Source organism: Ruditapes philippinarum, unplaced genomic scaffold (genome assembly GCF_026571515.1).
Source record: "Ruditapes philippinarum isolate M1 unplaced genomic scaffold, ASM2657151v2 ctg6286_1_1_1_1, whole genome shotgun sequence".
Taxonomy (NCBI): domain Eukaryota; kingdom Metazoa; phylum Mollusca; class Bivalvia; order Venerida; family Veneridae; genus Ruditapes; species Ruditapes philippinarum.
In genome coordinates this window covers 1-53,020 of record NW_026859708.1, presented here as the reverse complement: position 1 = coordinate 53,020, position 53,020 = coordinate 1, and the positions used below count along the sequence as shown (strand labels likewise).

General features: G+C 34.4%; 1 protein-coding gene across 1 annotated transcript; it reads right to left on the bottom strand.

Moving 5' to 3' along the window:
• Positions 1 to 5,753: 5,753 nt before the first annotated feature.
• On the bottom strand, positions 5,754 to 52,974 carry LOC132757578 (E3 ubiquitin-protein ligase UBR4-like; the record flags this gene model as incomplete). Its single annotated transcript, XM_060748894.1, is given in 46 exon segments — positions 5,754 to 5,838; positions 6,562 to 6,756; positions 7,271 to 7,396; positions 8,099 to 8,232; positions 8,804 to 8,926; positions 9,424 to 9,513; positions 9,902 to 10,030; positions 10,628 to 10,727; positions 13,177 to 13,286; positions 13,732 to 13,804; positions 14,555 to 14,745; positions 15,240 to 15,519; positions 16,140 to 16,309; positions 16,687 to 16,770; positions 17,047 to 17,090; positions 17,405 to 17,558; positions 18,037 to 18,158; positions 19,333 to 19,506; positions 20,104 to 20,185; positions 20,498 to 20,639; positions 20,994 to 21,297; positions 21,940 to 22,081; positions 22,603 to 22,724; positions 25,342 to 25,426; positions 29,339 to 29,521; positions 30,232 to 30,343; positions 31,054 to 31,193; positions 31,883 to 32,131; positions 33,155 to 33,293; positions 34,244 to 34,422; positions 35,223 to 35,283; positions 35,417 to 35,481; positions 35,697 to 35,825; positions 36,082 to 36,169; positions 36,301 to 36,386; positions 36,813 to 36,960; positions 37,451 to 37,622; positions 38,378 to 38,563; positions 39,272 to 39,350; positions 40,167 to 40,337; positions 49,072 to 49,197; positions 49,662 to 49,829; positions 50,671 to 50,790; positions 51,232 to 51,453; positions 52,166 to 52,262; positions 52,838 to 52,974. Coding segments are annotated over 46 exon segments (6,318 nt in total), but the record flags the coding sequence as incomplete, so codon positions are not given.
• Between the last annotated feature and the right edge of the window lie 46 nt (positions 52,975 to 53,020).

Genomic DNA, 53,020 nt, shown 5'->3' with positions numbered 1-53,020 from the left:
CCCATTTAATATATTGGCAAAATTTCAAAGATTTTAATATTAAGTTGTTTTTTTATGTGTATGTTTTTTTTTAAATCACAATTGCGCACCGATTTCTTCATTTGCGTACAAGTTCTATAACCGTGAATATACACTGGCTATGCATATAATATAAATTCCTGAATGTTTTAAATGGACAGAGGCTATTAAATGTACTAAATTCACCATGTATTTATCACAGGAACTTCAAAAACGTATTCTTTTCCAGTCTTTTCTCTCCTCTATATTTTCTTAATAATTGCTTTTATTGCGCTTTCTTAAAGTAAAAATCATTTAGCTCAAAAATTATCCAGATGCACCAGTATACATGAAATGTGGGGTAGACCTCATGAAATCAGAAACATGTACATAGACAGGGTATGTATAGGCTTTTATGATAATCCGTACAATACAGCAATGACAGAATGCAATATTTAGCGGACTACATCATACTAGTAGTTTATACGATATTGCCTATCTGTTACAATTTACAGTTCGAAACTTCAGTAAAATGACCCACCCTGTGTCAAGTATGTCCGAACTGATTAATTCCACTCCAGACAAGATCTCCAAATTCTTAGGCATCGATTTAACTAGACTTATATGTTTATTTCAATATAGCTCTGTGATTAAACAATGTGTATAAATAACCTTTTTTCGCTTAAAAGTAGTACTCAGGGATGCAAAGTGATAACATTTTGCTCAATTATATGCAAATTAAAGATAACATAAGGGAAGGAACCCATCCTTCCTTATTTAAAAAAGACCCCAAAGTTATTGCCCTTTATGAAAACTACAAGATTATGTAAGAAGGGAAGTAACTTACTTATCAAACACAATGTACATGTATGAAATAAATACAAAAGTTATTGCCCTTATGACCAACTGTTAAAGACAGCACAAGAAGAGAAGTAATCTAACCCTATCTTATTAAAAACAAGTTATTTCCCTTTAGGACTAGTTTGTTATAGCATCCAAACATTTTCTTATAAAATAAAACAACACATTGTAAGCGGGGAGATATTAAAATTTATTTTTTAAAGAGAAAAAATCAAACAAACATTTCCATTAGAAATTTCATTTCCTTAGCAAAAAATCACTTTTTGTCCTCATAAAATTCAAAGCTGTAATACGTTTTGTTTTTGCAGACATTGATTTACAAGAGTATATATTATGGGGTATGGTAACTTTAATTACAGAACTGCTACAACATTAATGAAATCTAAGTCACACATTAATGGCTACAAAAGTATCAAGACTTAAGACATTCTAAAGCAGCACACCTCCAGATGAAAAAACAATATTCCTTAAATCAGACAAAAGTAAATTTCAATGTGGCCAATAAACAAATATGGCTGTGCCTAATGCTTTGAAGAAAATGGTGATTTAGTGATTTACATTTTGTTATAAAGCATTTAAATATATCATTCTTTTTAACATGAAAAATTTGCAAACTTACAATTTATAGTACACGCCTTCATGTAGACATGTACTTCTATATTATTTTCTCATTTTTGCATTGTCTTTTCCTTTAACAAATATGCATAAACATTGAAAGTTCAAACACAATTAACAGGTTTTGTGCAAAGTGTGACATACCCTAGTATTTTATTTTTATCCCAAAGTTTGTTTGTTGTTATTAACAAAGTGCATGTAAAAAAGTACAAGTTTCAAAGTGCATGTAACAAAGTACAAGTTTCAAAGTTCATGTAATAAAAGTCCATGTAATGATATTCCAGCAAATTCGTAAAAACAAGTTATACAGAATTTATTTTAGGTTAATTGGCACAAAGCTATATGCTTCTAGATACAAGCACTAAAACTTGTTCTTTGAACCAACCAGTTCTAAGCAATGAGTGCAAAATTTTATGGAATAAAAAGCTTGTCTTTGATAGGTTTGAACCCACTTGGCCAGCAATCCTTAGATTACTAGTAGTAAGACTTGTTATTCACTTGGTAATGCCATTTTGACATATCATAGCCATTTTAGTGGATGGAAAGGGACATTCAACCTGCTTATATCATTGTTTGTGTTACACCATTAAATAATATGGTTTACTTTATTTGAAATCCTTTCCCCAAAATTTTCATAAAATTTAAAGCACATAGAATTTTTGGAGGTATGCTGCTTTAATTTAAACCATTTTCACAGAATGGCAAGCAAAATCCTGGGGTGACTAATTCCCAAATACCATGGAAATGTAAAGGGTGTCAGAGTTTCAACATATACAATCTGTTAAACCAAGAATTATTTAAAAAAGTAGCCAGAAAAAAATATGTAAAATATCCCATTAAAAATGGTAACCAACAAAAATATAAGAATTTTTAAGCCTAACCTTTTTTTTCCTTAAATATGATTTTAAAAATTTCTAAAATTTCATTTTGGCTATTACAGAGATTTTCAATATCACCAAAAAAATTGATTGAATAAAACTTACATATATTGAAAGCCATGAAAATCCAATAAGACTTAAAAAACGTAATGAAGTAAAGGGAAAGCTTGTAAAACAAATTAATGCCAGAACTGTTCAACCAAGTTAGTAAATTTCAAAAGATTATCATAATAACACTATAATGTTCAAAATTTGTTATTGAAACACTGAAATTCAAATATGGTTAAGTTAAAAGGAATAGGAAAAATATCCTAATTTAACTCTAAAAGTCCAGCAAAAACATAAAATGTCACTAGTTAACTGTTAAAAATACATTTTGTATTCCACTTGAAAAAATAAAGTTCAAAGCTCAAAAGAAACACTTGATTGTCCAAAAGTGTGGTTTGGCAAACTTTTGTTTTAAGGGCACTATCCCGGTGAAAAATTTTTATGGTAAGGACTGTAGAAAGCCCTGTCACAAATTTATCTTATCTTGATCAGGAAATATCTTCAAAAGAAGTTCCCTGAAATGAAAATTAAAAAATTTATTAAATTAAATTCTTAAAAAATCAAAAAAACCCTTTAAGAAATGGTTTCAAAAATATTGGGAAAACATAATAAGTCAAATAGCCCTAAGGGTGCTGCAATGCCTTCAGATAAGTCGAAGTAATTGATAAAAATTCAAACTTGAGAAAAAAAATTTAAACTAAAGAATTTCGTGAAAATAAGTTTTTTCCGAATCTGCACCCTTCACCCCAACAAGTCTCTTAAACGTTAATACATTTTATTCTGTTTAATGTTTTTTTTAAATATCTAATGGAAAGAATTGAACTTCACCCATGACGTCTGCAAACTCGGCCCAATAGACTCACAATGGTAACAGTCCTCATCCTGGTATGCCGCCAGGAGTTTATCAACATGACTTCAATCAATGAACCTTGTCATTGTTACGAATGTAATCCGCCAAACTTCCTTGTCCAGTCTCATCTTTTAATTGTCACCTTTTCTGAAAATGGAACGAGACAAGAATATTTTTCACTTTAAATTATATTTATTTGTCTATATGTCAGGTTTTTACACCAATTGAGCTGTGCCATGACAAAACCAACATAATGGGTTTGCGACTAGCATGGATCCAGACCAGCCTGCGCATCCGCGCAGTCTGATCAGGATCCATGCTTTTTGTTTGTTTCGTTTTACGCCTTTTCCTAACAGTATTTCAGTCATAAAGGCGGGTAGTTTCCTAACCATCATTCCTAGAGAGTTACACCAGTACTAGACTACCTTCCTCCGTGCTAAACTACCAAAGCATCTCCCAGGGATCAAACCCATGCAAGAGAGTTAACTGGATTAGAAGTCATCGACTCTAACCTCTTGACCACGGAGGCTATCAGTTTCTTTACTTGTAATAGGGTTGGTAAGCAAACAGCATGGATCCTGATCAGGCTGGTCGGGATCCATGCTGGTCGCAAACCCATTATGTTGGTTTTGTCATGGCACGGCTCAATTTCATTTTTTGTCATATTTTGACAGTCAGACTAACTAACTGTCTTTCCCGGGTAACTAACCAAAAATTACCAAAATTTCTGCAAGTGACCGACTTTTTATCCCACATGATTTCAGAATCAGCAGTAATGGAAAAATTATTTTTATGTTCACTTTAAAAACTAAGATGCATAAAGGTAGCAGTTTCATTTTGATCTGCATATTTAAAGTGTTCCATTAATTATTGTTCATTCAGATGTCAAGACTGTAATGAAGGCATTTGCTTCCTATAAATAGACCTACTACATTTGCCTCTTATAAGACTGGGTCCTATTTTCATACAAATGGACTTTTAATAACCCAATACCACTACTTATAGACCTTAATGACCACTTATAAGACAACGGGATGTACATGTATAGTATAACATTCTATGTTGAAGGGGAAAAAAAAAGTCTTATTAGTGAGTATATATGGTAAAAGTCCACTTCTTAGACCAACACAGGAAAGTATAAGGTGCCATAACAAGGAAAATGGTGTGGGAATTGGTGGGCCTACCTAAGGGCTTCAAACCCATAATCACCAGGTTAAAAATTAATGAATTTAAACCTTGAAGATATTACTGGTATAAACCATCAATCAAAGCCAAAGAAAGATCAGGTAGGGTTTGTAAACAGAATACTCTTTCATGGTTTTATCTGTCAACCTGTAAAAAAAAACAACAGATGTTTAATATGTTAGCAAATTACATTACAATATATATTTACTAGAAATGTCAACTATACGGGTTTATAAGATAATACTCTCATAACAATTTATAGATGGTCATTCCAAACTGCTATTTTAGTGTGAAAATTACATCAGTCTTACAAGTTAGTAAATAAAGTGCTGTATATTCATGTTAAAAGATGGTTGTTAGGATTTGAAACAACAACAACTGTAAATAATGACAGGTTGCCAGTCAAAGATAGAAAAGAATCATTGTTATATGACCTTTCAGATGGTAAGCACATTCAATTGAATTGCAGTTTGTTTTTAAGTTCACAATGGGAAAAAATTCCATTAAAGGTTCATGTTAGAGTTACGGTTCTTGTCCAGTGACTCTGAAGCATACTTGTGACCAGAGTTTAAAGCCAATAATTTTAGTGGTTAATGGTATATAAAGTTGCATACAAAACATTGATGCCTTGAGGAGTGGGAATGCCCTATGGTCCTTTGAAAAAGTCAAAAAAAAAATAATTTGGGTTAAGACAAAAGCACTTTTAAAAATGAAACTTTTTCAAAAATTTAAAAAGAAAGTGAAAAATCAAATACAACTCACGCTTTTCCCAATGGTGCAGTACTCCTAAAACATGGGCTCACCAAAAGACGTTCCAGGTTTTGACACGAATGGTTCCTTTTTTTCTGGTGAAAAAGGTGAGTGGCACTACACACCAGTTTCATTGGGCTCCCGTCTGGATGATAACAAAAGGTATATTAAATAAAAATTAAAAATTCTTATTTAACCTTTAAATTTTTTTAATTGAATTTTTCTTTAACCAAAAATGAAAATATTCTAAAAAAGAAATCAAAAAACATGAGAATTTTTTCTTTTTTTCTTTTTTGTTTTTTTAAACCACTGAACTGATTTTATATATTGACATTTTTCCCTTTTTCTGGCGAGAAATCTCAAAAAATTTGCCCTCCATCCATTATTTCAGGCACCTGAGTAGAACCATGACTTTTCAATAAGCTGGCTGGATAGCTGTGTCACATGAAAATACATTATCATGTCAAAAGTGTATCTAAACTCTATCTGAATTGTTACAATATTCATTTTTTTTTGGTTTTTCTGAAACGAAATATCAATACATCCTATTATATCAATAAAACACTTACCTCAAAACAATTCTCAAGCCACTTGTCTCTAGCTGACTCGAGGAAATTGTTCAAATTTTTATCCTCTCTACTACCAGATCTTGTCCTAAACATACAATAAATACAAAATGATGCCATAAATACTCAAAATATTAAATATATCCAACATAATTCCAGGTAATTCACTTGCCTTCCATAGTTATACTATACCAAAATGATTTATAAAGTTATTTGATTATTTTTTAACAAATTTTTTATCAAATCTCTAACCAGCTTTCTTCAATACCCAACAAGTAGTTACCAGTTTCTCCGCCCCTCAGTTTAATAATTAAGTCACATGAAGGCAGCCTATCAAATATTAAGGATATAAAGTTACACATGTATATGTATGCTGTAGTTAAGTAGATTATATAGAGAAAACCAACTTACACGTTAATGACACAGAGTGACATGTGCATTATGTAGTTATTTTAAAAAACAAACTTACCTGTTCATACACTAAAGTGACATATCCTTGATGTTGAAATGTTGAAAACAATCTTACAAGTTCATAACAAAGAGCAATACATGTATGAAAAGTTACTATATGAGCCGCGTCATGACAAAACCAACATAGTGCATTTGCAACCAGCATGCGCATTCGCGCAGTCTGATCAAGATCCATGCTGTTGCTATCAGTTTCTCTACTTGCTATAGGCTTTGTAAGCGAACAGCATGGATCCTGATCAGACTGTGCAGATGCGCAAGCTGGTCTAGATCCATTCTGGTCGCAAACCCATTATGTTGGTTTTGTCATGATGCGGCTCAATTATGTGAATAAATTACTTACGTGTTAATGACATAAAGTGACATATGCATGATGTAGGGTATCAGATGCATGTTACTCTGACGTCCACCACCACCACTATCATCACTAAATGTTTTCTCCTCGGCAAACTTCAGTAACAACGACTTCAGGTCATGTATGTTGAATGGGTAACTAGGATCCCTAACACCTGTACATTCTTGTAGATAAGTATTGTGCCTGAAATAATGAGAATGTTTGAAACTTTTATCACCTATAAGAGTAACTGAAGCCTTTCCAGCTGGAAATGAAAGCAATTAGCATTTGCAACCAGTATAGAGCCAAGCCAGCCTACACATCTCTGTGGTATAACCAAGATCTAGACTTCCAGGTGACCAATTTCAAATTCTTAACTTGATATCCCTAAAATTGATAACAAACAGCTCCAAAAATGGAAGGCAGACAAGTTCAATTAAGATATTCAACAGTTTGATGGGTTAAGCCATACCTATTTTGAAAAACAAAAGGACATATAGTTATATATGTATGCTGTAGTTAGTAATTCTGTCATAATGCATTGACTGTATAGAGTTTCTTACAGAAGGCATCCACAGGAAATTTTTTTTATGAAAAATGTGTATTTTTTCCCAAAATTCAAGCTGCCTCTTGACAAATCATAGATTTTCATCTGTTTAGATTTATCTAACTGAATTATTCAAATTGTTGTAAAAAAGTAAAAACATTTTTATTTTACCTTGCGAGACATGTAGCGAAAGCGGACTCCTGTACTTGGGGACCCCATAGTGGTAACAAACCATTACACTTGGTGTTGGCATTCTGTAAGGCTGCACTTTCCCACTCTTCTCTACCACGAGCATGTCTGAAAACAAGAAAGCATAATACTATAAATTACCTACCTAGTTAATAACCCATTATGAAAATGTCAAAATAATCACAATGATTCTCTAATCATAATTTTTTACCCAAAAGTCCTCACATTTCTTGTAGTGTTTTTGGTCTGCTTTGACCTAGAATGGTCCCTTGTACTGGTAATTCCAATGTCAAAATGTATACACTTTAAACATTGTTCTCATTTAACCACATCACATGGATTGCAAAAATTTCCACTCATACATACCATTACAAGTTGTATACAGAGTCTTTGCAGCAGAAAATAAATTCATACACCACATTTGACCTCATTTCAGTATTGCTACATTGTATATCGTTACTGGTACCCAGGAGTTTGTTTGTTAGTTAAATTGGGTTTTACATCACACCGACACATTATAGGACATATGGCGACATTCCAGCTTTACTGGTGGAGGAAGACCTCAGGTGCCCTTTCGTGCACTATTTCAGGCAAAGACGGGCACCTGAGTAGAAACAATGACGTTCTGTAAATTAATTAAAGTATGTTGAGTATTAACTAAATTAGCTGATGCTCTGGGGTATGGAGATCTTGCACTTATCATAATCTCTCATGAACAGACTCTACAAAATCAAGCCTGCAATTTTCAAATTAATTTTAATTTCATCGCTACCGAGGGATCGCCCTTTTTTTTCTCTCTAGATTTCTTACCTGACAGCTGCCGTGTGACAGTCTACATGTATAACATTGAAGTGAGACACAGTCGAGTAACCTAAAGTTTTACGTTGTTTATTCTCAAAGTCATCCAGATTGGCTCTTTTGGTAAATGTATAAATCGCTAAAACCTGGAGAAAACAAAAAATACATTTTTAATATTTTAAAATTTTTACCTCCACAGCATTACTAATCTAAAGCCTTACACTACCCACTTAAGTAACATTAGTGAAACCATATACTTATATATTTTCACGTTCGAATGATTTGCAGTGACTATAAAAATCAAGCTGAGGTAGTATTCTCAAAATAATAGCACATAAAGAATAAGTTTTTTTCTCTCCAAATTGTGCACAAAAATTTGTCCTTTAGAATTCCTTAAGAATGTTAACAATAATCAGCTCATGTTATACGAATTTAATTTGCCACATTATAACCTATAACAAATTTGAAAAGGATTACAGCATACGTGCTAGGGAGCGTGAAGAATGTTGCACCTTTCATTTTACTGTCATGAACAGACTTAATCAAATTAAGTCTGCTAATCTATTCAATATTCATTATTATTGTCACTTCTCATGAGTTATCTCCCCTTTCCAGATTTTTCTGACAAATTGACACAAACATTTTAACTGTTAAACTATCAAAAAATCACTACAATGTCTATAAACTGCAAATGTAATGTGATAATTTGACAGGTACCTTTTGTGGCTGGTATCTATACCCCTCTCTACATATACAACAAGTTAGTCCTGTCTCTTCTTTTATATCTTCAATCTGTTTCAACACAGATGCCTTGACTGTCACCTGACCTTTGGCATTTGTCTGAAAAATATATATAATAATGGAACAGCCTGTCAATAGCGAACAAAACTTTTGAAGCAATCTTTATTTATCAGGAGATTATGCAATCAGTTTAATGTAAAACCTCAAATAGTAATGAAACATTTTTTGTGTTATTTGTGTTTTTTTCTTTGGTAAGTGTTAAAGTGTAATTTTTACTCAAATTCTTTATAAAGTCAAGAGGTCAATACCTAAGCAACTAGGGCACCCCTCTCTTGAGTCTTTTTTCATTTCTAGTTTAATCATTTTTTACTGCTTTTTTCATTATAAACAAAAAAGATAATGTCACATGCACATATGACAAATCATTACCATATAATTTTACAGTATAGTAATAGCATTTGCATGGATGCTGTAGTTGTTCATAAAAAGCAAAAGGGTCTGACCTTAAATTTTAACAACATTACAGAGTTTGCCCTTCCCACTATATTTAAGAAGTTTTCTACATTAATTTTTTGAATATATACATGCATACTTACAGTCATACCAAGGGCACCAAGATGTTTCTTCCTAACAGCCATGGCAAGTCTCTTCTTCTCTGTCTTAGTTTGTTGACGTACCTCTTCAATCTAAGAAAAATAGAATACTAATGAGGTCACTTCTTTAGTATATATATGAACTAAGACAAAAATGCATGCTTTTTTACTTGTAGAAACAAATTTTAAAGTTAAACAATTCAAAAACCAATTTATTTATATCATTCAACAGATCAAAACTAAATTATACAGACCTAATTTCTGATACTGAGATGGTGGTAGATGTGAAAATATTGACACTTTAGAATTAGCCAACAAAAAAAATTAACATATCAGCGCAGAGGGACCACCTGTCAATTACATGCCTTCATACAACAGGTGCTCCATTAATCCTGTGATTTCATGTAGAACAGATCACTTAAGCAAGTTCCCAACTTATTTTTGAGTGAAATAAGTTTTCTGTGTAATAAACAAAACTTACTTTGGCAGCCACTGTGGGATTTTTTCTTAAAGCTTCCATGAAGTTTTCCGCCAGTGTCCCAATATGCTTATCAGAAGAGACCTGTTCTAACTTGTGTAGAATTGGTATCAGGTGATTGCCCAACTCCAACTGAAAATATAGTATAGTGTTAATAAAAATATGTATAATTATTCAAGTTTGTAGTAATGATGGAAACATACACATATTTTTCTCTACAGATTTTTTTCTATCTATAATTGAATTGAGTTAACCCTTTACATGCTAAATATCTTAAAAAGACTTGTCCCTCTTTAAATCCAAAAAAAAACATTCATCATTTTTAGTTTTACGGCATACCAACACAGTTGAGGTTATATGGCCAAGAAACAGGAAAAATGATTTTGGCTAAACTTAAGTGTTAAAAACTTCAAGCAACACTGTGGGGTTAAAAAAACATCTGCTGGAGCAATGTGATGCAAAGACTCACTTATATTTGAACCTATTTAGTCGCCTCTTATGATCATGTAAGGTTAAAAGGGTGGCTGCAATTCTATTGCCTCAACCTGTAGAGGCATCCCTTCAACCACTGAAGACATCCCCTAAACCACATGGGGCAGACATGATTTTAATATACCTGCCAGACTAAAAAGTGTATTAGTCATATATGTATAAAGACAGTAATATGACTCTTTAAAAACTAAAATAACAGTAAAAGATCTATAAATTGTTATAGAAGTTACTACATACCTGTGTAGGTTCATGACCGTCACATATTCCAGTCATCAGTCTCAAAATATAGCTCAATGATGGCTTCGTAAGAAAATCTTTCCATATATCAGAGTCAGTACTACAAAAATGATAATAAAAGAAATTTTGAGTTGTTTAAAGAAGAGCATCCATATACTTTAACTAAGCTATGATATAGAGAACCTGGATGTGCAAGCTGGCTTGGCTCTATGATTTGGTGATATTAGGTATTGCTTTGATTGCCATGTGCACTCTCTAAGGTTCCACCAACCATACGATAGTATCATACAACTGTTAAATATCACATTGTCATAACAAGGGTGCCATAGTCACAAAATACGCCCGTTTACGAAAGCTTTAGATGGAGATGGGGGCATTATGGATAAGTGTTATCTAGCAAGCAAGTTTTTATTCTTGGCACTGTGTTGTTAAATGAACCTTAAAACAAATCAGTAGGGAAGATATGCACAGGATGTGTGACCTTGACCTTGGTCGCAGGGACCTGAATTTTATGCACGGCACTCAGCCTCACAATGATGAACATTTGTGCCAAATTATATTGAAATCCCTCTATGCATGTAGAAGTTTTGCTCCAGACAAGCGTTTTTCTATGAGCTCTAACTGTGACCTTCACCTTTGACCTAGAGACTTGGTTCATGTGCAGGGCACTACGTCTCATGGTGGTGAACAATTCTATAAAGTAACATTAAAATTCCTCCATGCATGTAGAAAATATGCTCCGGACAACATCTGGATATTTAATCATCTCCAGTGACCTTGACCTTGCAAATATTAACATAAATTAAATGTGTCACACCTGTAGTCATGATAGTTACCATTTGTGCTACAATCCATCAATAAATGATGACTAAATGGTCCATATACACATCTTCAAATTTTTATCTGAACTTTGACCTCTATGTGTAACCTTGACTTTTGTTGCAGGGATCTGAATTTTGCGTGCGACACTCAGCCTCACAATGGTGAACATTTGTGCCAAGTTATATTGAAATCCCCCTATGAATGTAGAAGTTTTGCTCCGGACAAGCGTTTTTCAATGAGCTCTAAGTGTGACCTTGACCTTTGACCTGGAGACCTGGATCATGCATGGAGCAATACAGATCATGGTGGTGAACATTTCCATAAAGTATTATAAAAATTCTTCCATACATGTAGGAGATATGCTCCAGACAAAATCTGGATATTTCACCATCTTTAGTGACCTTGACCTTGCATATATTGACCTAAAGTACACAGCCGTAGTCATGATAATGACCATTTGTGTTACAATCCCTCAATAAATGATGATTAAATCGTCCCTATACACATCTTCATATTTTTATCTAAACTTTGACCTCTATGTGTGACCTTGACCTTGGCTGCAGGGACCTGAATTTTGACACTCCGCCTCACAATGGTGAACATTTGTGCCAAGTTATATTGAAATCCCTCTATGCATGTGGAAGTTTTGCTCCGGACAAGCGTTTTTCAATGAGCTCTAAGTGTGACCTTGACCTTTGACCTAGAGACCTAGTTCATGTGCGTGACATGGCTTCTCATAATGGTGAACATTTCTATGAAATTTCATTAAAATCCCTCCATGCGTGTAGGAGATATGCTCCGGACAAAATCTGGATATTTCATCATCTTTAGTGACCTTGACCTTGTATAAATTGACCTAAATTATATGTATCACAGCCATAGTCTTGATAATGACCATTTGTGTTACAATCCCTCAATAAATGATGACTAAATGGTCCATATACACATCTTCATATTTTTATCTGAACTTTGACCTCTAATAGTGACCTTGACCTTGGCCACAAGGACCTGAATCTTGCGCGTGACACTTCGCTTTACAATGGTGAACATTTGTGCCAAGTAATATTGAAATCCCTCTATACATGTGGAAGTTTTGCTCCGGACAAGCATTTTTCAATGAGCTCTAAGTGTGACCTTGACCTTTGACCTAGAGTCCTTGTTCATGTGCGCGACACTGCCTCTCATAGTGGTGAACATTTCTATGAAGTTTCATTAAAATCCCTCCATACATGTAGGAGATATGCTCCGGACAAAATTGGACGCCGTCCGCCCGCCCACCTGCCCGCCCGCCAGGGGCGTTCCCATAATACGTCCCGTTTTTCAAACGGGCGTATAAAAAGCCTAGCTAATCTCTTTTAATGTTATTTTGTTGGATACAAGTCACAACAACAATCGTATCCTCTTGTTCCTATTTGAGAAAAAACACCTATATGACTAGTTGTACTTTTGGATAGAAAAGCCATCCCTTTATATGCTCGGATGGCATATAAGGTAGAAGACCACATGGTCAAATACTTTACAAAAAAATCAAGTCCTACATTTCATTTTTAGGGCCCTAGTTTTTAAGTCACAAAGACTAGTTTCTTTCTTTATGCATTAAATCTTCCTTTAAAAATGAAACAAAGAACATTAACATACAAATATCAGCATTCTTCTTTCCATCTTGGAACTTGCTCCATTAATCAAATCAAAGAATTTATTCATTTCAAGATCTTATGGTTACTTACGCTAAAAGAGTTTTGACTTCCGGCGCATGTGCTAGTATGTAATCTAACGCCATTTTCACCAGTCCTTGTTCTACGATCATATCCTTTAGCTTCACACCATTGTCATTGTTCTGAAATATGGCAATTTATTGAAACATACTTTAATTTTTTAATCACTGCTTATATGAATAGTTAAAAACTTAAATCTCATTTTTACATACATATATATTATAAATCAAAAATATTTCGTCACTCAAGCAAAATCTGGTTCACACAACCTCAAATAAAACAGTTTTTTTTCAATCATTTAATTTCATAGTCAACTTACTTTAAATGCCATAACCTGAAAACTCCTGAATTTCTTGAATGGACTTGTCCAGTTTCCATTTTGGAAATCCCCATTATCAATTTTAGGGATATCAACATGAAAATACATAGTTTATATATAAGCCGACAGTTTAGGACCTGGTCAGACTGCTCTAACAACTGATGTGATTCTATACTAGCTGTCAAAAGCTGACCATTGGTTCCCAGCAGTAAACTATCTCAAATATGAAGTTAATTAGGAATATTTACCTGGATACCGGCAGCAATATTACAGAAGCAATCCAAATGTACTTTTTCATCATGAGTGTGCTCAGCATCAAACCTGTACAAATATCATCAACAATGTAAAATCAGGCAATGAAGCCTTGTACCGTCAAGGTGTATATATACAATGTTATAAGGTAATTGTCTGCGAACAAAAATGGCCACTGTCTGCAAATTACAGCTGCCTCCCTACTCTTTTTTTCCTGAAGGAACATTTTTCTTTCAATATAGAGACATTTATAGGCAGTTATACTTTAATTTGTAGATAAGCAGAATGTGAAGATAAGATCTGTTTGAGCAAAGGTATGCTTCACTTTTCTCAGTGCTGGATTGTGTAATTAAACTTAAGTAGAAAAGGGGGAACAAGTCTGCAAAATTGCTTTTTATTTCAAAAAATATCTGCTCCGTTAAAGTGATGTTTTGGTTTATACAGAATTTATTTTAGTTCGATTGTGTAGGAAGCTATCAGCTTATAGACACACTTTCGAATCAGTTCCTGGAACCAACCAGTACTGAGCAATGAGTGTACAGTTTCTTGCTCAAGGAAACAATGACTTGCCCCTGACGGGTTTGAACCCATGCAGCCAGCGATCATAAGATTACTAGTCTGACGCGTTTACCACTCGGCCATACCGCCACTTTGTTTTGATAAAGAACAAGTATGCCAAGTTTGAAGTGAATAGCTTTGAAAGTGGACAGCTCTGAGAAATGGACCTTAACATAAAGGTTAACTAATGCTATCATTGACCAGGTCATGACAATATATACAGCGCATTTGTCTTAGAAAATTGGCGCTAACAATACATACTTGTTAAAGTCTAGGTAAGGTTTAAAATGGTTGATTAGAGTTAACATTTTGTCTTCCTCTCCGAATGCCAGGAATGGTATCAGCCTCATCAGTGCTTGAAGGACACTCGTGTTAGATCGTACAAATGCCGAGTTTATTCGTTCCAGTAACATCATTAGCTGGGCCTTGTCCCCACATAATTTCGAAAACTCCTGAAAAGAAAAAAACATCATCAAATGTAATGTTAAATTTATTCTGCATATGAAACTAAATAGCTGCCTGCAAGGTTTGCACTGTACCTATAATTTGTTATTTTACTGTGGTTTCTGAAAGCAAGTTACTTATATATTTCAATCACACAAATATATTTAAATGAGAAGTCAATTCTAAAATCATAAAAATTCAAAATATACCAAGATTACCTGATTAAATAAGCCTTTGACCTTCATTTCTTGCAAATACATAAAAATATAACCTCAATTACTAGCTCGAAAAAGTAATTAAATGATAAATTGGGTAAGCCTCTAAAGTTTAATATCCCCAAATCTCACAACCACATTACATTAATAACTTAACAGTCTAAATTCCAAAAAATGCCTAAAATGACAAAACTGAAAATGATTCAAGCTCATTTTCACTGAACTTGTTTATGAACAGTTGTGGTTATTTGCAACATCATAATGCTTATAATATTTGGAAATCTTACAGTGTATTTATCTGTTGACTGTGAACTGGCTTCTAACAAAATGGTTTCCATAATCTGTAAAATCTGTTCGGTTATAGTCTGTCCTTTCGTTGCCGTGGAGCCACTCTCTTGCTCCGCCCACAATGCCAGGTTGAGCGCACCAAGCATCACAGTGATGGTGTTTAACTCTGGTTTGATCAGCTCCTGACGATTAGCTTTCACGTTAACAGCAAAGGAGAAAAGTTTTAGTAACACTAGCATTAGTGGCTTGCCAAGCACAAGGTCCTTGATGGATTCCAACCTGAAGATGAAAATCAGGAATTTTATATCTTAAAAATTACAATGAAATTTATACTTTCAACATACAAATGTACAATAAAAACTCCAATGTCAAGTATGACTGGAATGTTCAAAGAAATTTAACAGCATTGATGGAATGGTATGATGGAATGTTGAATATCTAATACCACCTTGTTCTTAACCCTGATTCTCCTAAATTTTCATAATGGATATGTTCTAATTTGATTTTGGTAACACCCACTGTAAGTTTAAGGGATCTTTAATATCAAATAACTAAAATTCTTGAGCAGCCAACAGTCAAGAGTTAGGGTGTAATTGTATGGAAGTCCACACTAAATTGGCCTTATATTGTCAGCACTTGTATAGACAGACCATGATCACTTGTTAGCATTTTAAATGGAAAAGAAATATAAATCACAGACTTACAGTAAGGGATAAGATAATGTACAAACATGCTTGTTCCTCTCCTTTAGTCTTGGTCAAATTGCTTTATTTTTGGAACAAAATTTAACTTCTTAAAACAAATAAAATGAAAGAAAATAGGATAATTATTACAACAATTATCTCCTGAAGTTTGACAAAAAACTTTACTCAATATTTTCCAGTAAATATTGAACTTACCTATCTAACATAACGTTGAGGCCACCACAAGATGCCAGCACGTTTGCCATCCTGTATACTTCCTCTTTATCTATATCCTCCTGTGTGTTGGATTCAAGGGAGTTAACCATGTCTTCTGTAGCGTCGCCTAACAATCCTCGCATACGGTAGATAATCTGCATCGGCTCACCCTAAAATAGCAAGCACAGATATTAATGTTTGTAGGGTCATTTAATTGAGCTTTACAGCACATTGACAAGAAAAGGATCTGTACGTAAGCCAGTGCACTTGACTGTTCTCAGTGCTCAACAGTAAGAAAAGGGGCATAACTCTGTAAAATAGTAACTCCAAAGTTGTAAGACCTTAGCCCATCATGTAAGATATCACAGAAAACAAGTGTGTGAAGTTGTTTCAATCAATTCCCTTCAATAGTTTTGGAGATATCAACTTGCAAGCAAAAACTTAACAGAAGTGTGACTGCAAAGATAAGCAAGATTCAGTCTTAAGAAATAATGTAAATATATAATACACTATCTAATATCAAAGACGAACAAGCTGTTTCAATTACCTCTCCATGTTCTGGTGCCCATATTTTCTTGTAAACATCTTTTACAGGTAGGTCTAGGCTGATTATCTTCTTATTCACCAATAACTGAAAAAATATGTTAATACTTATTTAGGCATAATATTACAATGTCTTTTCCAAGGATCAGACCAATGGTACCTTGAGTCATAGATTCAGCAGTAATTCAGCAGTAAAAGTTTAACAAAATTTTACTTAAAAAACTTAATCTTTAGTTTTATTCTCACTCGTGGTTTTATGTCAATGACTTTAACCACTCAGCCACAGACACCCCAAATTTTAACTAAAATTGTAAATATTTATCAATAAGAAAATGAATCTGCATTTTCTTTTATATCTCCTCACCTCCATCCCAGTGTCATCTTCTAATAGGGCCACCAACTCACAATCTGGAAATATAAAGCAATTACTTACAATTGTCATGAATTGTAACAACTTAAGGACTCTACACATAACACCTTGAATTTGCATGAAAACAACCTCTGAAAACCAACCACTTTTAACAATAATGGTTCATAAAGAGACAACTGTAAAAACTGAAATTACTCTGTAACTCACAAGTGTTTAGTAGCCACTGATTCACTAAGATTATCATCATAAAATTCTTGTTTTACTTAAATGTCATTATAAAACATGTCTCTAAATCCAAGAAGACTTATAAATGAAACGTAAAGCAGGGTATAACAATATACAGTGAACATACCTTGACATATCTTATTCTTCACATCCCTCATCAGCGGGCCGAGCCCCGCCTCACTAGAACTGTACGGATTACCCAGCATTCTCCCCTGCAGGAAGTCTTCTTGTTGCGGGTCTTTCTCCAAGATCATATAGAAATCACCAACATCGTTCTCTTCCTGTAATAGGAATAGAAAGTTCAACTCTATGCATGCTAGTAGCAACTGAATATACACATGCGACCAGTGCAGACCAAGATCAGGCGACACATCCATGCCATCTGATCATGATCAACACTGTTCCTTATTTCAGTCAGTGCTTATTTTGAAATTTTCCCTGAAAATGATGAATGGTTTTGTCAAGACTGAAAGATGGACAAGTCCATTTAAGATTTTCAGCAGGTTCAGGTATGATTCCATTTTTTTAAAGAATCAAATCTCTGCAAAGAGGTTTATGAAATAAGGCTTATTGTCTATACCCCTGGTACAATGCTTCTCTAGTATAATTTGTAATTGCAGTATTACATAATTTTGTAAATTTTACATATCATAAAATTGGAAAAAGAACACGTTTTTTTGTTTTTTTTTGTTGTTGTTTTTAATTACATTTTGACTGGTTCAAATATTTCAATTTAACACCAATAAAACAAGTACTTACTGGAAATATTATGCTACACAGTCTCTCAAATATGAAGACAGGGGACACTTTATCATCTAGTGGATATTTCTGTATTGTCTGTACACACACTTGCATGAACTCTTTTGTTTCAGACTCAGTACCTAAAATATATAAAATTATATATACATGTACATATATACTGAAATTAAAGCATGTTTATTGAAGAAACAACATTTGAATCAATTTTTGATCCTTGCTGAAACTTACACTCTAGAGTACATAATTATTGCTTGGTTTGTATATAAATCAAAAATATGCCATTTCCTTATTGTTATTGATAAGGAGGCTATAAATTTGGATTCATACTCGTTACTGTCATAAAAAACCATCTTTTAAACTAAGAGAGACTATATCCCACAAGGTGTCTTTATTTTATTCATCTTAGAGCTGCAGTATGGAGAGGGAAGCAGCCACCTCTGTGCACTTAATTAAACAGGCACCTTGTAAAAGTCAGCCCAGTCAGGGACAAGCCGTTTTTGTTTCCGTGAGCAAGAAACTTTACACTCATTGCTAAGTAGTAGTTGGTTCCAGGGACAGATTCAAGATTAAAGTCAGCAGCATATGTAAGCAAGCATTAAGTTGGAGATCTCCATCGAAAGAAACAAACCCAAACACAGTCATGGATATGTGATTCAAAGTCTGTGGATGGCACAATATTACAATAAATGTTTATCATTAAAAGAAAATAACCCAAGAATCTTAATATGCATAATGCATAAGGAGACAGTACCCTATCTGACTAATTCCCTCACCAAATGGAACACTTAATGCCATTTCAGCTACTTTCATGGCTTGAAAATTTCAACTTTTGTGTAATTTTCCACATCAATTACATTATATAAATCTCTTCACACAGGAATGTGAAAAAAATTGCAGAAATAGCGCAATGATAATGCCAAATCTGTGCCTTATATGATCAAAACTAGCAACACCATAAGAAAATGGACCAATATTTAAATGTAAATCAAATTGAAAGAAATGAATTTTTCCCGTTACCTGTATTTCACATTCCTGTCTAAGTTATTAGTTTAAACATATCTATTTTTGTTCAATTGTGTTAGAATCTATAATCTTATTGCAACACTCCTGAATCTATTCCTGGGACCAACCAGTACTAAGCAGCAATGAATGCAAAGGTTCTTGCTCACGGAAGAAGACAGCTTGACGAAGATGGGGTTTAAACCCACATGGTCAGCAATCCTTAGATTACTAGTCCGATGCGATAACCACTCCGCCAGGCCCCCACTGTGAAACCTATATACACAATTATTTTACCTGTAGTAAGATCCTCTAACAGCTCTAGAAGTTTATCTTGTGTCTCGTCTATCAGTTTGGTTCTCTGTACTAGAAGTTTCTTCAGTGAGAGGTAACCATTCAGTACATAACCAACCAGTCTGTTCTTGTAATGTTGCTTTATCTCCTTCTGTTGAACAAACAAGGACAGTAACTCTGCAAAGATAAAGAATAAGTAATGTTAGAGTAATGTAACTTTTCCCCCCTAAATTTTCTTTGTGTTTGCAGGAACCAATGTCAAAGGGACAAATTTATACAATTCAAAATAATGATCTTGCAGAAAGCCAGAATATTGGTAACACTGATTTCGTCAATGTACATGAAATGAAAAATAAACATTTATCTTCTTTTAATTGCTTGGATTTAACGTCACACCAACACAGTATAGGCCATATGGCAACTTTCCAGCTCTATTGATGATAGGCAAACTCCTTTTTGCATTATTTCAGGCATAAACTGGCACCTGTAAGCTAGCTGGATAGCTTTCTCACATGATAAAATGCAAAGAAGCTGGCGTAGCCCAAACGTACAGCGATGAGAGGCAAGTGGTTTGAAGTCAAAGACCTTAACCACTAGGCCATGGACGCCCTCACTCTTATCTTGTATCAAAAATTTCTCTAATTCTTAGTAATGTGCCAGATGAATACTTCGCAATTATTATAACTACTGGTCTGGCAGCTAACAGGGTGAATTGAGAACATTAAAATTAAATTGAGCTCTTTGAATTGTTAGTATAAATCATTGATGACATACCTGTGAGTGATTTTAGAGCAAAACCTTGGGCAAGATCAGAACTTAATGTTGTCTCCTCTAGGTACTGTAGTTTTTCTACCTCCTACAAAAAATGCAATGTCATCTCTGTTAATATCATAAAGTTAAGTGTAAAGGCATGATTGTGAAATAAATTCTAATAACTAGTATGTATATTAATCAATTTTCAAGTCTTTTGTCAAGTCACACCGTCACTGTAAGGTCATTAGGCAACTTCCCAGCTTCTCTGGTGGTGGAGAAAATCTTGTTTGTCTTTTTGAACATTATTTAAGGTACAAGCGAGCACATGTGTAGAACCACCTCTATCCTTGAAATAACCAGTATTTGGTGTCTTAAATAAATTCAATATGATTATGACTGTGAATACAATACTTACTTTGGTGATCAGATCTCCCAATTTCAGTAACACCCCTTTGATGGCAAGATAATGCTTCCAATGGGTAGGCTGTATAACTCTACCATAAAGAGCCAGGAATTCCTGGGCACACTCCCCTGCCTTGCCCACCTGATCTAAACATCTGCAAAAATATTTACACAATTATATAGCATGAAAAATAAAATCAAAATCAAATCCTTTCAAAGCTGATTCCACTACAATCGAACTTTGTTCGCTCAAACTCGGAGGGCCCGTGCAAATTTGTTTGAGAGATCGGTAGTTCGAGCCAATCAAGGTTGAACTAATATTACATAAAACATAGGCCTAAAGGTTTTCCAGCTTACATAGGTCAAATGATAAATACGTCAATATAATTGTTTGTTAGTACATCCGTTTAAAAATTTTCCAGCAAATCTGGTTCAGAACCAATTGTAAGAAACCTGGAATTTTTACAGTTATCTTGAAAACTGATAAATGAAAGGATAGGTAAATTTACCCAGTAAGCATGTCAACTATTTCCTTCTTTCTTGATGGAACTTGAGCTATGTACTCAATGACCCTTGTGGCCGTCTGCCTTGCCGACTGTGACGACGGCGAGAACATAGCCTGCTGGAGCCATGTTGTCTGTGTCAACTTCAGCGGCACGCCAGGGACCTTCCACATCTTGTGGCGCCACCTAGTGGCATATTTCTCTTCAAGGTAATGAGCACGAACCTCAGACTTCTCGACAGTGACTTTTTCATCTACTTTCTCTGTTAATTCCTCTTTCTTTTCTACAGTAGGTGTAGTCTGCTGTGTGACTGAATAAAGAAACACAAATTTTATAAAAAACTTATTCAAAGTTTATTCATCTCAGAAGAAACAAGAGGAAAGCTATAAGCCTATTAAAATCATTTTCCTGCCTGCCTTCTAGACCAACTCAGTAATGGTGTGACAGTTTCATTTAATAAATATACATGTATGGTTTTAGCCTTAATAGGACTAATATTATGCATTTCTTAATTGAGGCAGACACTTCAAATTATTTTCTATCATCACATTCCTTTCCCTTGAATGAAAGATAAACTTTTTTTAAAAATTTATTTACTTTAATTTTGATTTCATGAAATAATCTAAAAATTGATGAGATAAAAGCCTGTCATGAAATACTCCAAATCTATATACATGTATGGTAGGTCTACAAACATGCATATTTAAATAGGACTTAAATGTTTTTTTCCAAATTGTTACAAAGAAAAGAAAATCTTGGTTCCAAGATCTTCATTTCTGAAAAATAACTGAATAATGAAAGGCTAATCTCATTAAATTCAGCTTTCCATTTTTGCTTGAATACTCTGAAACCATGGAGCTTCAGTTAGGTTTGATTTTAACCACATGAACAAACTAATAACTGATGCAAAATGCAATATCATAAACATATATAACACAATAAATAATCTTACCTTGTTGTACAGGCAGATATCTTCTCCAGTTCTGGTATGAGAATTTCTGATTACCGCTCAGCCATTCAGCTCCATTCACATGCAAATCAGGGGGCAGGGCCATCACTGAACTGACAGGTGGTGGCTCCTCCTGAACACCCTCCTGAAATAGATGTCAAAAATTATTTAAAATACCTATTACCCTTAACTGCTAAATATGTGTAATGGATTTGCCCTGCTTTGATGTTGGAACAGTCCATTCAATGTTTAAGGGATTTTGATATCTGAAATATCATAAAAATGAGCAACTAATAGTAGAGATCCTGGTCAGACTGTAAAGACATGCAGGATGGCCGGGCTCTATACTGGCGGCAGTTGCTTATCTCTTTTCGTTCTAAGTGTTAACTCTTTTATTACAAAGAGTGCAATAACATAGTAGGCAACAGCATAGCAACATATTTTGGGTAACCTAGAACAATAGACACTTAACATTATCAAGACTCAAGTTCACAAACCACGATTCGAAACTAAAACTAGTTAAGCAGCTAACGTAGCATTATATCTAGCACAAAATATTTCAGACGCACTCTGTCCAGTAAAAAAATAAAAAATAAATTAACTTTTAAAATACACTATACAAAGAAAAAGAAAGGGAGCACACTAGGACTATAATACTCCACTTACCTTGTTTATCTGTGACTTGTCAGGTCGTATCAAATGTTGTAATATCCTCAGACACGGTAATGTAACACTCTCCATGATGACTGGCTGCTCCAGCTGCATTCCCATCAGGAATAGTCGCATTACTGAAACACAGTGAAACAATTGTGTAAATTATATTAAATATATTGGTCATAAACGTTCATTATCACCTTGAAAGTACTGTCAAACCTTAATGAGTGAGACAGCTTTAATTTCTTTCTCTTTTAGAACAGTAACATTACATAAGATAGATGGTTTTACCAAATTAGCCAAATAACATTATTATCTAAGACAGTGAACAGTGGAACCTGTATAAGACAGACAACTTTCCAACTTTACCCAATTGGTTATTAAATGAAGGATATCTTGGCAAATTTGTCCAACAGGTGATTGTTTTTCACAGGGTTCACCTGTATATTACAGCTCATTGATACATAAAGGTGTTTGTCCAAATGGTTAATTATACAAGAATATGACAGACAAATTTTGTTGTATGCAATGAGATAGGCATGTGCATTTTTGTACACTTTAATTTTCACATTCTTGAAGAGCTAAAATTCTTTTAAACAACTTTCTTTTCCATCTTTAAATTTTAAGTTTGTTATCTTAAACATCTATATTGTATGGATTAAAGATCTGAAATGTTCCCACATTTTAAAATGTCCCCATATTTTATATTGTATGGATTAAAGATATGAAATGTCCCTACATTTTATATTGTATGTATTAAAGATATAAAATGTCCCCACATTTTATAATGTCCCCACATTTTATATTGTATGGATTTAAGATCTGAAATGCCCCCACATTATGTATTGTATGTATTAAAGATATGAAATGTCCCCACATTTAATATTGTATGGATCAAAGATATGAAATGTTCCCACATTTTATGTTGTATAGATTAAAGATCTGACATGTCCCCACATTTCAAATTGTATGGATTAAAGATCTGAAATGTCCCTGCATTTTATACTGTATGGATTAAAGATATAAAATGTTCCCACATTTTATGTTGTATCGATTAAAGATATGAAATGTTCCCACATTTTATGTTGTATGGATTAAAGATCTGACATGTCCCCACATTTCAAATTGTATAGATTAAAGATCTGAAATGTCCCCACATTTTATATTGTATGGATTAAAGATATGAAATGTCCCCACATTTAATATTGTATGGATCAAAGATCTGACATGTCCCCACATTTTATATTGTATGGATTAAAGATATAAAATGTCCCCACATTTCAAATTGTATGGATCAAAGATCTGAAATGTCCCCACATTTTATATTGTATGGCTTAAAGATATGAAATGTTCCCACATTTTATGTTGTATGGATTATAGATCTGAAATGTCCCCACATTTCAAATTGTATGGATTAAAGATCTAAAATGTCCCCACATTTTATACTGTTGGTAGATATGAAATGTTCCCACATTTTATGTTGTATGGATTAAAGATATGAAATGTTCCCACATTTTATATTGTATGGATTAAAGATCTGAAATGTCCCCACATTTTATATTGTATGGATTAAAGATATGAAATGTCCCCACATTTTATATTGTATGGATCAAAGATCTGAAATGTCCCCACATTTTATATTGTATGGATTATAGATATGAAATGTTCCCACATTTTATGTTGTATGGATTAAAGATCTGAAATGTCCCCACATTTTATACTGTATGGATTAAAGATATGAAATGTTCCCACATTTTATATTGTATGGATTAAAGATATAAAATGTCCCCACATTTCAAATTGTATGGATTAAAGATCTGTTTGTTTGTTTCATTTTACGCCTTTTTCCAACAGTATTTCAGTCATATAGGCGGGTAGTTTCCTAACCATCGTTCCTGGAGAGTTACACCAGTACTAGACTACCTACCTCCGCGCTAAACTACCAAAACATCTCCCGGGGATCGAACCCACGCCAGAGAGGTAACTGGATTAAAGATCTGAAATGTCCCCACATTTTATATTGTATGGATTAAAGATATAAAATGTCCCCACATTTCAAATTGTATAGATTAAAGATCTGAAATGTCCCCACATTTTATATTGTATGGATTAAAGATATGAAATGTCCCCACATTTAATATTGTATGGATCAAAGATCTGACATGTCCCCACATTTTATATTGTATGGATTAAAGATATAAAATGTCCCCACATTTCAAATTGTATGGATTAAAGATCTGAAATGTCCCCACATTTTATACTGTATGGATTAAAGATATGAAATGTTCCCACATTTTATATTGTATGGATTAAAGATATGAAATGTCCCCACATTTTATATTGTATGGATTAAAGATCTTAAATGTTCCCACATGTTATATTGTATGGATTAAAGATTTTAAATGTCCCCACATTTCAAATTGTATGTATTTAAGATCAGAAATTTCCCCACATTTTATATTGTATGGATTAAAGATATGAAATGTCCCCACATTTTATATTGTATGGATTAAAGATATGAAATGTCCCCACATTTTATATTGCATGGATTTAAGATCTTAAATGTCCCCACATTTCAAATTGTATGTATTTATGATCAGAAATGTCTCCACATTTTATATTGTATGGATTAAAGATATGAAATGTCCCCACATATGGATTAAAGATATGAAATGTCCCCACATTTTATATTGTATCGATTAAAGATCTGAAATGACCCCACATTTCACAACATCAATTCAAACAACTTACCACATCTGACCCTAAACTCCCAGCAGGTGTCTTCTTGTTTCAGAGAGTTTGCCAGCAGAAGAATCTCATGTCTCACTGATGATCCCTGGAATATTAAAACATTGTTTCAATACAATATAACAAATTACAAGCATAGAAACATCTATCCATTAACAGTTTTACCCCCTCGGTGGTCGAGGGGTTAGAGTTCATGACTTCTAACCCAGTTACCTCTCTGGCGTGGGTTTGATCCCCGGGAGATGCTTTGGTAGTTTAGCGCAGAGGAAGGTAGTCTAGTACTGGTGTAACTCTCGAGGAACGATGGTTAGGAAACTACCCGCCTATATGACTGAAATACTGTTGGGAAAGGGCGTAAATATGAAACAAACGAACAAACAAACAAACATTAACAGTTTTCTTTTATTTTTAAGAAGCAATCAACCTGCTCACTACTTACAAGATAGGTATATCAATTTTTACTTAAAATACACTGCATGACAGACAAGTATACTGATCTTTTGATATAAGAAAAAAGTACTTCTGATTTAATTTTGTCCAATTTCTTTCACAAAAAATCATAAATTTTGTATTGTGAAAAAAAACAAAAAAACAAAAAAAAAAAAAACAACAAGAGGGCCATGATGGCCCTGAGGTCGCTCACCTGTATATAGGCCCCTGTATATAGGGCTTTTATTTGAACAAACTTGGAAGACACTCATTAGAAGATGTTTCACAATGTTAAGTTTTTACTACACTAATGAAAAACCCGCCCCCCCTCCCCGCCTGGCGTGGCCAATTTTCAACCAAGGGCTTTTATTTGAACAAACTTGGTAGACATTCATAAGAAGATATTTCATGCTAAACATCTAAGCTCTAGCTCATTGGGTTTTTTAAAAGAAGATTTATTTTAGTTTTTACTACACACATATAGTTAAAAACAATGACACCCCTAGGGCGGGGCCAGTTTTGACTCCAGGGCTTTTATTTAAACAAACTTGGTAGACATCCATAAGAAGATATTTCATGCTAAACATCTAAGCTCTAGCTCATTGGGTTTTTTAAAAGAAGATTTTTTAAGTTTTTACTACACACATATACTTAAAAACAATGACACCCCTAGGGCGGGGCCAGTTTTGACTCCAGGGCTTTTATTTAAACAAACTTTGTAGACGTTTACTAGAAGATGTTTTATGCTTAATATCTAAACTCTAGCTATTTCGGTTTTTTCAAAAAAGATTATTTAAGTTTTTGCTATACACATATAAGGAAAATCAATGACCCCGGGGCGGGGCCAATTTTGACCCAAGGGCTTTTATTTGAATAAACTTGGTAGACACCCATTAGAAGATGTTTCATGCTGAATATCTTAGCTCTAGCTCTTTGAGTTCTTTCAAAGAAGATTTTGTAAGTTTTTACTATATGCATATAGGGAAAATCAATGATCCCCTGGGGCGGGGCCAATTTTGACCCCAGGGCTTTTATTTGAACAAACTTGGTACACACTCATTAGATGTTTCATGCTGAATATCTTAGCTCTAGCTCTTTGGGTTCTTTAAAAGAAGAATTTTTAAGTTTTTACTATATGCATAAAGGGAAAATCAATGACCCCCTGGGGCGGGGCCAATTTTGACCCCAGGGATTTTATTTGAACAAACTTGGTAGACACTCACTAGATGATGTTTCATGCCAAATATCTAAGCCTTAGCTCTTGGGGTTTTTTAAAAGAAGATATTTTAAGTTTTTTCTTTCGGTTGCCATGGCAACCAGAGTTCTGCATGGAATTAAATTCTTTGAACAATTTTTAAAGGTGACCACCAAAGGAACATTCCTGTGAAGTTTGGATGAAATTGGCTTAGTGGTTTATGAGGAGATGTCATTTAAAGTAAAAGTTTACGGACGGACGGACGTCGGATGGACGCCGGACGAAAAGAGATCACAAAAGCTCACCCTGTCACTTTGTGACAGGTGAGCTAAAAACACCACAAAAGACAGACATATAACTTTATTTCACTCAGGTATATATCAAAGTACACAACATAACAAGAGCTGTCGGTAGGACAGCACGCTCAACTATTCTAAGTGCTTGATAGTAAAAGAGCCTTGATAATGTTAAATTTTTTAAGTTCACAAAAGGGCTAATTTTTTTTTATAAATTCATGTTATAGGCCTTAGAGAGAGTCTAATTATACAGTATTGGCTTGACTATTCTAAGGGTAATGTCACAAGGGTGTTTTATTGAGTATAATAATACTAATTACCTATGAATACATAAATTTGACAGAAAAGGTACAAAGGCTTGTTATTAAGATGTTTTATCAAGTAAATCACTGCTTTATTATTATGAATGCAAAAATTGTCCCAAAAAAGGCACAAACCCTTCAGTAGTTATTGAGATAACAGCTTACAAGCAAAACTTTACAATGAATTTCTAAGTTGAAAAAGGGGAGAAAAATCAGCCTAAATGCAAGATAGAATTATGGATCTTTGTCAGTGACCTACAATTATGACACTAAATGCATATGTGAAGTTTTAAATAAATATCTTTAATAGTTATTGAGATATGTAAAACTTGCATGCAAACATTAACCAAGAGACTAAGTAGAATAGGGGATATGAATCAGCCTTAATGCAAGATAGAGTTATGGAACTTGGTCAGTGACATACAATTATGACCCTCCAAAAGTTTCAAGTAAATATCTTTGAAGACCTTTAACCAAAATTTCTAAGTTTCAAAGGGGCAAATAATTCTGCAAATATTGCAGTCAGAGTTATGCAATTTTGCAAACTGATGTACATTGTTACTATAAAAAAGTATTTTAAATTTCAATTGAATATCTAAAGCAACAATTGAGATATTTGACTTTACATAAAAACTTTAACCAAAATTTCTAAGTTCCAAAGGGGCATAATTCTGTCAATATTGTAGGCAGAGTTATCCAACTTGTCAATCTGATGTACCTTGTTACTATAAATAAGTATTGTAAGTTCCAATTGAATATCTCAAGCAATAATTGAGATATTTGACTTTACATAAAAACTTTAACCAAAATTTCTAAGTTAAAAAGGGGCATAATTCTGTCAATATTGTAGGCAGAGTTATCCAACTTGTCAATCTGATGTACCTTGTTACTATAAATAAGTATTGTAAGTTCCAATTGAATATCTCAAGCAATAATTGAGATATTTGACTTTACAAAAAACTTTAACCAAAATTTCTAAGTTAAAAAGGGGCATAATTCTGTCAATATTGTAGGCAGAGTTATCCAACTTGTCAATCTGTTGTACCTTGTTACTATAAATAAGTATTGTAAGTTTCAATTGAATATCTCAAGTAATAATTGAGATATTTGACTTTACAAAAAACTTTAACCAAAATTTCTAAGTTAAAAAGGGGCATAATTCTGTCAATATTGTAGGCAGAGTTATCCAACTTGTCAATCTGTTGTACCTTGTTACTATAAATAAGTATTGTAAGTTTCAATTGAATATCTCAAGTAATAATTGAGATATTTGACTTTACAAAAAACTTTAACCAAAATTTCTAAGTTAAAAAGGGGCATAATTCTGTCAATATTGTAGGCAGAGTTATCCAACTTGTCAATCTGATGTACCTTGTTACTATAAATAAGTATTGTAAGTTTCAATTGAATATCTCAAGTAATAAGTGAGACATTTGACTTTACAAAAAACTTTAACCAACGCAGACGCGGACGCCGGGGCGACTACAATAGCTCTCATATTCTTCGAATAGTCAAGCTAAAAAGCATAAAAAATTTATTTTTCTTAAAAGTAAAATTCTTGCATTTCAAAGAAATATACCTTTGGTATGTATAAACAGTTGTAGAACAGCTAAATCTAAACTATCAAAAATTATACCCTTCATACAGAGTTCCAAAAAACTGAAAAATGTGTGATCCCTCAGAAGCAAGTCTCCTATAACAAGATTTGTCAAAAGACCAGTCACCCCTTTACAAATGGAAAGGTTCATTACAGGAAATAAAATAATTATTTTACTTACAAGATCTGGGTTGGAGAGATGTCCTTTTACTGCCGCTGATATACGGGTCATTATGATGTTGTTCATCTCCTCGGTACCTCGCCGGTTGTCCTTGGTGAGCAGGCACAGCAGGGATCTGACCTCTGACCTCACATGTAGTGTGCCTCGGCGAAGGTTAAAGTCTATTAACTCTTGTATCATACCCTGTAAATAGAAATTGTCTTGATAAACACACATATGTGCATGATTTTTATAACATGAAGTTTTTTTATAAACCCATGACATGCTGAATATCTTAAATGGACTTGTCAGGTTACAATTTTGAAATTGTTCATTCAAGTTAAAGGAATTTCAATATTAAAAATACAAAACTTGAGCTGCTACCAACAGTATAAAGCCTGGTCAGTCTGCAAATATGTGCAGGCTGGCCTGGTATTCTGGTTGCAAAGGCCGGTCACTTTAGGTTCCGGCCAGTTAAGGATTGATAAGGGGATTACAAGAGTATCTTGATAGAGAATATATATTTTTAATATTTTTTTATTTTTATTTTATAAAAGTCCCAAGATGTACATAATACAGTTATTCTTTCTGTTGGGTCATTTTTTAAATGTTGGGTTTTATGTTGCACCAACACTGTAGTGGTCATATGGTGACATTCCAGCTTAACTTGTGAAAGAAGACCTCAGGTGCCCCTCTGTACATTATTTTTGGCATGGGCAGGTATCTGAGTAGAATTAACCACGTTCTGTTAGCTAGCTGTTGGGTCAAATTTGTGCATGTGATACCTGTATTTATTTATATCAAAGTGTATACATGTATATAATAAATTTAAATATCTTAAAGAAGTAACATCATGTTTCTACACTTTGCACATCCATTTTAATACTATTTATAGTAACAGCAAGAGAGTGTACCTGACTACAGAGTATATGCCTCAAGTTGGTGTTCGTAACAAGGGCTCGTAGTAGTGTTATACAGTGCTCCACAGCTGCACTGGCACATCCGAAACAATTGCTTGGCTTGCCACTGTAAACAAAAAAATAAATGTATATCTTCATTTACACATTCTTTATTTTCTTTTGAGTTTTAAGTCACAAAAACACTGTAATGGTCATCAGGTTTGCAAATGGCCAAGAATACTGATGGTTGAAGACCCCAGGTGTTTTCAGGCACAAGAGAAGAACCACCAAACTTCCGTAAAGTTTGATTTTCATTTTAACTCTGATTACATTTCAGAATTATCTTTTGTATGTTTTGCATTTTTTAATTCCCGAGTTGATTTATGCAAGAATTTAAAATTTTATGTTTTTTTAGGATTTTTGGCCTCAGTGGAGTTCCTGGAGGTGGTGTTGGTAGTTTTTACTCCGGATTACGACAGTAAGCCACATTAAATTCACCAGAGCACAGTTCAACCACCGCATCCTTCCTGGGCTAGGCTGTCAAACAGTTTACCAGTACTAGTTGCCTTCACTTTTGCAAGGAACTGAATTTTCTGTACATGCTACAGCAGAGGTACAGTGTGAATGACAAGGATTTCATGATCAATCACAACTGGGTCGCCAGATTCACAGTCCAACGCTCTACCTATTGAGCTAACCGGTCGGCTGGTGTTCCTTTAATAGTTACTTCTCCATCAGAACATCAGCAACAGGACTTCAACCAATGGAAATAGGGAGCAAGTTTATCTCAGTAAGCAACATTAAAAGAGCCAAAAGAAACGATCATTTATCACAAACCTGATCTTTTCCGGTTTCTTGACCGGTTGTTTGAGTACCGGAGCATCTCTTGGACTAGTGACTGGTGAACTACTGGTAGTTACAGCCTGTCTCTGTTGGCGATCATAGTCCACCAGTTCTCTCCTACACGCAAGCACTTTCTGTAATATAAAAGTCATCAAGTTTTCTTAAGGCTTATCAAAAACAGTTCTGCCGTTTTTAAAAAAAAATCTTTGAATTTTTTTTAAAAAGATGACTTAAGAAATAAGCCTTTACATCACCACCCATTTGTTTTATAGTTAAATTAATAAAAAAGAAAAAAAAGCAAGTTTGGATATAATTTAAATAGATGGATAAAGAAAAAGCCTTTACATTAACAGAAATAATAGTATGGATTCATTTTCTATAATCTGTGGAATTCATAGTTTGCCAATATCACTTAACGGCAACTAATTGAGTTTAATTGGTAGATTAATTTCAAAGATGACCCTTTACTCATTAATTCATTCAAAACTTCTCACTTACATAAGACCTCTCACCTTTACAAAGTTACCTGATAGTTTCATGAAATGAGAGTTTTTCTCTAGGAATCTGTTTAAAAATCTCATAGGAATCCTTCTTAAAGTATAAACTGGTCTAACTAATTCATCTTCATGACAAAAAGGTCTAGATTTGAAAGTAAATGGTTTTTTTTATCAAAATGGTTCATTTATCATTTTGTTAGCTTGATGATTTTGTTAAGAGTGTTGTTATATTTGATAAAGTATTGAAGTTATCTTATGATTGACAGTTGATGCAGTATTAACACTACAAGCAGATATATATATGAACATGTATTGCATTTCCTCACCTGAATAATTTTGCTCAGTTCATCAAAAGAAGATTTGCTTTCGCCGCAATATTTCAGCGCAAGGTGTTGTATAGATTTGTTGACGGCTGATCCCGGCACGCCACCACCTTGTGTGCCACCGTCCTCCGGTCTGTCGGTGCTGTGCTCGGCTACCTGAATCATCAGATTCTCGAGTGCTGGACGATGTAGTTGTAACTGCTTGTAGATCCGGTCAGCTTTCTCTAGAAGAGTGTTTATTGTTGTAATAGCCTGAAATGTTCAATATAAAGCATGAAATGAAAGAAAAATTTGGCATACAATGCTGATGATTCATCATAAGAACAAACAAAAGTATAGAGTATAACTTCTATCAAGCATGAATAATTCAGTAATTCTCTACTCAAAATATTGGTGGAAGGCTCATAGTATTTTTGTTAAAGAGGCATCCTTAATCACCACTTTTTAATAATCATGGCTTTTACTTTATACAAATTTCTTTTAGTTAAATTGTGTTGGAAGCTATAAGCTTAATGAAACAATCTCGAATCACTGTTTCTGGAACCAACTAGTACTAAGCAATAAATGTAGTTTCTTGCAGAAGGAAACAACGGCTTGCCCCTGACAGGGTTTGAAACCATGCGGTCAGCAATACTTAGATTACTAGTCAGACGTGTTAACCACTTGGCCACTCTGCCACTTTCATAATAATGGCTTCATAAAAGATGTCTCTTAACATATTGATTGAACATTTTTTCCCCATTAAACTCATTTACATCCAAAGTTATTTCATTCAAAATTTCACTTTATTTTATGAAATAACAAATTGCCTTGTCCAATTATATATCTGTAGAACACATGCCTCTAATAATTAAGTCATTAATAAGGAAAAGTAACCCCTCACCTTCTTCACTTTAATCATATAAATTACATCAAAAATAAATAAAGCCCCATTCTATATTACATTGTACCTATTACCTTTCAAAACACTTACTGTATTGATTTTGTATTTTTATTAACCATGCTTAATAGTGAAATTAACTTGTGTATCAATTTAGACAAAACCATTCATAATTTATAGGGAAAATTTCCAGAATATACTGACTGAATAGCAAACAACGTAGACTGTGACAGCTGATTGGTCTGTATTGGTTACATGGTTAGAGAATCTCTGTAAGCCAGCCAGCTATGGGTTAAAATTCTTCTACAGCACTTTATAACAATTTGATGAAGCATAAATTATACCATTCTATAAAACCAGTGGTAAACCACAGAAACAAGGGAGACTATTCTTACCTTCTTCCTGTCATCTTCATTCTCTATAGGATCTACAGCACAGCACGGCTTTGCTGTGAGAGTGAAGTCAAACTTGGCATATTTACAGAAACCACAGGCATTACAGAGGAATGGATCCTTCTCATCATAGTTAATGGCTCTGTGATGACAAAATGAAAAGAAAACGCCCTAATTTTCGTGGTTTGTTTTGTTTGTTTGATTGGGTTTTACGTCACACCAACACAGTATAGGTCATTTGGCGACGTTCCAGCTTTACTGGTGGAAGAAGACCTCAGGTGCCCTTCCATGCATTATTTCAGGCACAAACAGGCACCTGAGTAGAACCACCGACGTAACATAAGCTAGCTGGATAGTTTCCTCACACATAAGAATCCAAAAGCCCTGTCAGAATTCGAACCCACAGCGGTGAGGGGCAAGTGGTTTGAAGTCAACAACCTTTACCACTTGGCCACGGACGCCACGCAATTTTCGTGGTTTTTGTGGATTGGTCAATTAACAAATTTAAAATACAATCATTAATTAATTTTATTTCATCATCAGTACTACTATTTTGGATTATAATATTTATTGGCATTTAAAAGAACTCAAGACAATGTCCTTTTTGACAAGACCATTAAATTTTTTGTTCAAGACATTTAGTGAATTCAATTCAATGTGCTTAATATCTTTATAAATCATGTTTAACATTACTGGTTGCCTTACACACAGATCAGAAACGTTCAAAGACAACATATGACTTATTCCTCTTGCTGGAATATGAGCTAAGTAAAACAGTACAAAACAGTTCAATGTTTACATCCCTGCCTTTTCCTTTTCTGCTTGTAAGGAGAAAAAGAGTTTGATCAATATCCAATCTAACTTGTATTTTGTATGGCTTATGTCGGCCACCATTCTAAATTCTATTTCTTTTTCTGTCCATGGCAAGAAAATATTGTCATTCTAACTATATGTAATTAGTTATGTCACTTCTGCTGCAGACACACCATTTCTATATACATATACATGTACATAACATGCAGAATACATTCAAGAAGAGATATTAAAGTATACGGCAAGAAAGTCCGATATGAAATTTGATATATATCGTACCTGCATTTGTGACACTGGAACACATTCTCTCCACAGTTACCGCACACACCAGGGTTGGCAGGAACGGAGGCACTGCAGCGGGGACATTGTAATGTCTCACTTGTGGCTTGTAGGTTGTCATAGAAATCAGCATATTCTATCATCAGGTTGCACGCCACTATAGGTATTGGAAATTCAACCTGAAAGTGTAATATATGTCAATGATTATAAGGATCTTACACCAGATGCTGGTACAGACCGGAATATCTAGCTCGAGGGTAACTGTTTACGAAGGTAATGAGGCTCTGCCGAGTTTTGGCTAAACAGTTAACAGAGAGCTAGATATTCCGGTCAGTTACCGCAGCCCGTGTTGATTTGATTTTTTGCATATTACATAGAACTCATATGAAATTATGAGAACTAATATTTCACTTAGCACCTTTTTCTTATAGTAGTGTACAAATTTACAATTTCATTCATAACGGCAAAATGACATCATTCTAAAAACGCAATTCATACATAAAAGGCATGCAGGAATGACGTCAATTTAAACACCCAACATGTCTTACACAGGGTTTTTTTTTATTTCATACACAGTCTTCTGTTTAACAAAAGTCATTTTCATGATTTTTAATTTGTAATTCATTTACATGTATTTTATAACTGAATCAAAGCTTACAACTTATCTATTTCAATGTTAAATATATCACTATACTGTTTTATCTGTACCACTACTAGAAACACTGGAATCTGATAATTTTACTCTATACTTTGCACACTAAGCAAAGTCTCTTTCAAGTGATAAAAATAACTTCGATAGCATTGGCACTGGGGTGTATTCTATGCTTAATAAGGGTCCATCCACCCTTTCAGGCACTGAGAGTACAGGCCCCTGGCACTGGGGTCTGACAAATTTTGGTTTTTATGATAGACAGCTCATCCTCAATAAACAATTTCCCCCAACTTTCATTTGATAAGAATATTTAATTTAATCAATTACCTTGACATCAGTTTGACCTGCAGTAAGGGTCATCTTTCTGGCCTTGTGCCAAAGTCCTGGTCTGAAAAATCATGAAAACGAATGTGTCAATATTTTTTCTTACACAAAAAAAAAGTTCAATTACAAAGTCTTTGCACTATGTGCAGACTCCAGTCAATTTCATTTCCTACAAAATTTATCAAATGAAAACTTACTTGTTCTTCAGCTCGACTACAGCCTGAACTGTCCTGTTATTGTAGTAGATGTTCATCACTCGTACCTGGAGATAAAATAAAACTCACCAAGTTAAAAATGGATGGAAAATTACACAGATAAAGTATGAGTTTTAACTTATGATATCAGGTATTCAAAGCATTAATACTGCCATAACAGGGGGATGTGGATAATCTTGTAATCAGACAGGCAATTACTACATTACATTTTTTGTTTTTATACATTTTTTGTATATATCTGTACCAATACAAGTAAACCAACCATTTTAGTTCTCTTGAGTTCTGTAATCCTCAGGGATATCTTGGAGATGGTGTAACTTCCTACAAGTTTAACAATCTGTGTGGTTGTGGTAAACTTAGAATCCACCTTGATGTTGGACAGCTTGAGACTCTGAAAACATTTAATAAAATGTACTGTTATACATGTATAATAATAGGCGTCAGTGACCGAGTGGTTAAGGGTGTCAACTTTAAACCACTTGACAATCACTGCTGTGGGTTTGAATCCCAGCAGGGACTTTGGATGAATAGTGTTGGTGTGCCTTAAAATCCAATGACAACACAAACAATTTATCATAATTTAGTCAATAATAGAAAATGTTTCTTTACAAACTGTAAACTAATAATGAAACATAACTAATACATACCGTATAAGGAACTTCAGGGTTGTTACAGACTAGGCAAGGATCACTTTCCAGGTAGTAACCATCAAAATCTACCAGGCCTTGTAGCATACTGAAAAGTTCAATTCATAAATTTAAGAAAAACTAGAACAAAATGAATTTAGAATTTGAAAACGGTAATCAAATCTGAAATAAAAGTTAACAAAAATGTTTGTTCTTGTGAAATAAAGGGAGGTAACTTACTTGTAAATCTGTGCATTAGGATGTTTAGCCAGTATCTGGTTCTCATCCTTCAGTAGGTCAATGGCTCTATCAAGATACTCTTTTGTCTGAAATATATGCTTTACACATATATTTATACATCATTTACAGTCATTTATGCATCATTTAAAAACATATCTATACATCGTTTTCACAAATCATTTATGCATCATTCAGACACAGTTACACTTCATTTTCACAGATATTGATAAAATACTTATGTATAATTTTTACAGAAATTCAATTACATACATAAACATTTATGCATCATAAATAATTATTGAATTATTTTAAAAATACATTAATTTACCATTATAATCTTGATATACATGTACATTTATGCATAATTTACAAAAAAACATTTATTAATCATTTCAACAAACATTTATACTTTCACAAATGATAAATCTTCAAATCATTTTCATAGCATCAACATATATCTACACATACATTAAATGGTTCATAACTTGAATACCCAAAACAACTTTTTATACCTTTTTCTCTGAAGTTTGTGGTGTGACCAACACAAAGTATCCGAGGAGGTCTACAAACTGAGATGCCTTCCTCCCATACAAAGGTAGTTCCTTCCATAAAGTCCACAACTGATCTAAAACTCCATCTTGTTCTTGCAGACTGGAATTCCTGAAAAGAGATTTCTTTTTGTGTAAAAACAACAATCGTAACAATAGCAGATCAGTACTCTGATTAATTGCCAAAAATGTCAATGGTGAAGTACTAATAGGGAAGTAAAAGTGTTTTATCACATAAACCGCGGTGCTGGAGTATAATTAATGTTAGCATTACACTATAGGTGTGCCAATGAAAAATGACTCTTTTTAACAGTTTACTATTCTTATCTATATTATGTGATAAATAGAATATTATATTCGTGTAGACTTGATACTAAATTTATTGAACTCGTTAAATATAACAATATTAGGCTTGCCAGAGGCTTGCATAATATGATAATATTGAACTCGTTCAATAAATTTAGTATTAAACCTACACTCATTCAATATCCTCTATTTGCAACAATAGAAGATCAGTACTCCGAGTGATTTTCAAAACATCAATGGTGAGTACTAATTGGTAAATAAAATTCTCGTATAATACAGGTACATAATGTACTTACTTGTAAATCTGGTGTATAAGGGAATGAGCCTGCCATCTGATAGACGTGGAGTTAGATTCCAGCAGGAATGTCCTTACAAAGTGCATCATCAAATCTCTGTCTATAGTTCTGTTTAACAGCTGTATCAGTGTTGAACAAAGAGACTCATCGTGTTTCTGTCCATCATCAGAATCTGAGAAAAATAACAAGTTTCAAAAATCATGTTAACAAAATCGGCATGTTAATACGCCTTTGGCTGTTGACAATTATTATTATAACCCTTAGCAACAAGAATATGATACAGACAGAGATCTATATACAGTCAAACTTGTGTTAAAGACCACCTCTGAATTAAGGCCACCCAGTAAATAAAGGCCATTCTCCAACAATACTTTTTGTTTGATTGGGTTGTATGACACACCAACACAGTATAGGTCATATAAGGGACGTTCCAGCTTTACTGGTGGAGGAAGACCTCAAGTGCCCCTCTGTACATTATTTCAGGCATGAACAGGCACCTGAGTAGAACCACCGCATTCTGTAAGCTAGCTGGAAAACTTCCTCACATGAAAGAATACAAAGGCTCTTTCGGGAATCAAACCCTCAGCGGTGAGGGGCAAGTGGTTGAAGTCAACAATGTTAACCACTCAGCCACTGAAGCCCCCCCCCCCCACCCCCGAGAATTTATTGCTTTTACCCATAACCTGCTGGCGGCAACTGATTCTACCCATGCAACCAGTGCAGACTAAGATTAGCAAGCACTTTCATGCCGTCTGAACATGGTCTGCATTGTTTGCTATTCAGTAAGTACATATTTTGAAAATTTCCCCTAAAAATGATAAATGGTTTTGTTTGAAATTAAAGATGGACAAGTCCATTTCAGATATTCCCTGTGATAAACATAAAATAGGTTGCCAGTAAAAATTTCAATATGAAATATATTAATACCATCATTTTTATCTTTGTCTTTGTCCTTCTTCTGTTTGTTTGGTGACGTTCCCAAGGCAACGTCCTGCGACTGTACCGCCTTGACGATAGCTGTTCCACAAATAGCACATTGTAACAGTTGTAGAAGTGTTGGTGCCACGCCTTCGTCAAGTGAGATACTTGCTTTTACAAGGAATGGTATGACATCTGAAAATATATACATTCTTAATTGTAGAGTTGCATATAAAATTTAAATCCAAATATTTCAAGTTAACAAAAGGGGTATAACTCAGGCAAAATCTATGCTAGAGTAAAGCACCTTAAACAGGGACCTAAAATAATGGCCTTGAAATGTATATAAATTATCAAATAATAATATTTAGTGGTTAATGAGATAAGAAATTTCACACAAAAAAACATTAATGTATTACACAAATGAAAGGATGGGATAAACACACTCTTCTTCAGACATTCACTCTAAATAAGGAAGACCTGATAATTTCATTTCATTGATATTTGCAAACTTAGCCTCTTTATGAAATACCTAGAAATCAGGGATCTATTGTGATACACAGGGTTGTCTAAGACTGTTCATTTAAAACAATTGTTTATCATGTATAATTATGTTCATTTAAAACAATTGTTTATCATGTATAATTATCTTATATATGTCCAATACATTTTGATTAAGATGTGAGATACAAGTTCAAGCCCTACTGGAGACATAACCATTGTTCCAGTTGTCACACCAGGTTCTGGCTGTGACACCCATTCTGGTAAGTTCCAGAAAACAGACTTGAGATTGGTTAAAACAAACTTTCAGCTTTCATCACAAGCTCACTCCCTCCAAAAAAAATAAAAATAAAATGACATATATCAAAGTAAACTAATCATTATACAATATCAATGTCTTACCTTGGTTTGCAGTGCAGTATTTCTGCCAGTTGACTGGTCTGCTTGCAGCTATATCAGCGCATGCTTTCAAATGTTCAATCTGTGAAATGTTAAAGTACATACATTAATGCAAGAAACCCTATTGATATACATATAAGCTTTAACTTATCTAAATACAATAGAATATTAATAATTCATACAAATTATTTTCAAATAATCTGTTAGCACCTATAACATAAGAAAACAAGTCGAGCTATCTGAATGACAGCATGCTTGACTAATCTCAGGAGTGTAGATAATGTAAAATGTTCTAATGTAAACAACGGCAATAATTCAGTCACAATCCATGTTAAAACTATTGACCTTGGATAGTGACCTTCTTTTGTGCTCTCAAACAAGTATGTGAAGTTTCAAAAAATTCCCTTCTGTCCTTTTTGAGATAGCAACTTGCATGCAAAAACTTAACCAAAGTGAGAGACATTGACACTGATGCCATGGTGAATGCAAATGCTCTCAATATTCTCCAAACCTCAAGCTAAAAATAACACAAAACTACAATATAACCGAATTTTAATCAGATACAAGGTCCTTATTTGCTCCAAACAAAATCACTAAATGCAGTATGCTGATAAGATATCAGTTACATGACTGAATAGCATGTTCCACATTGATAACTCAGGCTGGAATATCCAAGTTCTTGTTAAACAGGTCTCTTCACGCACTAACCAACATCAAATAAACACCACATAAATGTTTCTGTTCAGTCAGTGGGATCTGAACTATGAAGTCCATAAACCTTATTGTCTCAACATTACACTATAAGGGTCTACTTAAAACAAACATTATAAATTTTGTATCTTATTCATCACAAAAACATCATTATCATTCAAATATCATCACAAAATCAAGAGCTTACAAGAACGAGGAGAGAGTCGTAAGGTAGTATGACACTGTGTGGAGCTATCTCTGTGGTGGATAATCCACTCTTGTTGCACTGCTCTATAACAGCATTCAAGTTTTTCTCTATAGAGTATAGGTCACGTATCTCACGATACCGCTCACGTGAACCACTGATAAACAACAGTAACTGAAATATAAACAAAATTATTGTTAACACTGATAAACACTGATGAATAGCTAGATGATACACTGATAAACAACAGTAACTAAATATAAACAAATAGAGCTGTCGGAAGGACAGCACGCTCGACTATTCTAAGTGCTTGATAGTGAAAGAGCCTTGATAATGTTACATTTTTAAGTTCACAAAAGGGCTTAATTTTTTATTTATAAAATTCATTTTATGGGCCTTAGAGAGAGTCTAATTATACAGTATTGGCTTGACTATTCGGAAGGTAATGTCACAAGGGTGTTTTATTGAGTATAATAATACTTATAATTACCCATATGAATACATAAATTTGACAGAAAAGGTACAAAGGCTTGTTATTAAAGATGTTTTATCAAAGTAAATCACTGCTTTATTATTATGAATGCATAAAATTGTCCAAAAAAAGGCACAAACCCTTCAGTAGTTATTGAGATAACAGCTTACCATGAATTTCTAAGTTGAAAAAGGGGAGAAAAATCAGCCTAAATGCAAGACAGAATTATGGATCTTTGTCAGTGACCTACCAATTATGATCCTAAATGGCATATGTTTAAGTTTTTCAAATTAATAAGGGAATTATTTACCGAATGGTCAATAATTACATTTATTTTTCAAAAAAAAATACTGTTATTTGTCGTCAAAAGCTCTCAGTTTCATAGCATTTCGGACACAATTTGGTATGGGTTTGTGGGTTATTTGGATTTCTTCGGCATTTGTCGTAGGTACGGTTTCTGGTTCCCATCATTCATTTAATATAGTTGGGGGTTAAGTTCAGTAAGTCGGGTATAAGTCAAACAGGCTTAACTGTATTAAAAGTTCGGGAAAGGCGTGATCGCTCTCTTTTTGCCTAACAGCTAAGGTTACAGCCAGTTCTACAAGTTACTTTTAGATTAATTTTTCAAATGCCGCCAAAACGTGGTTTCGTTTTTCTAAGAAGGAAGGGTCGAAACCCTCAGTTGGAAAAGAAGCCATTCAGGCAGGAAGAAATGCTGCCCCTCGACACAGGGATGGGAATGCCAGTTGATAATTCCCCAAGCCAGACGGACAGCCGACAACCCGGACCAAGCGTTGGGAATCACCAGCTCCCGTTGATAGGCCATACACGAGGCAGGAAGCAAGCACGTGATGCCTTAGGCAGAACGACGAGGACAGGCTGCCTTTTAAGCCTAATGCGGGGTAGGTCCTCTCAGATTATTTGATTTTTGAAACTTTAATTTCGCGATTCTGGTCGTTTACTGCCCCCGGAAAATAGAAACAGAAATGTTTCTTTGATGGAAACATCGTGGCCAATGTGCTGGGGCAATAATACTTCCCGGTTTACTGGCGATTCTGTCGATAACGTTTGACGTTCCTTAATTGCCCGGGTAATTCAAAAAGTCCACCCAGCAAATTGGCTCGCATATCCAGCCTGAAGTACCGTTTAGCAGGGGATGCATTTGGCAGCTCATGTTCCCGTCTTCCATCAAGCAACAAGATCTGTAAGGGGGTAATAATGTTTAATTTAGCCCTTCTTTTAAAGGGAGCGGTTTTTAGCTGTCAGAATTTTGCAGTGGTAGGAGTTTTAAGGTTTAGTAGGTTCCGATGGTCATCCTAGAAACATCGGAAAACGTGAAATGTAAGGATAAAGTCCAATCTATTGAGCGGCTGGACAGATGCATTTATCATCTATGCGTTCCGTATATCTTTCTACAACATGCTGATAAAAATACGATCTTTCATTTTTTGTTCACAATAAGGGGAATATGGCGCTGCACGTCAAGGAGGTTACGCATTGGAGAAACCTATTTGACAGCAGTTCCGTATCCGTCAGGCACTCTCGCCTTTTCCCCTTGGTCAGTGATCAAATAACGCCTCTGTGGCGTTGCATGCAGGTGCGGAAAGACAGTTCTAAGGTCTTCAACTCGTTTAGCTTCAAATGCTTAGATTTTAATCAAGGAAATTGTAGGTGGCCGAATTGCAGATTTGTTGCATCTTTGCAAAAAATATGCGGCCCTATTTCGCATCTCAGCAATAGTCTGCCCTAGGTCGCAAAAACGGCCACCGGGCATAGTAATTTTCATTCAGCTTGGCCCCACAAGAAGGGCGGCCTTATTTTCGTCCATTCAATGGGAGGCAAGAGGTCAACAGCAAAAATTAATCCCCGAAATTTAGATGTTTACAGTTAGCAATATCGCCAATTAAGTCATTATGTTGGAAAAATATTCTTTTATTTTATGGATCAAAATGAAGGCTTCATTTTTGTTGAATGGTTTTCAAAATACGGCTTTCGAATTTACAATTTACGCGCGGCCCCCCGCAAAGCTCAGGATTCACAAATCTTAAGTGGCAAAATTAAAATCCGCTAATAATTTTAAAAAACAAATTAACACAGAAATTTTTTAGCGGGTAGAGTAGGGGACCTTTCAAGACCCCCCTTTTTCAAAATTTTGGTTTATATCCCCGGGATAGGTCTCATTCCGAAGAAAACCCCCTTGGGGAATTTCGTATGATTCTTCATCTTTGGGACCCCACGGGCGAGTTCCCATAAATTTGATTTATCGGACCCAAAACCTATGTTCGGTTTCCAATATAAAGTTCGATGAAGCCGTTCAAAATTGGTACAAGAGATTTAGGAAAGAATTTGTAATTCTGTTTAAGGTAAGACATAAAAGTTGATTTCGTCTTATACCAATTAACCCCTGCGACTTGAATTATTAGGGTTTCGTTTTGAAAAAACAATTTGGGTACGTTGACAAGGACTTCCCCTTTGGGGTGCCTAATAAGTTTGATAACATTTGGGAGAGATTTTCTCGTTTTTTAAGAGTTTTTTTTAGCTTAAATCTAAGATGAATTTGCCAAAAATGCTTATTCACTACCTTGATGAATTTTTTAGGAGGGGGGAAAACAGCGATGACTGCTTATGGCATTACAATTCATTTAAAGGAACAATGGTCCGAATTAAAGTTCCCGTTAGCGGAAGATTAAAAAGTTCGGCCCAGTTAAGGTAAATTGTTTAAAACCTTGAGATTGAACTCGATTCCGAAAAATTATGGTGGTTTCAGATAAGAATCAAAATTAAACGAAAGTTAAAAAAAAATTCTTCACTTGTTATCAAAAAATCTAAAACAACGCTTAAAAAGCCCAATGCAGTCATTAATTGGGGATCTTTGCATTTTTTGGGCTGCCGGAATTGTTCGTCGGCAGGACCTGTTAAATTAAAGGTCGGTTTTATAAACAACAACGTGCGGCCCTTTTCAAAACCGACCATCATATTCGTATTAATAAAACCCTCGTTTAATAGAAAATTTGTGGTTTGTCTTTTTCTGCAATAAGTTTAACGGAATTTCCGTTTTTCTGACCGTTATTGGGGTTACAAATGAGGACATGCAATTATTTCACTGACAGCCCGGTTTGGTCATGGCATGGGCTTTTGGTATATAATTTTTCAAGGTCATTGGGCAATGCAAGGTGGCCTGATTCCTGGGCATAACTTTTGGGGGGGAAATAACATTTTCTGGGGATTAATTAACTTTTTAGAATTGTTTCCTAATCGTTGTTCAACACTATTTATATGGGGTTTCGGAATTAAAAAAAAAAAGATTAAAAAGTAAATTGGGTGATAACATTTCAGTGGTGCATATTTTTAAGTAAAACTAACCTCAAAAAATTTGGATCGGTTGCATTGAATTTAGTAAGGATTTAACCATTCAGGTGTTTAGAGTGAATGTCCTTTTTAAAAGGGGCTGTCCACGTGGAGGTTAAACAACAATAATATTGTGAACGCTTTATTTCTCGATTTCAGGGGGAACGATTCAGGCTACTCGCTCCCGGAGCCGATTGTTGCCGGGACCTTTCTGGGGATATCTTTCAATTTTAAGAGCGGGCAGGTTATTACGGTCTGGAAATAGCACACAATTCTTCTTAAGACTTATAAAGTAAGCATTGAGTATGTTTAAAAATTTTAGGAGGAAATTCATGGAATTCCAAAAATTTATGGCCAAATACCGGTTCGGCCATGTGGTTTTTATTTATAGCTCATTGTTTTGAAAAAGGGGCTCTCACCTTTAAAAGCATTTCATTCCTACATTTCTGGTTTAAATTATTATTCAAAATTGTCAGGGAAATTTTACGATATTGCTCCAAAATTTCATTGTGAAGAAAAATCTGGAAGGTTTTGACACCGGAAAACGCCGTAACAAAGGACAAGCGGGCCCCCGGTTGACATTTAAAATGTTTAACTTACTGGCAGTTTTGGCCGCACGGGCATTACAACATATTGCAACAAATCATTTCTTAAGGGCGTATTCTCACTAGCATATTTTGGGCTTTTTTAGATTCAGTGAAGCTAGTTGCTCCCATGCCAAGGTACGGACAGTCAGTGAAGTTAAGGGGACATTAAATTGTCAAACAATACTTTACATATTGGGTTTAAACTACAAAACTATAAAAATAATGCAACGGGGTAAGCAATTTTGAATTTTGAAATTTCCCCAAGCATAAGTCATTATCTTTGCCCTGTTAAAAGGAATATCTTGCTTTATATTAGCAAATTTAAGCCCGGACGTCTTACTGGCGGTCCTTATTTTTGGTCATTCTAACGGTTTAAACCGCGTTTAAAGATCCACAATTTTTTCTTTCGCTCTTAAGAAAATGTATTTTCTTAAAACACTGTTTTGGCTGGGTATTATAGGTCACACAGGTTTTAGGATTCGGTAGGGGAACTGATTTTGCTTGCATCAGGGAGTTTACCTGGAAACTATAAAGAAAATGGGGCCGTTGGTCCTTGAATTGTTTTAAAAAGTATTTCGTCAGTTGAGTTGTTCTGATTAAGGTCACGCGGCGCCTAAGTAAATTGTTTGTATGTATTTGTAATTTTTCTTCTATTTTAGAGTGTGGGTTTTGGGGATTTTCAATCCCGTACTTGGGCTGCGTATAGAGCTAAAGCCACTGGAAAAGAAATTTGCACTTTGCCAGGTGTAAGGTAATTTGCCTTGGTGGGTGTTAGGGTCTTTCGATGGCTGGTTCATTTGTCGTACCATTGAAGCTCAAGTTCTGCTTTCCAACCCCACCAGAAAATTATTGCCAATTCACCTTGGCGGGAATTTGACCTGACCTCTAATCCATATTCCAAATTAAAAAAACATAATATCTCGTGAGGTCAGGTATTTTTGCGGTACAGCCTTTTTCGACTACGCTTACAATTATTTGGATTGATATCCTCCAAAGAGACGTGGTGTGGCCTGGCGCACTTAAGGGCTTGCAGACCATTGAAAATTAAAAGACAGAGAGTTAATCGCTGGGGGAGATATTTGGTTCGGGGCTCTTTCTGGCAAACACGATATAATATCCCACGGATATAGATTCAAGCCACTGGGTTTTTGGCGTGAGGACGGTATCCACTTAAATTGATGTGGGCCTTGAGTTCTATTTTAGATTTATCTTAAGGACGCCTTTTTAAAAACATTGCACAAAATAATTAAGTTTCTGAATTTTTGGGGGAAAAATTAATTTGAATTTATTGTGGCGGAAAAATTCTGTTAGGTAGCTGAGAGTTTATCAGGCGGAACCAAAAACTTCATTGCATTTTGTGTCATAAAGTTTTTTAATCTGCTGGTCGTGTTTTCTACGATATCGGTGGGGGGGTCATGACTCATTCCCGTCGGTTTCGGGCAAATACGACTAGTTTTTAATAACCTGTCAATTTTTCATTAGTTTTAGTTTTGGTCATATATCAAGCCTGGAGTACTGGCGCTTGCCAAGAAGGACTTCAATATTTTAAGTCAAGTTGCGTTTCTAGGATTTTCCCAAATGACACGTAGTCTGGCAATCCTCAGCTTGCCTTTGTTTCTGTTTTTTGCCCCCTTGCTTTTGGTTTTCCCGTGAGTCTATAGCTTGCTTTATTCGTAACAGTTTTGCTGAATATACTATTCCCGCAACAGTGTTTTGCTCGTTGGTTTGGTTAGTTTTGCATTACATCTTTTTAAATCTCAGCTGATTTGGAATATTTAGGTCATATGACAGGTTTGCTTTATGGCATTCCCTTGTATATATTTAAGTTTGGCCATATTTCTCCAAATTTTTAAATAATCTGGGAACATTTTTGATGTTAAGGTTGATTGAATAAAAGTGGTAAACTATACTATTTGTTATTCATTTTTTTCCGTATGATAAAATTAAATAAGAATTAAATTTACGAATGTCCAATAATTAATTTTTTTTCAAGAAAATACTTGTTATTTGTGCGTCAAAGCTTCTCCAGTTTCAATAGCATTCGGAAACAATTTGGTTATTGGGGTTGTGGGTTATTTGGATTTTCTTCGGCATTTGTCGTAGGTACGGTCTGGTTCCCATCATTCATTTAATATAGTTGGGTTAAGTTCAGTAAGTCGGGTATAAGTCAGACAGGCTTAACCGTATAAAAGTTCGGGAAAGGCGTGCATCGCTCTTTTTCGCCGAACAGCTAGCTTACAGCCAGTTCTACAAGTACTTTAGATTAATTTTTCCCCTTCCGCCCACCCAAAAGGATTTTCCCAAATGACACGTAGTCTGGAATCCTAGCTTGCCTTGTTTCTGTTACGCTTGCTTGGTTTTCCCCGTGAGTCTAGCTTTGCTTTATTCGTAACAGTTTTTGCTGAATATACTATTCGCAAAGTGTTTGCTCGTTGGTTTGGGCCAGTTTATTTGCATACATCTTTTTAAACTCTCAGCTGATGGAAATTTACGTATATGACAGTTTGCTTTATGGCATTCCCTGTTATATAAGTGGCCATATTTCTCCAATCTTAATATCTGGGAACATTTTGATGTTAAGGTTGATTGAATAAAAGTGTAAACTATACTATTTGTTATTCATTTTTCGTATGATAAAATAAATATCTTTTATAGTTATTAAGATATGTAAAACTTGCATGTAAACATTAACCAAGAGACTAAGTAGAAAAGGGGATATGAATCAGCCTTAATGCAAGATAGAGTTATGGAACTTGGGTCAGTGACATACAATAATGACCCTTCAATTATGACCATAAAGTGCATGTGTAAAGTTTCAAGTAAATATCTTTGAAAGACCTTTAAACCTTTTTAACAAAAATTTCTAAAGTTTCAAAGGGGCAAATAATTCTGCAAATATTGCAGGCAGGGTTATGCAATTTTTCAAACTGATGTACATTTGTTACTACAAAAAAAAGTATTTTAAATTTCAATTGAATATCTCAAGCATTTAATTGAGATATTTGACTTTACAAAAAAACTTTAACCAAAATTTTGTAAGTTCCAAAGGGGCATAATTCTGTCAATAGTGTAGGCAGAGTTATCCAACTTGTCAATCTGATGTACCTTGTTACTATAAATAAGTATTGTAAGTTTCAGTTGAATATCTCAAGCAATAATTGAAATATTTGACTTTACAAAAAACTTTAACCAAAATTTCTAAGTTAAAAAGGGGCATAATTCTGTCAATATTGTAGACAGAGTTATCCAACTTGTCAACCTTATGTACCTTGTTACTATAAATAAGTATTGTAAGTTTCAATTGAATATCTCAAGTAATACTTGAGATATTTGTCTTTACAAAAAACTTTAACCAACGCAGACGCTGACGCCGACGCCAGGGCGACTACAATAGCTCTCATATTCTTCGAATAGTCGAGCTAAAAATATTGTTAACACTGATAAACACTGATGAATAGCTAGACGATACACTGATAAAGAACAGTAACTGAAATATAAACAAAATTATTGTTAACACTGATAAACACTGATGAATAGCTAGACGATACACTGATAAAGAACAGTAACTGAAATATAAACAAAAATATTGTTAACACTGATAAACACTGATGAATAGCTAGATGATACACTGATAAACAACAGTAACTGAAATATGAACAAAAATATTGTTAACACTGAGGAATCGCTAGAGGATAAAGCTTTAATAAGGTTTATACCTAGCCTTACTATGGGGGAAAATACAAATACAAAAAGAATCTCTTTTTCACCTTCAAATAATTTTCTTGAAACTGGATTCAATGGTATGATAGAAGTTTATGCAAGTTAGCAGTATACCATTTACCTAATATGTCAGTCAAAAAATATTGATACTATGACACTGAGAAAAAGTAAGACAATGTGACCAAAATACAAAGAATAACAATTGTTTGTTAGGTTTTATGCCAATTTTAACACAATTTTGGTCATATCTTGGCAGAGAGTACACCTACCAGTTTTTTCTGGATAACTAACCAATAATCACCAATTTCTATGAAATTAACATAATGCTAATCCCACATGATTTCATGGTCAGCGGTGAGAGACAAATGACCATTAGACTCAATGTCCGAGATTAGTTGTCCCCAAAAACTTCCCTCTCGCTCGAGGATTGAACCAACAACCCTGGATAACAAATCCAATACTCTGCCTATTTAGCTAAGCAAGCGTACGAAAAGTGATAAACCGGCAAGTTTATATAATATTTAGACCATTCACTTATCATTTGTATTTTGTGAGTTATAAGCACATTGGGCTGGGCTGGGTATGCTCACTGATCATCTACATTGTATATACACTTGTCACAATAATAAATTACTTACTTTCTTATTATTCATCTGTTCATTTATAACTATTAAGCTTTATTAAGTTTTGCACTCTGTTCATACTGGTACAGTATGTATTAATCAATAATGTCATACATGACTGAATTTTGAAAATTATATATTTTAATAGCAAAACTTACTTTTCGTGCTTGTTTCTTAACAAATGGTGTCCTCTGTGTCATCATGTACTCTGCCAGTGTTGTGTTCCAGGCTGCATCAAACGTGGCCGTGGCCACACCTTGTACACTGTCCCCAATCTTCTTCAACTAAAATCAAACATTGCATATTTACTTTAATATTACATATCAGCCTGTTGACCCTTTCAGTTTTTCTCAGGAAATAGAAAACAACTTCTTCAAAGGTTTTCATTAAAGGCGGAAACTAAATATATAATACTTAATTCTTTATTTACATCACAGTCAAACGAATGCACAAACATCATTTTTAAGAATTGTGACAACATCTTAAAACATTTAATTTTGCTAAAAGCAATAAATATGTTGGTTTAAAGTGAAATATTTAAAATAAAATGGTCTTTTTAATGAGGATATCCTAACATAAATTATCTGACTATATTGTATTTTTATTATTCTTACTTTGAAACTAATAAAAAAGTATAAACACAATAGGCTGTAATGGCATGCATTCAGTTACAAAAATCTACATAAAATATTAAGATATCATCAACAAAAATAACTTTCTATTTCCAATGTCATTTTACAGTACAAACCTGATGTGGTAGTCTAAGAGCCATCTCTGTCAGCAACTGAGGATAGTCTTCAAAAACATCATTTGCATGTCCTTTTACATACTCCCTCAGGAAGAATGGGCTCATATCTGGGGGTGGTGATGTTGGGCGTGGCTTCAACAGTTGTCCTGGCAATGGAGCAGTTTCCTCCTAAAAACACAGAAAAATTACCAAATTACCTTATGTAAAGCCTTTTTTTCCCCTCCATTTTATTTAAGTCACACCTATACTGTTAAGATTATATGGTAAAATGCCATCTTTTAAGGTGGGGAGAAGACCTCAGGGTCCACTCAGTTCAGTATTTCAGACAAGAGGAGCTGACACAGGAGTAGAACCACTGATATTCCATAAGCTAGCTGGATAGCTTCCTCACAAGAAAGAATTCAAAGTCGCTGGCAGTTTTTGAAGCTATATAAGTAATGGGCAAGTTGTTGAAGTCAATCATTTTAACCAATTGCAATTTAAAGGCACATTATGCTGAAGAAATCAATATGTTTGTAAATCTTAAGAAATGCCAAACATGTGTTTGATAATATTTTAATAATGGATTCAGAGCATGTTAAATATTAAACAACTGAGAAAAGTATCATTGAACATGTAGTGATGTCGCAAAGGTAGCAAAATTTAATCAAAGTAGTATTTTGACATCCAAACAAAATACTCGTTCACTAAATATACCATTTGCAAACAGAGCAAAATAAGCAAAAGATAGTTAATGTATATGGCAAATGAGTAATTTTATGGAAACTGTGACAAGATACCAAAGATAGCAAGTTTTTGACAAATAAAAGTTATAGCATTTTAAGCTTAAAAACTTCAATAATTGGGTCAAATTTGAAATTTCTTGAATTTCTTAATTGGCCGTGAGAGACAAATGACCATACTGAGGATTGATTGCAAAACTGTTGTAAGTTCTTCTTTATTTTATATTAGTTACTGCAGTTTTGCGGTGAACCCTCGATTATTATAATTTTGTCACAATATATTATACCTCTGCTGGATTGTAGTTTCTCCAGTATGGTAGAAGATTCTGTAGTATGGTCAAACAGTAAGTGATTGTTCCACTGGACAACAAGGCATTGGCTGTTGTGTTACTCACAAACGATGAAGACTGTAAAATAAATATTATGACCTTTCAGTTTATACAAAATTTATTCAAGTTTGATTGTGAAGGAGGCTATAAGCTTTGAGACACACTTTGTTATTCAGTAAGCAATTGGTGTAGTTTCATGCTTAAGGAAACAACAGTTTGACCCTATCAGGGTATGAACCCACTTGGCCAGCAGTCCTCTGATTATTTTTATCATATTCTATCTGTCACATCATATATAACTGTTGACTACTAGAGGAGGAAATGTGTAAGAGTCTTGGTAGCTTAGTCAAAAGATCTGTGGAACTGTATTTTGAGAGTCCCAAGTTCCAGTCAAGGTCAGACTGACAAATTTTTATCATCCGTGACATTCCATTTAAAAGATCTTTTACTAAAATTCCCACTACACTCTGCAAAACAAGGACTAAAATTCTGAACCAGTCAACAATCTTATCATCTTACCTCAGTAGATGGTTTCGTCCCTGCCTTAGTCCTTGAGAGTAGTACACTTAATAGTCTCATGTACACCAGTTTCACTTCCATCGCCTTACTCCTGCACGACACAGTGTCGAGCCCGGCACCAGACAGATCCAGTTCCACCAACAACGCCTGCAGCATGTTATCTAGAGCCGTACGATCTTTTTCCTCCTCAGCGTCAAGGTCAGAGGTCAACATTAGCAAGACCTAGAAAAATGTAAATCTATTTTTAGAAAGTTATGGAAAAAGGGGATGTATCCCTATACAGCAAATGAAAATAAAAGTTATAAGGTGAACACTGAAGACTGTTCTAGTCAGTTCATGAGAGATAATGAGGAGTATTTCTGAAAACTCAACAATATTCATGAGACTCAATTTTTTTTTTATGTGTTTTGTGAATAGGCCAATCCACAAATTAAAGATCCAATGAATTTAAGCTACATGCTTCCAAAGCTCAAGTTACACAAAAACTTTCTGCATTAAGCCAGGTACAAGATAACCTCATAGTAGAACTATCAATCACCTACGTGCCAGGTGAGAAGCTCATGAATATTGAACAGTTTGCACCATTCTTAAATGCACTTCACCAGGGAAAAAAAATACTCAACATAGTCACATTAACAACTAGACTTCTCAATAATGAAAAAGGCCACAAATTTTCTTATCACAATTGCAAACACATGTGACAAATTTACTGAGCTTTGAAATTTACTTGCTTTTAAATTTGTGAAAATTATATTGTACATATATCCAGGGTCTTTCAAATAGAATGGTCTGGAAACGCACAATGTATACATAACCCTTCTTGCTACAATTAAACATGTCTCTGTATAACTCGGTATAGTTTCTATTTGAAAGACCCTGATATCTATGTAAGACCAAATTGCATCAAGATTTGTATACACAACTTATACACTACCTGCATAAATGGTATAGCAGCCACACCCCCCTGCTTTGACACGCTAGGCAAGAACTGTAATAACTTCTCTAACAAGTTCAAACGAAGACTGTGTAATCTGAAAATAAGCCAGCAATGATTTAATGTGAACATATTTTTTGTAAGTATTCAAATACACTGTAAAAACCTTAGGAATATGAACATAACTTTTGTTAATATTTAAAACACTCTCCAAACCTAGAGTATTTTTTCTCAGAACCAAATGTTAAATGTGAGTATATTTTTTTTTTATCTTATATTAAAATACACTGTCCAAACCTTAAGTAAAATACACTATCCAAACCTTAAGTAACCCTTAGAACCATATTTTAATGAGAACATATTTTTCTGTAAATATTTAAATTGGAACCCAAGTTTTTTCTATGAAATTCAGATCAATGATTAATACATGTATTTCATTCTGAAACAATATCTTTCTAATACTTAATATTGTTTAGGTAATCTGTCAGTATGCCTATTCACTTTGATTTGTTGAAATAAGCTCCATTTAAGCAGTGTTTCAGAGACATGCCAATGAAAATCAATGAAATCAGCAGGTGCATATGTTCTGTAAGCTATCTGGATAGCTCACTAGGAATCTAACGCCCCTGAAGGGTTTTAAACCAAAAGTAGCAAGGAGTAAGAGAAACATACCTTGAGGAGTTATCCCGTTCTGTTTCTGTTTCATTCACATCATGTGGCATTGTACCGCTCGGTGCTCCAAGACTGCTGGTCTCACTTCTAGGTCCACGGTCCCTGTCCCCGTACATACTGCTTCGTCCACTAGCTATTGAAAGTTGCAAATGTCAAAAAATATACTTCAACCTTGAACTTTTT